The 72089-nt window shown below is 39.3% G+C and overlaps 1 protein-coding gene and 1 non-coding gene across 2 annotated transcripts; both read right to left on the bottom strand.

Moving 5' to 3' along the window:
* Positions 1–13562: 13562 nt before the first annotated feature.
* Positions 13563–60587, bottom strand: LOC107292260 (exostosin-1; the record flags this gene model as incomplete). Its single annotated transcript, XM_015821336.1, has 10 exons — positions 13563–14076; positions 23344–23515; positions 26289–26449; positions 34109–34198; positions 37122–37217; positions 39136–39254; positions 41200–41332; positions 46984–47103; positions 56881–56988; positions 60494–60587. Coding segments are annotated over 10 exons (1279 nt in total), but the record flags the coding sequence as incomplete, so codon positions are not given.
* A 2824-nt stretch (positions 60588–63411) lies between these two features.
* LOC114922914 lies at positions 63412–63518 on the bottom strand. Its single transcript, XR_003810524.1, has one exon. It is a non-coding gene; the product is annotated as a U6 spliceosomal RNA (small nuclear RNA).
* Positions 63519–72089: the final 8571 nt, after the last annotated feature.

Below are 72089 nucleotides of genomic sequence, written 5' to 3'. Positions count from 1 at the left end.
CTATTCTATAGTCCATCCATGGCAATCAAAAAGAAAAGAGAACCACAAGGTTTTTTCTAATTCCTCATTTTTTATATTTATTTATAAAACAATAATAAAATCCAAAGGGTTCACTTGGGTTTCCTGCATCCATAGAGGATTTTTCAATGGTTTCATTTTACACTATCAAGAAACAATTGATAAATATATCCAGAAAATTTCAGGCTGGTCACCTAAATGGTTGTTGTGTGGTTATATGGTGGTAAACAAGCACCGTTATAGACATAAAAACGTAGAACAAAAATATACTGCCTGAAGCCAAGGGTCATACAGTACATAGTTCCACGCAAGCCTTGGGCTCAATGTCTAAAACTTGTAAAATTCTAAAAAAGTTCTAAAATGTGCTGCAATTGCAATTTTTATTGCAGGGTTTATATAAAATAAATAATTTGAATTAAATGCTATGATAAATACTCTGATAATTAAATCATATCAGCTGCATTTCAATTGATGTAACTTTACTTCCATTAAAATTAAATTATATTTTGTGGCAGACCATTTCCGATTCTGGCAGGGGTTGCAAAAGACAAGCATATGGTAGAAGAACTAATCAGTATTTTGATGGGACATGAAAGGAAAAATCTAGATTGTAGTCAGTGGTGGGATTCAAATATGTGAACAACCAGTTCTTTGTATGGATGCCGCTTCCGGAAGTCCGTTCTGGGCCTGGGCAACAAAAAATTAGCCACCAGTTCTACAGAACTGGTGCGAACTGGCTGAATCCCACCACTGATTGTAGTTTATATTGGGATGTTTAAAAAAAATCCTAGAAAAAGGTAATGGAAAACCATTTTGTTCTGATGCCAAGTAAGCAATAGGGATGTGTCCATTCTATCATCAGGAGTTCTGCTTGAGCAGAAAGAGACAGTATCTTACCTTTCATATTTGCATCACCCTCTTCTTTGTTCTGAATCTATCCCTCAGCCTGTCACTCAGATTTTTGCTTGACTTTGGGCCAATCACCCGGGAAACTGACAGTTCTACTCCCACCTCAGGCATGGAAAAAAAACAGCTGTGACTTTGGGGCAATCACACTCTCACAGCCCAACCCACTACACAGGGTTGCAGGGTTGATGTTGTGAGGAAAATAGGAAAGACTATTATGTATGTTCAACACCTTGAGTTACTGTACTTGAAAAGTAATAAAAGTGGGATTAATTTTTTTTAATAAAAATATACAAATGTCCTGGTGATGTCCTGTTGAAAGAACCAACATCATTCCTACACAGTTAAGTCTTGTCTTTCTAATTTTTTATAATTATTTGACCACACGTTATACGCAGGGGAGGTGGGATCACAGTTATCATGGTGGGAATAAATTTTTGGAGTCTTTTGAGCTCACCCAAATAATGTTAATAAGAGCAATGCTGCATTTGTTTTTGAAAAAAAAAATCCACGATTTTTCTTTGGCCATTAGAGAAATTGGATAAGTTGATTATTCAGTGTGGCTAACAACAACAACTAGCAAAGAAAGATGTACTTTCCTTTGGATGTTATTGAACCAGCCAGAGAGAATAAGCAGTGGGTAACAAAGAGACACAACTACATAATGCAGACAAGGAGAAAGAACTTGCTGAGTGAAAGAAGGGGTACCTTTGTTGCTAAGTTCTTTGTTAGCTTTCTAAATATAGTTTGCTCCAAACCTTTATTGGAAATAGCTTTGTCCCCCAAATGTCCCATGGCTGTGAAGTCTTCTAGTTCAACAGGGACAATGCTGGCTGGAGCCCTAAGGAGGAGGAGATTCCCTTAAAATTGAATGCCATATATGGAACAAACCTTTCCAAAGTTGTCTACGAGACACATAGTTCCCTAGCTGGTTGGATGTGTCTTGGAAACATGTTACAAAAGAGAAAATGCCCCATATGTTCCTGAAATTATCTTGAAATGAATCTGTTTTCTTTTTCCTTGCTTAATTACTGTAGCTATCTGTAAAAAGCAAGAACTGAGAAGGGTATTCAGAGTTGAGAAGGCAGAGTAATTCTTTTAGCTAGATACAAATGGAAGGAGATGCTTTTTTAGATATGAGTAAGTCTTGGATCCAATCCATTCACACACTTTACAGAACACTGACCTGGACAGTGCTAAACTGTGCTCTGCCACCTTATGTATATCTTTGGGCTGTTGTATTTTTCTTTTCCTTCTTCTCCTTAGGAATGGATGTAATGTTGAAACCTCAATAATTAGTTATCTTTACTACAGATCACCCAAATAAGTCAATAGGATAAATCAAGCTTTGATGTAATGATGGTTTGCTGGGGAGTGGACATAATAAATGGCTGGAGCACCGAGATTTTTTGAAGAACGTTACACATTCATCTAATCCAGGGGTCTTCAAACTTGGCCCTTTTATGACTTGTGGACTTCAACTCCCAGAATTCCTCAGCCAGCGTGCCTGGCTGAGGAATTCTGGGAGTTGAAGTCCACAAGTCATAAAAGGGCCAAGTTTGAAGACCCATGATCTACCCTCATTGTCTATATCTGATGTTCTCCAGATCTGTTGAGATTGCAAGTTTCAAGGACGTAGGACCCATAGGGATATCAGAGCTCTATCACCACCATGTTGTTGTTGTTGTTTTAAGGCTCTTCCAGGAGAATTCAAGTTTCAGTTTTATGTATTTGAGAGGCTGATTTGGAATTCTTTTTACTCAACCATATTACGCCCAAAATTCAAGATGGTGCTGATACAGCTGTTCCAAATCTAGATCATTTGTCTTTTGTATGTGAAATTAGGCCAGCAGCATATAGCGTGGAGGGCTATAATCATGCCAAATTTCAACATTTTTGTTGAGAAGCCAAGGCAGTTCATATTAATATTTTATTGCCTTTTTCTTTTTATAATCCCCCTGCCCCTTTAAAATACAATTGAAATTTAATTAATGAGCATATCATATAATTTATTCCTTCTGTAGGGATCTGCCCCATGCATTAAGGAAGATTTTGCAAGTGTAGCTTTGTGCTTCTTTTCAAGAAGAGAATGATGAGTGCAATTTATTATTATTATTATCATCATATTGGATGCATGGGTCTTCTGGAGGAAGTCCAAGTGGCTCTCATTAGACCTTGGAGGAAACGTGCAACTCTTTTAAACTTTAAAAGCTGAAGTGTTTTCAATGGAAAAAGCAGGGTTAAGAGGCTAGCACGGTTGTATAATCTTGGAAATATGTGATGTCTCTTCTCAATTCTATTTACACCTTCTTAATTCCTCTAGGGAAGTTTGAGTAAACACTTCTAAGCTTAGAGAGGGGAACATTAATGGTAGATTGTTTTTATGCCAGAGGTTGGGGAAAATTCTACTTTCATTTGTCTGCAGCTTCTGTTCGATGGGTTCATACATCATAACCTGTCCACTAAAAACAGCTGCAGATAGGCAGAGCATGCTCTTCAGATGGATGGCAGCACCTAGTTGATCTTGGCTGCTCCTCAAAAGTTGGAAAGGCCAAACCTGACCAGTATCTGGTCCAGAGACATCCAACAAACTTCAGGGATTGAAGCTATATTGGAAGTCAAAAATATTCATGAAAGGATAGGCAAGCCACATTCATATTATTGCCAGAAAAATGTCCCAGGTACTTTCATGAAGCTATCAAGAAAAGATCTTGACTTGAAGGAGACTTTGCTTTTTAATCACTGTCAAAACAAACAGTGCAGATTCCCATAACATTCATAGGCTGTTGGGACCCATGGCCCCAATTGGACATCTTATTTCTTCAAGACACTGTATCTCAAAATGAGGAAAATGAAACAGGAGGAGAAAACATCGCCATTTTTCTAGCTCAAGAGAAAATCTTGAGCTTTTGTTCAGCGAGGCATTGGAACTACCCAGAAGGAACTGCAAGAATTCTAGCAATCACTACTTTTCTAAGCCTACTTCAAACTTTTTATTTTAAATTTTAAAGGAAAGAGCCCCCAATCCTTGAACTGGAGCAGTAGTAACTGCTTCTTTGGGCCCTTCCTTGGCAGGTAACGGGGAACAATGACCCTCCTCCCCTCCCTCATTTCACTGTCCTGAAATTGTGGTGGGAGGTAGAAAAGGAACAAGAAAGAGTGACTTGAAGTGGATTGGAACAGATTTGTATCTTGGGGCCTTTGGAGCAAAACCACAAGTGCCGGTGTTTTGCCTCATGTTTTGTATTTTTGAATGTGCTTTGCGTGTTTCTACGTTGGTCCCGTTTTCAATAAACAGATACAACTCTCTTCTCTTAAAAGAACAACATATATTGCCTTCAGGCTTGCCTTTTTATGGGGAATATTTTTAGAAAACTGCTTCTTTGGGTCCCTCCTTGGCAGGTAACGGGGAACAATGACCCTCCTCCTCTCCCTCATTTCACTGTCCTGAAATTGTGGTGGGAGGTAGAAAAGGAACAAGAAAGAGTGACTTGAGGTGGACTGGAACAGATTTCTATCTTGGGGCCTTTGGAGCAAAACCACAAGTGCCGGTGTTTTGCCTCATGTTTTGTATTTATGAATGTGCTTTGCATGTTTCTACGCTGGTCCCGTTTTCAATAAACAGACACAACTCTCTTCTCTTAAAACAGCGGTTCTCAACCTATGGGTCACGACCCCATTTGGGGTCGATCGACCATTTCACGGGGGTCGCCAAGCAAGGCTGTCCGCCATTTTTTTTGTCCGCCATTTTTTTCCCCTTTTCCGGCGGGTGCCTTACCTTCCTTGGGCTGGGCCAGCTGGTGGTCGGCCTGCTCCGTCTCTGCCGCTTGCCAGCTACGCCTCGGCTGGCGCAGGGGGCAGAACCACGCATGCGCGGCGCTCCCGGGCAGGGAAAGTCCTTGACCTACGACCGGTTGGGTAGTCCTCGACTTACAACCGGTTTAGTCCTCGACTTACGACCGGTTTAGTCCTCGACTTACAACCGGTTGGGGGTCGCGGCATTAAAAAGGTTGAGAACCACTGTCTTAAAAGAACAACATATATTGCCTTTTTATGGGAATATTTTTAGAAAACCTAGCCCCTTTGAAAGAGTCACAACAACCAACACAATTTTGATTAAAGAAAGAACTCTGTTTTAATAGGGATTTTTTATCATTAAAAAAGTTTAAACCTGCATAGCAATCATTTCAAAAAATAATTATTTAATGTTCCATAATGAAACTGTACACAACCTAGTCTTGAGGGACCTGCAGCCCGTTGAGGGGGGTGTTTCAAAGCAGTCCAGCGCAACCAGTTTTCCCTTTGGGTCCAGAGCCGCTTGGCTACTAACATTGGCATGTCGGAAATTTTTGGATTGAGTTGCTCTTGGTGTGGTCTGACTCGACGAGGATCTGGGTGTCTCTGCTGCGCTGGGCTAGGTGACCCATCCAATTCTCACCCCCACCCACCCCTCAACTGGGCTCCTCAAAGTCGTTCAATGTCTCGATATTTTTTCCTCAGGATGGAGACCTGATCTTTAAAGAGCACAGGATCGAGCCTCATCTGGGAATGGATCAGCGGCATATAGCCAAACCAGCTGGCAAAAGTGTTCATGCAGCTTTGCCTCTGAGCAAAATGATCTGGATCAGCCCACCGAGAAGCTCTGGAAGTCTGCAACAAAACACAAACAAGCCAGTTTATTCTTCAAAGTTTTCATAGTCCGTTTTTCACCTGGAAAAAAATTCTAGAACTGTGAAGAACCAGAGCATCCCTACCTCAGTTTTATAATCTTCACTGCCCCTCTATCCTGCCCTCAAGCACCCACAAGACAGAAGCAGAACAAGGGAGAGGTCCAAGGAAATTATGTTTAGAATAGCACTGAGGTGCTGGACTGATTAAATAATTTGATCCTTTACAGAATAGTCCTCGGAAAAACAATGGAAGTGCCCGTATTTCAGTAGCTGCTTAGAGGAGTAGGGTAGAGAACTTTATTTTTTCTTCATTGCCTACTCTTTTTTTATTTTAGATTTTTTTTGCCCCGCCTTTATTATATTTACAAACAACTCAAGGCAGCAAACATACATAATAATTCTTCCTCCTTGTATTTTCCCCACCACAACAACCCTGTGAGATGGGTTGGGCTCAGAGAGATTGAATGGCTCAAAGTCGACCAGCCAGCTTTCATGACTAAGGCAGGATTAGAACTCAGAGTTTCCTGGTGATTGGCTCAAAGTCAACCAGCCAGCTTTCATGACTAAGGCAGGACTAGAACTCTCAAACTCCTGGTTTCTAGCCTTAACCACTAGACCAAATGGCAGCAATTCTGGAAGGATTTATATTCTTGCAGACAGCTTGCAGACATTCTTTTAAAAGACCAGCTGTCTGCAAGTAATATAAATCCTTCCATTTCCCACCATTCAGTCAGAGCTGAAGAAGCTTCTTGGATGAGAAGCGAAAGGTCTTCAAAGAAAAACAAGAAAGTCCAGTTGCCTCCTGAAAAAGCACCTTTGGGGCATTCATGGTGCCTTGTATGCTGCTATCTTCTCGTTTTAGTTTCACAACAATCCCACAGACCAGGCTGAGAGGCAGGGATGAGTCCAAACTCTGCCATTTAGCTTCAGGGGGTGAGAACTTAAACATGGACCTTCCCTTCTAGGGCCAACTTTCTAATCCCTACACCATAATTCTTCTCAAAGAAGGTACATAAGGTGCTTAAGAACACAAAGGTAAAAAGTACAGTGAAATTTGGTTTACCCGCACCTCAATGCAATAGCTCTGACATGCAACGCACCAAATTTCCTCTCCTAGTGACATCAATGGCATCCATTTATATCCTTTTCGTGATGATGTCACTGTTATAATTATGTAAAGTGGTGCAAATAACATCGTTGCACAAATATTTTAAGTCTCTGCTGTACTTTAATCTCTGATATAACAAAACTCATGAATAAGGGACATCGTTCTTCCAATAGAGGTAGTACTTGACTTACTGATCAAGCTAAGCACAACAGTTGTCAAGGGAGTTTTGCCCCATTTTTATGACCTTTCTTGTCATAGTTGTTAAGTAAATCACTGCAGTTGTTAAGCGAATCCAGCTTCCCCACTGACTTTGCTTGTCAGAAGATCGCAAAAAGTGATCACACAACCCTGGGACACTGAAACCATCATCAATATGAGTCAGTTGCCAAGCATCCAAATTCTGATCATGTGACCATGGAGATGCTCCAGTGGTCGTTAAGAGTGAAAAACAGTCATAAGTCTCATTTTCAGTGCCGGTATAACTTCCAACGGCCACTAAACAAATGGTTGTAAGCTGAGGACTACTTGTATTCTCCTTTAAAATCTCAAACAGAGGAAATGCTTCTTGTAAGAAAACACCTACTCACAGCTACCAGTCTGTAGAGTTACTAGTCAAGTATGATAGTTGGGAACAGAGGATGGGTAACAGGCAGAAATTAATCAAACAGCCATTATAACTTTAATAATAATAATAATAATAATAATAATAATAATAATAATAATAATAATAATAATAACAACAACAACAACAACAACAACAACAATAATAATAATAATAATAATAATAATAATAATAATAGTAAAGTTGGAAGGGACCTTGGAGGTCATCTAGTCCAACCCCCTGCTCAGGACAAATGGCTGTCCAGTTTCTTCTTTAAAACTTCTAGTGTTGGAGCATTCACCGCTTCTGGAGGCAGGTTGTTCCATTGGTTAATTGTTCTAACTGTCAGGAAGTTTCTCCTTAGTTCTAGGTTGCTTCTCTCCTTGATTAGTTTCCATCCGTTGCTTCTCGTCCTGCCTTCAGGCGCTTTGGAAAATAGCTTGACTCCCTCTTCTTTGTGGCAGCCCCTGAGATATTGGAACACTGCTATCATGTCCCCCGTCGTCCTTCTCTTCATTAAACTAGACATAGACTTTGACTCTGTGCCTTCCTCAACTAAATGGATGTAAAATGTTAAGACCCCAGGGTGCACATAAAGTCAGAACAGCGTCTTTGAAGCTTTCTCCAACCTTTCTCCATTGTTCCAGAACAATTTTTTGCCTTTTGGGGGCAGGAGACCCCCCAAAAAAGTGAGTTCTAAATAGCAATAGCGCTTAGACTTATATATCGCTTCACAGTGCTTTACAGCCCTCTCTAAGCAGTTTACAGAGTCAGCATATTGCGCCCAACAATCTGGGTCCTCATTTTACCAAACTCGGAAGGATGGAAGGCTGAGTCAACCTTGAGCTGGTGAGAATCGAACTGCTGGCAGTCGGCAGAATTAGCCTGCAATATTGCCTTCTAACCACTGAGCTACCATGGCTCTCTAAAATCTAATCAAGGTCATTAACAAAATAATATCCCAAGAAATCTTGGTCCTTCTAAGAAGAAACACAAAATTTCTTCCTTCCTCATTTGTGTGAGGCAGAGCGCCCCCCCCACCAAGACTTTCGTCCTCCTAAAAGTGCAAAATGCAGACTTCTATAATCAAAAGAAATTTCAGATTGTATCCATTTTACCACTGAGCATTGAATCTGCATTTAATATTAGTTTGCAGCATTATATTGGCAGTAATAAAAGTGGCCTTGTTTTGCTGACATGCACATTGCCTGTGCTTAGCTTCAGGACAGTGAAAAATCGCTTGATTTGAATCTTTGGAATCAATGGCTCAGCGGGAAATTGTTGCCTGCTCGCCTTGGGCGAGCAGAGAGCTTCTGAAATTAGAAGTTAGAAATCCTCATTTTTGAGGGACTCGATATTTGGAACACAAACTGATCAAGGAGAGAAGCAACTTAGAACTAAGGAGAAACTTCCTGACAGTTAGAACAATTAACCAGTGGAACAACCTGCCTCCAGAAGCGGTGAATGCTCCAACACTGGAAGTTTTTAAGAAGAGACTGGACAGCCATTTGTCTGAAATGGTGTAGGGTTCCTGCCTGAGCAGGGGGTTGGACTAGATGACCCTTCCAACTTTATTATTATTATTATTATTATTATTATTATTATTATTATTATTATTATTATTATTATTATTATTATTATTATTATTATTATTATTATTATTATTCCTGTTTTCTTGCTAGCATGAAATGTTTGAAAGGTAACTGTGAAATTCAGGGATTGGAGGACAAGCCAAATCCTATTGAATTCTGGATAATAGATGATCCTTCTGTTATTGTTTCCCTCACAGGCTGGGATAGCACATCATGATAAACCACAGTTTGTTTCAACCATGCCAAAAGTCAGAGTAGTCTAAAACAGAGACAGTAAACAGCTCACCAACCCACAGTCAAGCCAGTGTGCACTGGGTGACACCAGGATCAGAGCTTTGATGAAGCTATAGCTAACCTTCAGATGTGAAGGGTTAAGGGGAAAAAAGAAAAACAATAATAGAAAAAACGTTTTTTAAAAATTCCATCTTCCAATTACAATTAGTCGACTTACAATAGTTCATATTTGTCTGAAATGGTATAGGGCAGTGATGGTGAACCTTTTAGAGACCAAGTGCCCAAACTGCAACCAAAAACCCACTTATGTATCGTCGGGTGCCGGGTGAGCGTGGCCCAATTAGGTGGGCGTGGCTGCGGTGGTAACGGCAGACTGGGTGGGACTAAAAAGTTCAATCAATTCCAACTTTGCGAGATCTTTTTTTTTCACCGCGAGAAGTTGAAATTGATTGATTGAACCTTTTTTTTTTGCACATGGGGGCGGAGGCCTAAAGCGAAAAGGTTTTATAAAACCCAGCTGAAGGCCTAGGACTGGGGCGATGGCGCGCGTGACCACAGAGAAGGCACCTGTGGCATGCGTGCCATAGGTTCGCCACCACGGGTATAGGGTTTCCTGCCTGAGCAGGGGGTTGGACTAGAAGACCTCCAAGGTTCCTTCCAACTCTGTCTTCTATTCTATTCTATTCTATTCTATTCTATTCTATTCTATTCTATTCTGTTCGAAATTACAACAGCACTGAAAAAAATGACTTACGGCATTTTTCACACTTATGACCACTGCAGCATCCCCATAGTCACATGATCAAAATTTGGATGCTTGGCAATTGACTCTATTTATGATAGTTGCAATGTCCCAGGGTCACCCCTGATCACCCCTCCTAATAAGCAAAGACAATGAGGATACCAGATTCACTTAACAACCGTGTTATTAATTTAACAACTGCAGTGATTCACCTAACAAATGTGGCAAGAAAAGTCGTAAAATGGGTCATAAGTCAAGGACTATCTGTATTCTGGTTCCCCCCCCCCCCCATGCTTCACAATTCTAGACAGTGGGATCGTTGNTTTGGGCCAATCACCCGGGAAACTGACAGTTCTACTCCCACCTCAGGCATGGAAAAAAAACAGCTGTGACTTTGGGGCAATCACACTCTCACAGCCCAACCCACTACACAGGGTTGCAGGGTTGATGTTGTGAGGAAAATAGGAAAGACTATTATGTATGTTCAACACCTTGAGTTACTGTACTTGAAAAGTAATAAAAAGTGGGATTAATTTTTTTTAATAAAAATATACAAATGTCCTGGTGATGTCCTGTTGAAAGAACCAACATCATTCCTACACAGTTAAGTCTTGTCTTTCTAATTTTTTATAATTATTTGACCACACGTTATACGCAGGGGAGGTGGGATCACAGTTATCATGGTGGGAATAAATTTTTGGAGTCTTTTGAGCTCACCCAAATAATGTTAATAAGAGCAATGCTGCATTTGTTTTTGAAAAAAAAAATCCATGATTTTTCTTTGGCCATTAGAGAAATTGGATAAGTTGATTATTCAGTGTGGCTAACAACAACAACTAGCAAAGAAAGATGTACTTTCCTTTGGATGTTATTGAACCAGCCAGAGAGAATAAGCAGTGGGTAACAAAGAGACACAACTACATAATGCAGACAAGGAGAAAGAACTTGCTGAGTGAAAGAAGGGGTACCTTTGTTGCTAAGTTCTTTGTTAGCTTTCTAAATATAATTTGCTCCAAACCTTTATTGGAAATAGCTTTGTCCCCCAAATGTCCCATGGCTGTGAAGTCTTCTAGTTCAACAGGGACAATGCTGGCTGGAGCCCTAAGGAGGAGGATATTCCCTTAAAATTGAATGCCATATATGGAACAAACCTTTCCAAAGTTGTCTACGAGACACATAGTTCCCTAGCTGGTTGGATGTGTCTTGGAAACATGTTACAAAAGAGAAAATGCCCCATATGTTCCTGAAATTATCTTGAAATGAATCTGTTTTCTTTTTCCTTGCTTAATTACTGTAGCTATCTGTAAAAAGCAAGAACTGAGAAGGGTATTCAGAGTTGAGAAGGCAGAGTAATTCTTTTAGCTAGATACAAGTGGAAGGAGATGCTTTTTTAGATATGAGTAAGTCTTGGATCCAATCCATTCACACACTTTACAGAACACTGACCTGGACAGTGCTAAACTGTGCTCTGCCACCTTATGTATATCTTTGGGCTGTTGCATTTTTCTTTTCCTTCTTCTCCTTAGGAATGGATGTAATGTTGAAACCTCAATAATTAGTTATCTTTACTACAGATCACCCAAATAGGTCAATAGGATAAATCAAGCTTTGATGTAATGATGGTTTGCTGGGGAGTGGACATAATAAATGGCTGGAGCACCGAGATTTTTTGAAGAACGTTACACATTCATCTAATCCAGGGGTCTTCAAACTTGGCCCTTTTATGACTTGTGGACTTCAACTCCCAGAATTCCTCAGCCAGCGTGCCTGGCTGAGGAATTCTGGGAGTTGAAGTCCACAAGTCATAAAAGGGCCAAGTTTGAAGACCCCTGATCTACCCTCATTGTCTATATCTGATGTTCTCCAGATCTGTTGAGATTGCAAGTTTCAAGGACGTAGGACCCATAGGGATACCAGAGCTCTATCACCACCATGTTGTTATTGTTATTGTTTTAAGGCTCTTCCAGGAGAATTCAAGTTTCAGTTTTATGTATTTGAGTGGCTGATTTGGAATTCTTTTTACTCAACCATATTACGCCCAAAATTCAAGATGGTGCTGATACAGCTGTTCCAAATCTAGATCATTTGTCTTTTGTATGTGAAATTAGGCCAGCAGCATATAGCGTGGAGGGCTATAATCATGCCAAATTTCAACATTTTTGTTGAGAAGCCAAGGCAGTTCATATTAATATTTTATTGCCTTTTTCCTTTTATAATCCCCCTGCCCCTTTAAAATACAATTGAAATTTAATTAATGAGCATATCATATAATTTATTCCTTCTGTAGGGATCTGCCCCATGCATTAAGGAAGATTTTGCGAGTGTAGCTTTGTGCTTCTTTTCAAGAAGAGAATGATGAGTGCAATTTATTATTATTATTATCATCATATTGGATGCATGGGTCTTCTGGAGGAAGTCCAAGTGGCTCTCATTAGACCTTGGAGGAAACGTGCAACTCTTTTAAACTTTAAAAGCTGAAGTGTTTTCAATGGAAAAATCAGGGTTAAGAGGCTAGCACGGTTGTATAATTTTGGAAATATGTGATGTCTCTTCTCAATTCTATTTACACCTTCTTAATTCCTTTAGGGAAGTTTGAGTAAACACTTCTAAGCTTAGAGAGGGGAACATTAATGGTAGATTGTTTTTATGCCAGAGGTTGGGGAAAATTCTACTTTCATTTGTCTGCAGCTTCTGTTCGATGGGTTCATACATCATAACCTGTCCACTAAAAACAGCTGCAGATAGGCAGAGCATGCTCTTCAGATGGATGGCAGCACCTAGTTGATCTTGGCTGCTCCTCAAAAGTTGGAAAGGCCAAACCTGACCAGTATCTGGGTCCAGAGACATCCAATAAACTTCAGGGATTGAAGCTATATTGGAAGTCAAAAATATTCATGAAAGGATAGGCAAGCCACATTCATATTATTGCCAGAAAAATGTCCCAGGTACTTTCATGAAGCTATCAAGAAAAGATCTTGACTTGAAGGAGACTTTGCATTTTAATCACTGTCGAAACAAACAGTGCAGGTTCCCACAACATTCATTGGCTGTTGGGACCCATGGCCCCCATTGGACATCTTATTTCTTCAAGACACTGTATCTCAAAATGAGGAAAATGAAACAGGAGGAAAAAACATCACCATTTTTCTAGCTCAAGAGAAAATCTTGAGCTTTTGTTCAGCGAGGCATTGGAACTATCCAGAAGGAACTGCAAGAATTCTAGCAATCACTACTTTTCTAAGCCTACTTCAAACTTTTTATTTTAAATTTTAAAGAAAAGAGCCCCCAATCCTTGCACTGGAGCAGTAATAACTGCTTCTTTGGGCCCCTCCTTGGCAGGTAACGGGGAACAATGACCCTCCTCCTCTCCCTCATTTCACTGTCCTGAAATTGTGGTGGGAGGTAGAAAAGGAACAAGAAAGAGTGACTTGAGGTGGACTGGAGCAGATTTCTATCTTGGGGCCTTTGGAGCAAAACCACAAGTGCCGGTGTTTTGCCTCATGTTTTGTATTTATGAATGTGCTTTGCATGTTTCTACGTTGGTCCCGTTTTCAATAAACAGACACAATTCTCTTCTCTTAAAAGAACAACATATATTGCCTTTTTATGGGAATATTTTTAGAAAACCTAGCCCCTTTGAAAGAGTCACAACAACCAACACAATTTTGATTAAAGAAAGAACTCTGTTTTAATAGGGATTTTTTTTATCATTAAAAAAGTTTAAACCTGCATAGCAATCATTTCAAAAAATAATTATTTAATGTTCCATAATGAAACTGTACACAACCTAGTCTTGAGGGACCTGCAGCCCGTTGAGGGGGGTGTTTCAAAGCAGTCCAGCGCAACCAGTTTTCCCTTTGGGTCCAGAGCCGCTTGGCTACTAACATTGGCGTGTCGGAAATTTTTGGATTGAGTTGCTCTTGGTGTGGTCTGACTCGACGAGGATCTGGGTGGCTCTGCTGCGCTGGGCTAGGTGACCCATCCGATTCTCACCCCCACCCACCCCTCAACTGGGCTCCTCAAAGTCGTTCAATGTCTCGATATTTTTTCCTCAGGATGGAGACCTGATCTTTAAAGAGCACAGGATCGAGCCTCATCTGGGAATGGATCAGCGGCATATAGCCAAACCAGCTGGCAAAAGTGTTCATGCAGCTTTGCCTCTGAGCAAAATGATCTGGATCAGCCCACCGAGAAGCTCTGGAAGTCTGCAACAAAACACAAACAAGCCAGTTTATTCTTCAAAGTTTTCATAGTCCGTTTTTCACCTGGAAAAAATTTCTAGAACGGTGAAGAACCAGAGCATCCCTACCTCAGTTTTATAATCTTCACTGCCCCTCTATCCTGCCCCAAGCACCCACAAGACAGAAGCAGAACAAGGGAGAGGTCCAAGGAAATTATGTTTAGAATAGCACTGAAGTGCTGGACTGATTAAATAATTTGATCCTTTACAGAATAGTCCTCGGAAAAACAATGGAAGTGCCCATATTTCAGTAGCTGCTTAGAGGAGTAGGGTAGAGAACTTTATTTTTTCTTCATTGCCTACTCTTTTTTTTTTTTAGATTTTTTTTTGCCCCGCCTTTATTATATTTACAAACAACTCAAGGCAGCAAACATACATAATAATTCTTCCTCCTCGTATTTTCCCCACCACAACAACCCTGTGAGATGGGTTGGGCTGAGAGAGACTGAATGGCTCAAAGTCGACCAGTCAGCTTTCATGACTAAGGCAGGATTAGAAATCAGAGTTTCCTGGTGATTGGCTCAAAGTCAACCAGCCACCTTTCATGACTATGGCAGGACTAAAACTCTCAGACTCCTGGTTTCTAGCCTTAACCACTAGACCAAATGGAAGCAATTCTTACTGCCAACTGCATCTATGAGGTGTTTTGGGGTACAGGCCTCCTCAGCTCCAGTTTTCTGACTATCAGACCAATATAATGAGGATTAAGCAAAGTGCTCAAACCCCAGTTAATCTGGCAGCAGATTTAAACAGGTTGTTATTTCTGAAGTCCACTCATACTTTGTCTTTTCTCCAAACACTCATGGTGCCGTGTCTATGGAGATTCTCAGTCATCCATGTTATGGTTGTCCCAAAGGTGCTTTTTCAGGAGGCAACTGGACTTCCTTGTTTTTCTTTGAAGACATTTTGCTTCTCATCCAAGAAGCTTCTTCAGCTCTGACTGGATGGTGGGGACTGAAAGGATTTATATTCTTGCAGACAGCTTGCAGACATTCTTTTAAAGAATGCAAATGACCAGCGGTCTGCAAGTTTTTTTTTTTTATTTTTATTTTTATTTTTTTTAATTTGATTTATATACCGCCCTTCTCCCGAAGGACTCAGGGCGGTGCACAGCATATTAAAAACAAGTAACAATAAAATACCACAATAAAATAAATAAATACCAAAATAAAAACCCCTCTAAAACCAAATTAAATCGGTTTATAATCATCGACACAGCATTAATTTTAATATAATTTTAGTAGGGATTGATTTTAGGACCCTAGGTCAGGCCCGCTTGCTGGAAAAGCCATGTCTTGAGGGCGCGGCGGAAAGTAAGGAGATCCGGAATCATCCGGATCTCGGGGGGTAGTTCGTTCCAGAGGGTGGGGGCACCCACAGAGAAGGCCCTTCCCGTGGGGGTCGCCAGCCGACATTGTTTGGCCGACGGCACCCTGAGGAGACCCACTCTGTGGGAGCGTACCGGTCTGTGGGAGGAAATCTGTGGCAGAAGGCGGTCTTGGAGGTAACCAGGTCCAATGCCATGGAGCGTTTTAAAGGTGGTAACTAACTAAGTAATATAAATCCTTCCATTTCCCACCATCCAGTCAGAACTGAAGAAGCTTCTTGGATGAGAAGCGAAAGGTCTTCAAAGAAAAACAAGAAAGTCCAGTTGCCTCCTGAAAAAGCACCTTTGGGACATTCATGGTACCTTGTATGCTGCTATCTTCTCGTTTTAGTTTCACAACAATCCCACAGACCAGGCTGAGAGGCAGGGATGAGCCCAAACTCTGCCATTTAGCTTCAGGGGGTGAGAACTTAAACATGGACCTTCCCTTCTAGGGCCAACTTTCTAATCCCTACACCATAATTCTTCTCAAAGAAGGTACACAAGGTGCATAAGAACACAAAGTAAAAAGTACAGTGAAATTTGGTTTACCCGCACCTCAATGCAACAGCTCTGACATGCAACGCACCAAATTTCCTCTCCTAGTGACATCAATGGCATCCATTTATATCCTTTTCGTGATGATGTCACTGTTATAATTATGTAAAGTGGTGCAAATAACATCGTGGCACAAATATTTTAAGTCTCTGCTGTACTTTAATCTCTGATATAACAAAACTCATGGGACATCGTTCTTCCAATAGAGGTAGTACTTGACTTACTGACCAAGCTAAGCACAACAGTTGTCAAGGGAGTTTTGCCCCATTTTTATGACCTTTCTTGTCACAGTTGTTAAGAAAACCACTGCAGTTGTTAAGCGAATCCAGCTTCCCCACTGACTTTACTTGTCAAAAGATCGCAAAAAATGATCACACAACCCTGGGACACTGGAACTATCATCAATATGAGTCAGTTGCCAAGCATCCAAATTCTGATCATGTGACCATGGAGATGCTCCAGTGGTTGTTAAGAGTGAAAAACAGTCATAAGTCTCATTTTCAGTGCCGGTGTAACTTCCAACGGCCACTAAACAAATGGTTGTAAGCTGAGGACTACTTGTATTCTCCTTTAAAATCTCAAACAGAGGAAATGCTTCTTGTAAGAAAACACCTACTCACAGCTACCAGTCTGTAGAGTTACTAGTCAAGTATGATAGTTGGGAACAGAGGATGGGTAACAGGCAGAAATTAATCAAGCAGCCATTATAACTTTAATAATAATAATAATAATAATAATAATAATAGTAGTAGTAGTAGTAGTAGTAGTAGTAGTAGTAGTAGTAGTAGTAGTAATAGTAAAGTTGGAAGGGACCTTGGAGGTCATCTAGTCCAACCCTCTGCTCAGGCAGGAAACCCTATACCATTTTGGACAAATGGCTGTCCAGTTTCTTCTTAAAAACTTCCAGTGTTGGAGCATTCACTGCTTCTGGAGGCAGGTTGTTCCACTGGTTAATTGTTCTAATTGTCAGGAAGTTTCTCCTTAGTTCTAGGTTGCTTCTCTCCTTGATTAGTTTCCATCCCTTGCTTCTTGTCCTGCCTTCAGGCGCTTTGGAGAATAGCCTGACTCTCTCTTCTTTGTGGCAGCCCCTGAGATATTGGAACACTGCTATCATGCCCCCCACCCCTCATCCTTCTCTTCATTAAACTAGACATTAAACTAGACATTAAACTTTGACTCTGTGCCTTCCTCAACTAAATGGATGTAAAATGTTAAGACCCCAGGCTGCACATAAACTCAGAACAGCATCTTTGAAGCTTTCTCCAACCTTTCTCCATTGTTCCAGAACAATTTTTTGCCTTTTGGGGTCAGGAGACCAAAAAAAAAAAGTGAGTTCTAAATAGCAATAGCACTTAGACTTATATATCGCTTCACAGTGCTTTACAGCCCTATCTAAGCAGTTTACAGAGTCAGCATATTGCGCCCAACAATCTGGGTCCTCATTTCACCAAACTCGGAAGGATGGAAGGCTGAGTCAACCTTGAGCTGGTGAGAATCGAACTGCTGGCAGTCGGCAGAATTAGCCTGCAATACTGCCTTCTAACCACTGCGCTGCCACGGCTATCTAAAATCGAATCAAGGTCATTAACAAAATAATATCCGAAGAAATCTTGATCCTTCTAAGAAGAAACACAAAATTTCTTCCTTCCTCATTTGTGTGAGGCAGAGCGCACCCCCCACCAAGACTTTCGTCCTCCTAAAAGTGCAAAATGCAGACTTCTATAATCAAAAGAAATTTCAGATTGTATCCATTTTACCACTGAGCATTGAATCTGCATTTAATATTAGTTTGCAGCATTATATTGGCAGTAATAAAAGTGGCCTTGTTTTGCTGACATGCACATTGCCTGTGCTTAGCTTCAGGACAGTGAAAAATCGCTTGATTTGAATCTTTGGAATCAATGGCTCAGCGGGAAATTGTTGCCTGCTCGCCTTGGGTGAGCAGAGAGCTTCTGAAATTAGAAGTTAGAAATCCTCATTTTTGAGGGACTCGATATTTGGAACACAAACTGATCAAGGAGAGAAGCAACCTAGAACTAAGGAGAAACTTCCTGACAGTTAGAACAATTAACCAATGGAACAACCTGCCTCCAGAAGCGGTGAATGCTCCAACATTGGAAGTTTTTAAGAATAGACTGGACAGCCATTTGTCTGAAATGGTGTAGGGTTCCTGCCTGAGCAGGGGGTTGGACTCGATGACCTCCAAGGTCCCTTCCAACTTTTTTATTATTATTATTGTTATTGTTATTGTTATTGTTATTGTTGTTGTTGTTATTGTTGTTATTATTATTATTATTATTATTATTATTATTATTATTATTATTATTATTATTATTATTATTATTATTCCTGTTTTCTTGCTAGCATGAAATGTTTGAAAGGTAACTGTGAAATTCAGGGATTGGAGGACAAGCCAAATCCTATTGAATTCTGGATAATAGATAATCCTTCTGTTATTGTTTCCCTCACAGGCTGGGATAGCACATCATGATAAACCACAGTTTGTTTCAACCATGCCAAAAGTCAAAGTAGTCTAAAACAGAGACAGTAAACAGTTCACCAACCCACAGTCAAGCCAATGTGCATTGGGTGACACCAGGATCAGAGCTTTGATGAAGCTACAGCTAACCTTCAGATGTGAAGGGTTAAAGGAAAAAAAGAAAAACAATAATAGAAAAAACGTTTTTTAAAAATTCCATCTTCCAATTACAATTAGTCGACTTATAATAGTTCATATTTGTCTGAAATGGTATAGGGCAGTGATGGTGAACCTTTTAGAGACCAAGTGCCCAAACTGCAACCAAAAACCCACTTATGTATCGTCAGGTGCCGGGTGAGCGTGGCCCAATTGGGTGGGCATGGCTGCGGTGGTAACGGCAGACTGGCTGGGACTAAAAAGTTCAATCAATTCCAACTTTGCGAGATCTTTTTTTTTCACCGCGAGAAGTTGAAATTGATTGATTGATTGAACCTTTTTTTTTTTGCACACGGGGGCGGAGGCCTAAAGCGAAAAGGTTTTATAAAACCCAGCTGAAGGCCTAGGACTGGGGCGATGGCGCGCGTGACCACAGAGAAGGCTCTACGTGCCACCTGTGGCATGCGTGCCATAGGTTCACCACCACGGGTATAGGGTTTCCTGCCTGAGCAGGGGGTTGGACTAGAAGACCTCCAAGGTTCCTTCCAACTCTGTCTTCTATTCTATTCTATTCTATTCTATTCTATTCTATTCTATTCTATTCTATTCTATTCTATTCTGTTCTGTTCGAAATTACAACAGCACTGAAAAAAATGACATGGCATTTTTCACACTTATGACCACTGCAGCATCCCCATAGTCACATGATCAAAATTTGGATGCTTGGCAATTGACTCTATTTATGATAGTTGCAATGTCCCAGGGTCACCCCTAATCACCCCTCCTAATAAGCAAGACAATGGGGATACCAGATTCACTTAACAGCCGTGTTATTAATTTAACAACTGCAGTGATTCACCTAACAAATGTGGCAAGAAAAGTCGTAAAATGGGTCATAAGTCAAGGACTATCTGTATTCTGGTTCCCCCCCCCCCCCCATGCTTCACAATTCTAGACAGTGGGATCGTTGAATTATGAAATCCTTCCAATCTTCCATGTTTGAAAACATAAACCAGGAAACCCATGGAGATGTTTTATATATGGGCTGTCAATAATTACATCTTAGTCCATGGGGTTAGGGAGAAGGAGAACTGAGAGATGATTTAGCACCTTAATTCAGTTTCNATTCTGGGAATTGAAGTCCACACATCTTGAAGTTGCTGAGGTTGAGAAACACTGCATTAATTTATTAGTGCTCGGTTAGATAGAAGAAGCAGAATGAGATGCTGAGATGAGCTTTTAGGGGTTCCTTCATAACACTCAGAACACACTTAAATGACAAATGGCCACTTGTTTAGAAGATAAAATCACATTAACTGGTACGCTTTCTGTGCCAGCAACATCAGTGGTTGCTTAATTTGAGCCTTCTTCCATTTATAGTTTTTATTTCATTTTCACTCTCAGAAAAAAACATATGTGGTTTCCATTTATATCTAAAGTCTGGAATTAGTAAGTGCATCTGCATATGATTCCATAATATCTGTCCAGCCAGTTTGATCTAGCAAGGTTGGTACGCTATGGATTCCTCAAATTAAACAATGCCATCTATTGTGATCTCAGCGTGGCTATTGTCTGCAGCAGTGGAAAGAAGTAATCGCTCCCCCAGATCCAGATGGCCTCCACCCTCCTTGTGTTTTGAAGTTCTTCATCCAGGACTTTTGCAAGTGATTGCATGGGCTTCTTTCTTTTTCATCCCTGTCTGGTTCATGTTACCTTCTACAGGTAGTCCCTGACTTACAACCATTTGTTTAGTGACCATTTGAAGTTACAATGGCACCGAAAACAGTGGCTTATGACCATTCTCTACATTCACAGCCGTTGCTGCGTCCCCAGGGTCACACAATCAAAATTATGGCTTGTATTTATGACGGCTGTAGTCTCCCGGGCTCATGTGATGTTCTGACAAGCAGTCAATGGGGAAACCTTATTCACTTGACAACCTAACTTAATAACTGCAGCGGTTCACTTAACAACTGTGACAAGAAAGGTCATAAAATGAGGCAAAACTCCTTTAACATCTGTCTTGTTTAGCCATGGAAATTTTGGGCTCAATTGTGGTCGTAAGTCGAGGACTATCTATTTTCTTTTATTTTTGTATGTTTTTACTAGTGAATCTCCCACAGTTGTATACAAATTCAATAAATACATCATTGTAAATCACAATGCAGCATTATCAGGATAAATTACAGGCAGCCCTCACTTAACAACTGGTCATTCAATGACTATTCCAAGTTACAACGCTCCCCCCAAAAAAGTTATGACCTGTCTTTGAGGTTACAACTGCTGCACATCCCTCCGTGGTCATGGGATTGTATTTTAGGTATTAGATAACCAACTCACATTTACAACCAGCATCCCATGGTCATGTGATTGCAATTTTGCATTTTTTTGCTGATTTTGCTTAATGACCGTGTGATTTGCTTAACGACCACAGTGACTTGCTCTACAACCCTTGTAAAAACAAAAATTGAGTGCAGCCACATGGTGACCCACTGAAAGACTTACGGTGGAAATTCTGGCCTCCATTGTGATTGTTAAGCGAGAACTATCTGTATAGTGAATCTGGGTTAAACAGACAATGTTGGTTACCAGATATCTATGGAGATTCTCAATCATCCAGGTCATGGTGGTCCCAAAGATGCTTTTTCATGAGGCAGCTCAGCTTTCTTATTTTTCTTTGAAGACGTTTTGCTTCTCATCCAAGAAGCTTCTTCAGCTCTGACTGGATGGTGGGAAATGGAAGGACTTATACTCCTTGCAGACAACTGGTCATTTGCATTCTTTTAGAGTGCACTACATTTGCACTACTCAGGTGACTCTAACAACACAGATAAACCTCCAGGTGGCCTCAACGACTCTTTAAAAGAATGCAAACGACCAGCTGTTTGCAAGGAGTATAAATCCTTCCATTCCCTACCATCCAGTCAGAGCTGAAGAAGCTTCTTGGATGAGAAGTGAACCGTCTTCAAAGGAAAAACAAAAAAGTCCAGTTGCCTTGTGAAAAAGCACCTTTGGGACATAGTTGCCAGATGTTCCTGAACCACAACTTCCTGCTCCCCTTGCCTTATTCTTTAGGAATTCTTGGAGATCTGGATCAGCAACATCTGAAATGACTACTTGCGATTTGTGAACTACAGTTTCATCCACCCCTGTAACAGCAAGGAGACCTCATCATTCTCCTTACTAGGGTTAGTAGTAACAAACTGACTTCAAGCTGTATCTCTGAATTATTTCCATGTTTCAGATTAATTGCAATTTAAAATTAAAAAGAGGCAAATGCCTGAGTTTGTCTGCTAGAGACTAGTCTAGATGAATGACCTACAATACCTCATCTTTAGTCATTCCAACGGTGGCTTAAAGTTATGAATTAGGGCAACTAAGAATTACAGTAATAAATTTTTATAGAAATGGCCATTAAAGAACAATTTCACCAGCAAGTTTCAGCCACCTCAAAAGAAGCACCAGAAAAAAAAAGAAAGAAAATAATTCTAGCTGAACTTGCCCCCCCCCCCCCACTTCTCAAGCAAAAATCCTAATTATTGCAATTGGCTAGCTTTTCAGATTCAAATGTATGGCATCTGCAGGGAAAATTCTTAAATTTAAGCAAAAATGGAAAAATAGTCATCAACAGACTATACACTGCACCGCCATCCCCAAATTAACATAAGCATCCTATTCTTTGCGGGAGGGGGGCAGAGAGAAAAATTCTGAAGTCCCCCCCCCTGCATGTTCTTACAAGAACTGACTTTAAATAATTATTTCTAAAATAGAAAACCCACATCTGTTGCAGCACCATTTGTGAACATTTCTCCTTTCACATCACGATGGCGGGCTATTTTTGAATAACGCCAAGTTTTATGTTTTATTAAATCCATTCACTTGCAGGATTTTAATAACATTTTTAAAAAGACATAGCGCTTTATTTTAGATTTATAAGTGAACTCCTATTAGTACAGATTAAGAATAGGTACCATACATCTACCAGCAAGGGCTCTTTGGTAACCTATGTCAGCATCCAGCCCGAAAATCCTATAAAATTCCAGGATCATTCCGTTTCTAAAAGGTTTACTGTTTACTGGATACACTGCATGATTATGTCGAAGTAAAACTAACTCTGAGGTTCCAACACCAATTCATAGACTTAAATAATAATTTTCCCAGTCAAATCCCCAACGTCGTACATAATCCATATCAATAAATTCACTTTGTTATGGGAACTGTCTGCTTCAAATTCACAGCTGTTCTGGTGTCCTTGACAAGGCTTCAGATTCCCACAGGGTCTTCAGCTGAATCAAAGAAGTTTCATTTCTCATTCTTACCCACTTGAAAGTAATACCTCCCACCCCTTTATCTAAAGGCAAGTTGAAACGCAGAAGCATGTAGCTGCCAAAGTTTCACTCTTGACATCCTTTAGATTCTGGTGTCAGAATACATTAGTTGGGATTCTGGCAGGTACTCTAAAGTTGTTTGTGGACTTAATTTTTTGTGAGTTTATTTACAGATGATCCAACTTTCAGAGATGTGTGCTCTTAAGCATATGCCATCTTCAGGAAGTGTAATTTTTTTTCCATGATAGTTTTGTTCACTATTATGAGAATTGCTGTTATGGTAGTCCTTGACCCCCCTAAAACAATATTTTCAAACCAAGGTTGAAGCAGACTTTCTGCACATACCTGTCCCATCATGGTTTCCTTGTACTGTTTTTTCTGTGTTACTTTGATGGGAGGCAATTTTGTCACAGCAGACACCAAAAAGTTCATTAAAATGTCTTCACAATTGGCTAGTTGGTCCACCACGTTCTTCAGACTAGCAGGCAGGTAATGAGTGTACAGGTAGTGATAATATCTGCAACACAACAATTGAGGGCCTTCAGTGAGAATCTGGCAATGTGCATTCCAAGTATACACATTTACTTGGAATAAGCCAACAGAACTTCAGTGGAACTTGCCACCAAATTGGATTGAATGGTTTTTCAAAGTGTATGCAGGAACTAAAGGTCACAACAGATTTAGAAATGTAGGAAGCTGTCACATTAGTACTGATTGTAAGTCCATTCAACAAAAGTGTGGGCTGTTCCCAGAAATTCAGGCAACAATACAGCTGACAAACTGTCAATGTATCTTATGCACTGCAGGCTGGGACTTTTTTCAACAAGCATACTAACACTGCATCCAGTTCTGGTCACAATACCAAAACAAAAAAAGATGCTGAGGGTCTAGAAAGAATGCAGAGAAGAGCAACAGAGATGATAAGGGTTCTGGAGTCTAAATTGTATAATAAATGGCTAAGAGAACTAGGCATGTTTACTCTCATGAAGAGAAAGTTTAGGGGAGATACGATAAAAATCTTCCAATACTTGAAGAGCTGTCACAGGGAAGAGGGCATCAATTTACTCTTCATAGTACCTGAGGGTACAACAAGAAGCAATGGGTGGAAGCTTGTCAGAGCAACCTGGAAATAAGGAGGAATTTTTTGACAGTGAGAATGATTAATCAATGGAACAGATTGCTTCCCAGAGTGCTCCATCGTTGGAAATTTTCAAGAAAAGGTTGGGCAACTCTGGATTAACATAAGCACTCCTGCCTTGGGCAGGGGGGTTGGACTAGAAGACCTCCAAGGTCCCTTCCAGCCCTATGATTCTAAGTTGTGATCTCTCTTCAAACTAGAAGCAAAAGATCTGTACTTATATAATCCTAGCAGTGTCAAAATGCCCGAAAGTGTCTTCTGTGGGACTTCCTAGACTCCCTATTCCATTTGACTTTTTAACATCTCTTACATATTTTAATTAAAGATAACGAAAAGGGGCATGGTGCAAAGCAAAGCAATTACCCTCCAGCATAATCAGTATTTCCAAGAGTGCCACTGGGTCTTAAACGGGCCTCAGAGGTCTTTCATAAAATAAACACGGGGAACGTCTGGAGGCTAGGTCTTGGATTTGCATGTTTTCACCTGCCTCTACCCAAGATAAGGGCATGCCGGGGTAGAAAGAAGCATCTTGAGGATGCAGCAATTAAGGATGGGTACCATATAGCAGGTAAACCCATATTTTTCATTTTATTCAGTCTCCTGTGCCCATTTTGAAATGGCCAAGCAGCCATTTGTTGGCGTGCTTATGAGATGTTCTCAAAATTCCATATGTGCCCATCAGCTCAAAAGAGGCTGGAGAGCCATTCCACAATCCAGGGAATGGTCCAGGGGAGAAGTCTCTAAAGCAGCAATGGGCAACCTATAACTCTCAAACAGAGAGGAAGGGGTCCAAATGGAGAAAGAGGACAGATGTTGCACAAGTGAGCAATGATCTGCTTGCTCCAGGCCATACCATTCAGGCTGGAGATGACAGGAACTTTGGTACCAAGTCATATCCACCAGGTTAAAAAAAAGTGTCCAAAAAGGAATTATTGATGGTATCAGTTTCTGATGACAAGGGAAGTCCAGAATTCAAAATTTCTTGAAAAACCTGAGAAACAAGAGGTGCTAACATAGTGGGGCAAAGGCTATTTATTTACTTTATGTAGATAAAGTAAATTTACACAATTTTACTTTTATGTCTTTTGTTAACCTTATTTAGCTGTTTCTGGAAATCCACCACTCACTCTAAGAGATCTGAAGAAGAGTTGCAACATTAGCTGATTGTGGAAGGGAGAGAGGTAAGTTAAACTGTTTGACCATCACCCTAAGGCAGTGTTTCTCAACCTTGACAATTTTAAGGCATGTGGACTTCAACTCCCAGAATTCCACAGCCAGCAATGCTGGCTGTGGAATTCTGGGAGTTGAAGTCCACATGCCTTAAAATTGTCAAGGTTGAGAAACACTGCCCTAAGGAAACCAGACAACCATTCCTTTGCAGTGATATATTTTTATTTTTCAAAGGAGGGAGAAAACACAATGTGAACAACTGTTGTACAGAAAAAGACAGAGAGGCCTTTCTTTGCTTTTCTCTCCCTTATAAGCCCAACAAGCAAACGTGAAGACTCACAAACTGAGATGAATTATAAAGGCTATCCAATGTACAATTTGGTTGAATTAAGATGGGCAGTCAACCTAAACCTCAACTGGCTTAGGACGTGTTCATTCTCCCTTGATGCCAAAGAAAATTTGGGCAGATCCTTTTGAAGAGTTTAGGCGCTTTTTTGAAGTCTGCTATTGCCCTTAAGAGAGAGCATTCAAATCAAATTGCTTTTTTAGAGTACAAGTGACTTGAAAGAAATTGAGAAAAAACACACTAATGACTATCAGATCTTAAAACCAGGAATCAAAGTCATTATCTGCAGAAGAGAGACTCAAATTTTAATCCTTTAGGAATCACCCTTGATGTTTTAGCAAAACTTGCTTTGCAAAGTTTTGCAAAATTAAGGGAGTCAAAGACAAAATGGAAAAAGTAATAAGATATAGTCCAGGATTGTTGTGTTTCTATAATTTAACTCAACACAGAATAGATGGACAAAAGATAATTTTTCAGTAAATAAATACTCTCCTTTGGACGTCTACGTCAGGAGAAATAAAATGGTAGAAGAGGGCTAAACAGGTTGTCAATTTAATTTCTCTAGATAAATATAAGAATATAGTTGAACTCCTCTCGCCCCTTAAAACAGGCTTTAAATACCCATAATAGTCTTACTTGTGGTAAATAGCAGCTCCACTCAATACCATGGAATAGTCATTAGTCCACTTTGATGTGTAGCCCCACCTCTCTTTCGTGTTATCCCAAAAGTGGCTGCGAGCAGGATAACCCACAATCCTCTCTGGGAAACTCTGCCAGACAGTGAAGGCAAAATCCACCTGCAGGCAAGAAAAAAAAAACGACAAACCAAATGGATATGGCAAGTGGTAATCAAACAGTCTCAAAAATGTCAGCAAAACAAAATATTACCTTTTCACTAATTCATAATTTGCAATCTTGGAACTGTTGCAAAACATTAATTCTCTGTATTCATCAGTAAATTAAACTGACTACTTGACATTTTGCCCTGTAATTATGCACATTTTAATGTTTTTCCGTTAATAAGAGCCTAGAGCTCCAGAGAATCATATTAACATTTTGCCGGCATGACACAGGCACTGTAAACATTCACAACTAGTGGAGAACTGGGTATCTATAGGAATTGAATTGTTTGTTTATTAAGTGAACCAGTAAGGTGATTCTCTGTCCATTTTGTAGAGGAGAAAGGAAATGTCTCTTTTTACCACTGGATGGGGAACATCATGATAAAAATGATGTTTTCCAAAGACAGATGTTCCAGAATTATTAATTCCACATGCCCTTATCTGTAATCTTTTCTCCTTGGCTTCAGCTAGTGCAAGACAGATAATGAATATTTTACGCCCTACTACGGCTGTGGGAATATTTGAGCTGAAGATTCAAGCAGCGCAAATGAGGCCTTCAAACTGAATTTTTGAACCGAATCAAACATTTGAGTTCAATCGATATTATAAATACCATGATGCAGTCCAGCCCTATTGTGAAACTAGAGGTTCAAGGCATCTCTGCCGTAAAGATGCCTGATAGGAGATTCAGATCTTTGAAGGGTGCTTTCAATTAAGTTACTGCTCATTCTCTTCCTTCAAGTTGCTCAAACAACATGAAATGCTTACAGTTCAGACAAAACAATTATTCCTGCCACAGCTCTGATCACAAATTATTAATACATCAGAAAATCAGCAGACACTTTAACATCTTTTATATAAAAGCCAATATCTGTTTTTCCTGAAAGGATTAAAGCTAAGTTAAGGAAGGAACAGTTGTGTTAGATATAGATAAAGGATCCTACTGGGGTTTGTGAAGACTTCATCATAACAAATGAAAAGTTGTTCTTTTGACTTTAATTTTTACATTTATAAATACTCTTTCTCTATTGTTCGGGTTCGGGGGGCATACAGATTCTCAATAAAGCAACCATAAATCAGCAATTCATCATTAAAATTCTGTTTAACGTTTACTGTAGGTAGTCCTCAGCTTACAACAGTTCATTTCATGACCGTTCAAAGTTACAATGGCACTGAAAAAAGTGACTTATGACCCTTTTCACACTTATGACCGTTGCAGCATCCTCATGGTGATGTGATCAGAATTTGGATGCTTGGCAACTGGTTCATTTTATGACAGTTGCAGTGTCCTGGGGTGATGTGATAACCTTTTACGACCTTCTGACAAGCAAAGTCAATGAGGAAGCCAGATTCACTTAACAACCATGCTTCTAACCTAACGACTGCAGTGATTCCCTTAACATCTGTGGCAAGAAAGGTCATAAAATGAGGCAAAATTTGCTTAACAACTGTCTCTCTTAGCAACAAAAATTTTGGGGTCAACTATGTTCGTAACTTGAGGACTACCTATAATATGTATTTTCCTGGTGGTTTCAGGCAACTTTTTTGAGTCAAAGAGACATCCTTGGAACCAAAAGGGTGTGCTAATTCACAAAATGGCTACCATGGTGGGCATAACAAATCAAACAAAAGCCATTTACCAGCAGTCTGACTGTTGAGGTTGTTTCACACCATCGCATCTAGCTTCCTCAAATGTTCTTTACCCCATTAAGTTACTTTTCACTAATTTGGGGGCAGATTGGTGCACTTCCAAACAAAGTGCCTATGTGCCATTTTCTTCCCATAAGCTTGATGCTTTTAAATACCTAAATGAACTACGAGCCAGTTTGGTGTAGTGGTTAAGGCAGTTAAGAAAATGAGAAACTGTGAGTTCTAGACTGCCTTAGGCACCAAGTCAGTTGAATGACTTTGGGCCAGTCACCTTCTCTCAGCCCTAGGAAGCAGACAATGGCAAACTACTTCTGAAAAGATACAACAACACCTTGCCAGGAAAACTGCAGAGGCCACTCCAGGCAATCCCCAGAAGTCAACAATGAATCGAGGGTTTAAAACAAAAACAAGGAATGCCAAGGAACAAATTATGAGTACTTTGGCATCATCACAACCCATGTTAACTAGACACAACTCTAGAAAGCATGCTAGAAATTTTTCAGGCTGGCATATGGCAATATCATTAGACGGATGAAATGTAATGGGGAAATGGGTATCCAGTTGCAAATCCTTGTCAACAACAAATTCTGTTCCAGACTAATTTATTGCATGGGGTGTCTCTTCCATAGAGGAGATAAGAAAGTAACTGGTCTTTACTAGCCTTCTAGAACTTCCTGGCAAAGATCTATCCATCACCTGCTCCTGAGTGTTTCAATTGGACATGCCAAAGTTTAAATGTGGAATCTTCTGCACTGAACCCTTTGTTCTACCATGAAGCTATGAATAGCTACAAGACTCCTGGAAGATGTGCTGAAGTCCACAAGTCTTAAAGTTGCCAAGTTTGGAGACCCTTGCTGTAGATGCTAAATGAATTTTCAATACCACACATAAGATTCCTAGTTTCTTATTAAGGCTAATGTAGAGAACCAAATAGGGAATAATTGAGTTGGAGGGTGGGGGTGGGAGAGAAAGTTAGCCAACCTGCTAACCTCTTAAGACAGCCAACACTCCTCCTTAAATCCACATGGACTTCTAATTATGAGTCATAGAGATTTTGCCACCCACTGTGCAGGATGGCTTAATATTTCATTATATTAGGAATGAAAAGCTAAAACCTTAATTAAAGGTAAAAATGAAGAAGCATTTGAGGCTTTTCTGAGTTTTATCACTCATATTTGAAAGCTGGGAAATTACTATTCAGTCGGATAGGTAAGTAGATAGACAGACAGACAGACAGACAGATAGATAACCATCATTTAACTGTCATTTTTTACTGTGGGCACAATGACACACATTAAAAATGAAATTTGGTTGCTTGCTCTCAAAGTGTACACATACATAACACATATTTAAATATACTATATACAACATATGTATAGACCTAACCCTTACATGTAAGTAACATATAAATATTAATCACTGTCCATCTTGAATACATAATGGAAGGAGGAAGCTTTAGAGTTCACAAGGTTAATACTGTATGGAACAAAACTTTAGTAGTAGTAGTACTAGTAGTAGTAGTAGACATTCAGATATCTTGAGCTAATAACCCCCTTAATTTATTATTCAGGTTCACTGGGAATTCTGGGAGCTTTAACTTAGCAAACTTCCACAGGACATAAGATAGGAGAGGATAATTTAAACCAGGTTTCCTTACTAATGATCCTGAGTCTTGTGTGAAATCTGCAGAATGTAGTATTGGTCACTAGTATAGATGGTTGTTATAAAAAAGAGAGAAATCTGGCTAATGATATAAGATTGACACACCAAAATGGAACAATACATGGCATGGGAGAAATATATATAACAGAAGACTAACCAATTCCAAGCAAGCACGACTTACACAGTAAGGCAAGTTGACACATTTAGAATAGAGGGTTTTTTTTAAAAAGAAAAATGAGAGAAACTGACTGAAAAAAAAAGCTGATAAACTAACTTTAATAGATATAAGCATTACCTGTAAAACTTTAAAGCAAAGTGTAACTATCTAAATAGCAGAATTGTTGGGGAAAACCACATTCATTTTACAATGTATTTTTATTACACTATAATCTTACATGTTACATCCTTTTTGATCCCTTACTTTTGTACAATGCTTATGCAATAATAAAACTCACCAAATGCAAAAAAGAGAGATGGTTTGTATAAAGTAATTTAGATACACTCCATTTGATTCAAAATAAATTAGAATTTAACCTGGCTAAAGTTTGGCATAATTTAAGGGTCAGCTCATTATTAGAAAACAGGGATGTCAAATTAGAATCTACATAGAACTTCCAGATTCAGAACAGTTGGTTGAGCCGTGTGGGAAATAAGATGCTGATTGGACAAAGCTTTGTTACGATCCAGGTAGTAGGGAGATATTGTGGGGCATGTACAGAGACTTCTGAACCACTGAACTACGGTAACCTCTTGATTTTATTTTTAACCATGTCTCTGATAGAAGAGAAATACAGTTGTGTTTAAGCAAACATGGACCTTCAACAGAAGTTGTGAGAAGAAAGAGACATAGTTACACACATAGCCCCATCCTCTAACCATTTGCAAGAACCTGTACATTTGAGTTAATAAACATATTTTTAAAAATCCAGATATAATAGGAACAACTGGATTCCAGAAACACTGAATGGGGTTATTTTTATTTATTTATTTATTTGTATTTCGCTTTCATTATGTTTTTATAAACAACTTAAGGTGGCGAATATATATATAATGCTCATTTTTCTTCCTATTTTCCCTACAGCTGATTGGGCTGATCACCCAGCTGGCTTTCATGCCTAAGGTGGGACTAGAACAAACAATTTCCTGGTTTTTAGCCTGATGCCTTAACCACTAGACCAGGGGTAGGCAACCTTGGCTCTTTTATGATTCGTGGACTTCAACTCAGGAATTCTGGGAGTTGAAGTCCATGAGTCCTAAAAGAGCCAAGTTTGCCTACCCCTGCTAGACCAAACTGGCTCTTTTGGGTCTTAAAGTTTTGAGTCTTGGAAGAAGACTCTTTGTGCTATTTCCAAAGTAATAAATTCTAAAGAAGAACTTGCTTTTTTTTTTTTTAAGGGACGGAAAAGTAAGAGAGACACACAGAAAGGGAAAATCACACTGAAATTGAAGGAGACAATAAACACTCAAAGCTTTTCCAGAGCTGCCATTAATAATGCATTTCCAATATATTGCCATGTTATATAAATGGTCGCTCGTTCCCACCATCTCTTTACGGGAAGAGTTGAGAGAAATCAATACTCATCCTACTTGAAAAAAATTGGTTTTCTACATTGGGTTCCCTGATCTCCAGCTCCCTGCCCCCATCTCTCCATCCCAGCGGCCTTTTTTTTCTCTGCTGCAATCTTGCTTTTAGTACAGCAGTTCTGAAGTATGGAAGAGAGACATGTAACCTAGGCTTTGTGTGTGGTGCTTCTCAAAAGAAATATCAGGCCAGTGCTAGGCAAACACAGCTCTTAAAAACCAGAATATAGTAGAAATTAATACAAAAACTAGCTGTCTGTATGTATACACTTGTGAATATTTGGTATACATCCATCTATATCTCCATGTTACATTTGGCCCAATAGGACAGTCAACCTTTTTTCCTAATAGACCAAGAAGCATTGCTGAGATGAAACCACAAGAATTCCAGATGGAAAACGGAATTAGGTTGCCAGCAGAGCCGTGGTGGTGCAGTGGTTAGAATGCAATATTGCAGGCTTATTCTGCTGGCTGCCGGCTGTCAGCAGTTCAAGACTCACCGGCTCAAGGTTGACTCAGCATTCCATCCATCCGAGATCGATAAAATGAGGACCCAGATTCTTGGGGGCAATATGCTGACTTTGTAAGCCGCTTAGAGAGGGCTGTAAAGCACTATGAAGCGGTATATAAGTCTAAGATGCTATTGCTATTGCTTCCTCTTAGTTAAAACAGATACTGGGCTGTTCAAATCTTTGCAAGAACAGTATTTCCTTAGAGCTGCTCCATGAAGCAACATGGCCCCCTTGCTTCTAAGAGAGCTGCAGAAGTTCTACTGCATTGCAGGCCGTGCAGATCGTCTCTGGCCACATTAAGCAAATATTCATAAATCTCAACCAAGAAGGTATCTCTTACTTTTCCCAGTCATCTTGTGCAAAACTTTAATGAGCCTAGGGAGGAAACTCTGGGCTGTTTTGCCTTTACTAGCTTTGGAAAGAGACAAAGAGAAATCAGGGTACACCATCACGGCAAATCACATTTCAGTCACTTTATGTGGGTCTATTAGAGGCTTGGGGATTTTTTGAGTACAGGTAGTCTCCAGTTAATGATTGTTCTATTTAGCGACCATTCAAAAAAATCTGTTTGTGACCTTTTTTTGCATTTATTCAGTAGCAGTATTCTTGCAGTAACATGACTGGGATTCAGACACCTGGCAACTGTCAGACATTTATGACAACTGCAGCATCCTATAGTCATGGGATCACTCTTTGCGACTTCCACAGCTGGCTTCTGACAAGAAAAGTCAATGGGGAAGCCAGAAGTCAGTGGAAAGGAGCAGTCACATGACACTGCGCTTAGTTACCTCAGGTGATTCATTTAACAGCTGCAGTGGAGCATTTATGTGATATTTCATTTAATGACCATTCACTTAGCAATGGAGTTGCCAGTCCCGGTTGCAGTCATTAAGTGAGGATTACTTCTCTTAATAGCATCAGCATCTCACACTAGTTCTAGGTTGATTTTGTAATCTGGTGAAGGGTATGTTTCCATGATTTCTTTCTAGTCATCTAAGAAACAGGGCCATTCATTTCATTTGAACTAAAATTTGAGGTAGCTGCATAAATCGAGCATGGTCCACTTAGCCTTCACTGGAATAGCAATAGCAATTGGACATATATACTGCTTCACAGTGCTTTACAGCCCTCTCTGAGTGGTTTACAGAGTCAGCATATGGCCCCCAATAATCTAGGCCCTCATTTTATCGACCTCGGAAGGATGGAAGGCTGAGTCAAACCTGAGCCGGTGAGAATCGAACTGCTGAACTGCTGGCAGCCAGCAGTCAGCAAAAGTAGCCTGCAGTACTGCATTCTAACCACTGCACCACCACTATTATTCTTCATAATAATGAAGAAATCTGGAATATGGTCTAGAGCAGATTTCAATGAAAGCTAAGTGGACCATGCTCAATTTATGCAGTGCCACCTACCTCAATTTTTGTTATATTATATCAGTGATGGCGAACCTTTTAGGGACTGGCCCTGCTCCCGCTCCACCCCCTGCCCCGCCCTCGCTCCTACCCTGCCTGCCCGCAGGGCCACTCACCACCTCCAGGGCTTGCCGCAGATCACCCAGCAGCGCCATGGCAGCTACACCCTCTGCCCTGCCCCACAGCATCAACTGTGCGCAATGGGGCACGAGGGCAGAGTCTTGTCTACGCTGTCTGGCTGCCATGTCCTTGGCTGCACTGCTCTGCGTGGGCCATGCTCGGGGGCGACTCTCCTCCGGGGGGGCTGCTGATGAGGGGGTCGCAGGGGGAGGCAAGGCTGGGGGAACGGCACGTGTGCCCACAGAGAGGGCTCCGAGTGCCGCCTCTGGCACCCCTGCCATAGGTTCGCCACCACTGTGCTATATGATAGGCAGCCTTCTGCAACTTAGCGCCCTCTAGATGAGTATGACTGCAAGATTTTAGTAAGGGCTGTGGTTTTTCCTCTTGGTCCTTACTAGAAGGCCACTTGTGACTAGCATTGATGATGTTATGTAGTTTGGGTAATAAAACATCTGAAAGGAAACAACCAAGCTCAGAGAGCACCAAGAAGCCCTTAAATAGACTTTGGAAAAGGAAGGAAGGAAGGAAGGAAGGAAGGAAGGAAGGAAGGAAGGAGGGAGGGAGGGAGGGAGGGAGGGAGGAAGGAAGGAAGGAAGGAAGGAAGGAAGGAAGGAAGGAAAATCAAATACTAGTATGACTTGGGAGAGCCAGTTCACTCCACAGGTAAAATATCTCACCTCAGTGGTTGAAAGCACCGTATCTTCGTCGAGGCTTAGAACAGCATCTGTGACAATGTTCTCATAGGGCAGGAAGCGACTGCTCATCACCTGTAGGGCGAACGAGATGGGTCGATGAGAAGCTCTTGAGACTTATCTGCAGGCAGGACCTCCATACTTGAGCCCAAAGAGTTAACATTCTACCACAGCATTAAAGGGAGAGGAAGGGGGGGGGGATGGCTGTGAAAGAAAAGCGCTTCATGTGCAAGAACTGAATTCCTTTGCAGCTTATTGCGTCCGACCTAACAATGTGATTATGTTACTCCTGATTAATTTCAGCAAGAGTGGCCTTCTAGATTTATGTGTTCGCATTATTCCCTTACCCCAAATGTTGTCATGCATAATGCTCTAGTTTGATTTTTTGGAAATCAACCAACCAACCATTTTTATATAATTAAAAGGCAATAAGTCATAGCTATATTTAGGATATATATGCTTCCCCAAAGCCTAAAGTAGCATTTAGAATTCCTTCTTACTTTATCTTCATCAAAATCTGATGAGGTAGGCTAGGTTAAATGATAGTGACGAACGCAGTGCCTCGGGCTAAAATTCATGGCTGAGTGAAGATTTTAACTTATACCTCCCAAGCAATATCTAATGCTCTAACCAATATACTTCACTGGCTGGTTTTCAAAATCTATAGCTAGCCTTATACTATCGTTGAAAACAAGAAGTGACGAACAAAAGGAGTGTAAATTCCAAGTTACAACATTCCTAAGACAATACAATGTCTGTGTAGGATTTTGCATTAATCTTTTCAAGCCACCCTGACATCAATTTGTGAGCCGTAGTTGATACAAGAATATTGTTGGGTTCTCTTGAGACACTCTCGCTTCTCTGTGTGTCTATACATTAATTTATCACAGGCAGACAATTCAATCCATTTCTGCTGCATGCCATTTCTAGATGTAGTTCATCTCATTTCCACACCAATGTGCAAACTCAGAATCCCAAAATGTGCATTCCTAAACTTATTTTGAGAACATTTTTCTGAGAACTACGGCACAACCTTGATGAAGTATGAAAGCTGATTAGATTATGATCTAATCGGCACTGATGAGTGATGAAACAAATTTGGATTTTTGTTTTGTTCAGATTTGCTTCTTTCTTGTCACCCCCCCAAATCCTCTTCACTGATTTGCCAACTAACTTTTCTCATTAAATCTTCCTACTTCTAGAAGGAAAAACAGCAGCAGAATCTGTATTTTTTTTTAAAAAAAAATCTTTCTTTTGTCAGCCAAAACATTTATATTGGGTAGACCTATTTTTGTGACGAGTTTTCTCTTGTTTTTATAAAAATGAAGATGAAGTATTGAAAGACAAGGAATCTACCATAGAGTGCTAATAATGAGTTTCAACCATTCACACATGAACATAGCTTTTTGAGGGGGAAGGATGGTCCTAAGGCAGAAAACATTTACGGCATCTTTTATAACAATTTTTGCCACCCTGGGGTTTTTGATTGATTCAAATCCTGGATAATTCTCAGCAGTAAAGCAAATGGAGGCTATAATCCTGGGTGTCTGAAAGGTGTCAGGCTTGACAAAATTGTTATGCTTGAGCAAGTTAGCTTACACTGTAAAAAATGCCAATTTGACATTCTAAACATATTTTTTTCCCCATTTGCTGTGCAGGACGAGAAATACGATTCTCTTGACGACACTTCCAGATTTCTTTGTTGCCCCTAAAAAGCTCCAAGATTATTGCTTACCTGCACTTTTGAAACTTGTAAGATCTATTCTTTCCTTAGGCCCTCCAATACATGAAACAACACAACAAAAGTGGAAGGAGACAGAAGGAAGCAATCAAATCTGCCGAAGAGGGCAGCTTCAAACAGAAACCTTCTGTCTCTCAGCCCTGGAGTGAATCTCAAACTACCCTGAGATCTGAGTCAACAACTGATTTAGCTGCCACCTTATTGGCCATTTAGTGTATTGGAGAAAAGCACAGATATTACCTGCATTCTTTTTAGATAGATGAGAAATACCTGGAAGCTTCAATAATTTAGATACATTTTCCCTCCAATTGGGACATCTAATTCAATAAAGAACCATGAAATTGCATGAAACTGTAGAATCAGCACCCTCCTTGAAGTATGTTGTACAAGTACTTCGCAATTATGGAGAAGGAATAATGGATCTGATACTTTGCTACCATATTATAAACTTGCTTGAATGCAAAGTCAGGTGTAAAGTACAAGTCAGTTGTATAGCTATAACTTATTATAGTCAGCAGGAGATTTTTTTCATTGTTGCCTAAATCTATTTTTCTCTTCTCACTCCAAATCTACTATGCCACATCAAATCCGATAAATTGATAGTCTAGTATACAGCTAGGTCCTCAACTTAACAATCATTCATTTAACAACCAATCAAAGTTACAATGGCACCAAAAAGAGTGATTTATGGCTGGTCCTCATACTTATGACCACAGTAGCATGTCCACGGCCATGTGATCAAAATTCAGACATGTACTTACAACAGTTGCAGTGTCTCGGGCGGTGTGTGTGTGTGTGTGTGTGTATGTGTGTGTCATGTGATTGTCATTTGTGACCTTCCCAGTAAGCTTCTGACAAGTAAAGGTCACAGGCAAGCCAGATTCAATTAACAGCGGTGTGATTCAGTTAACAACAGTAGCGATTCACTAAAAACCCTTGCAAAAATCAGGCTCAACTCACTTAACAACTGATGTGCTTACCAACAGAAATTTTGGTCCCAATTGTAGTTGTTAAATCTCTTATATATTCCCAAGGCCCACTGACCTTCAAAATATGTAAGAGAGAGGTGAGGTGGGAACCAGTCTCAATTTAAAAAAAACAACAACTACTGGGAGCCCAGACGTATCTATGCAATCTATTCTGCCTCAGTCTGGAGGAAGGATGCATTAAGAAGGTAAGAAGAACCAGGGGGAATTAAGGCATGTAGCTGTAATAAAAAAAAAGCAAACAACAGTAACCACAACAATGAAAATGTACCTTGCTTTCTCCTTCGATAACAATGACAGGCACAGCAGTGGCAGGCCAGCGATGCTTGGCAGGGAGGGGCTTATCACAATTCCATAAGACAATGATCTGAAATGTCAAGAAGGGTTTTCCATTAGGAAAATGCTTGCAGAGGTCACAGCCTACAGAGGCTCAAGGGCTATCTTAGCTAACTGCTCTGCACTCTAGTCTAGAACTTCACAGCCAGAAACGAATGAAAAGACAAAAAGTCCCCCAATGAGATTTAATTCCCAGCTAGAGAAGAGTGGCTAATTAACTTTTTTTTTTTTTTACTTCTGCTGACTAACAACAAGAAAGTCGTCCCAGTTGGACGGGACTGCATTAAAAAGACAATCTGAAAAATATCTTGGACAAAAGACAAGAGACAAAGTGTTCACAGCTTGACATCAAAGCAGGGTGCTCCCATCAGCGGTGATCATGTTTTAATGGGAGCTTGTGTCATGATAACGAATGCAGAATTCAGCTTTTGGAAACATCAGGGCAGCTTTATTTGTCCCCATTCTCTAGGAACAAATGCAGAATGTCTTATAGGAATTGAACTTGGCTTCCTGGCAATCTCTGCAAGTTACCAGTCCTCCTGACTTAAAAGTCAACATGGAAGAGAGGAACAGAAGTTGTTGGATTACGTTATGAGTTTCAGTGTTTTTCACACTTTTTTTTAGACTTTTCAAAGCCCAGTAAAAACTGTATACTATGCAGAAATGTTAAGAGACTGAATTAGTCTCAGAGCAATTATGCAAATCTTGTTAATTGGCATAATTTAAACAGATTGCCGAACTTCATTTCTCTTTTATCATACAGCCTGATAATAAAACCAATCTAAACAGGAGAAGTGACCAAGTTTATCCATCTAGGATGGATTAGTTTAGTCTTGTTGCAAACAGGCTTTTAGCTCCATTTTTTTTTCAAGGAGCGCTCCTGCATAAACAATTTTCATTTTGATATATTTTGTACTGGTGTCTTCTAGTGAGGGTAGAGGGGCGAGTGGAAAACAGCATAAAATCCTGTATTCAGCAATAGACAATACTAAAGTTCAACTCAGTGTAAGGCATATGCCGCCAAGTAATTAATTCAGATTACAATGTCTCCTTAAGCTATGTACAGAGTGTAAGGATCACACTTGAGGATTGGGGGCTTCTGAAGGCCACTCAAGGGATGGGTGGTGATGTCATTGTGTCCCCAAAATGAGTGAGTCCAAAATGTTCGTGGTGCTTCTTTAGGAAGTGGATGGCATTTTAAATCTTAAAGAGATTTGAGGCATTTATTTTTATCTTTTGAAACTCACCACACCGGGAACTTGAAGAGGTCTACCCCTTAATCAAAGGAAACCCAATGCAAAAAGCTGGCTGAACATTTTGGTTCTTCCTAATGAGAACCATGAAATGGGCGCTGGGAGGTTTCACATGCCATGCAGATCATGGGCCATTCATTGCTCCTTTAAAGCATTTATTCATTTTTAAAATAAATTTTCACTAAAAGTTTTACCAAGAACTTAAAAACTAATACAAACTAATAAAAAGTAAAAGCAGAAAAGAGAGAAAAGAAAAAGGAAGGAAAAAGGAAAAGTGCAGAAAGAAAGAATAAAAACAAACAGAAGAAGCTTCTGATTTCCTTTGTAGCAAATATTAAGCACAATTACAGTTGTCTCTTATTCCGTGATTACAAAAGAAAGCTCACTCTTTTCTATTATACAGTCTTTTTCTAACCAGCAAAAACACAAATCAGAAGTGCATATTTTTCAATTTGATGCAAAAACTCTATATTGGTTTCCAGTCAATCATACATGAAGATACTGTTTTTTTTCTCTAATCAAAGAATTTAGTTATCTTTGCAAGTTCCATCATCTTTATGGGCTTTAACATATTTGATGTATAAGACGCTTTGCCAGTGTGGATGAAGATAAATTGAGAGATGCCAGTCAAACTTAGAGCATCCAGTGAAATATGGATTTTCAGCCAATGCCTGGGAGTTTGATTGTATTTCTCACCTGAGCACAGTGCTGGGATTTGGCTACTGCAACCAGGAGTTTCAGCACAGGTTGAGATTGGGACACCAGAGGAGTAACTGCATGGATGATGGCGGTGAATTTGGATGGGGCCTTGACTCCTGAGAAGAAAATGAGAGAAAATGAACCAGCCCAATCATTTTAAAAATTCTAAAATATTTTGGTTGACTTTAACCCTCAACACAAAGTGCACTAATCAGACAAATTTGTCTGAAATGGTATAGGGTTTCCTGCCTGAGCAGGGGGTTGGACTAGATGACCTCCAAGGTCCCTTCCAACTTTGTTGTTGTTGTTGTTGTTGTTGTTGTTGTTGTTGTTGTTATTATTATTATTATTATTATTATTATTATTATATGCTAGCTGATTCCATAAGAATGAACTTCCCTGAAAAGAAGACAATTTTGAATTCAAAACCAACTATCCCTTTTACCATATTCTGAGGCAAATTAAAGTAAATCTCTCATTATCCCATTTTTAAAAAAATATTTTTGCTAAATAATTTTATATGGCCACCCATCTCACTGAATGTGACTCTGTGTGGCATAGAACCAACAATATCATAGCTGCTGAAAAACCAAAATATATAAATAAAAGCAAGATTGCTGGAAAAGTTAAAGCAGGTGTTTTAAAAGTAAAATATTTAGGAAAAAGGCAATCTATAAAGTTAATACATGCATCCAAAGAAAAATGATGCAGAATTTAAGGCATTTCTTCCTTAAAGGAAAAAAAAAGGTAGAAAAAACAAAAATTAAGCATAAAAAACCCGCAAAACCTCCTTTTTTGTTATTGTGATGAGCCTTGGGAGTAATAAATCAAATCATTAAGGTGAATGTCGGCATCCAAAGGAAAATGACCAAAATTTAAGGCAATTCTTCCTTAAAGAAAAAAAAAATAAGCAGGAAAATAAATATCTCCTTATATCTTCCATCCAGAGTTATCTTGAGATAAGATGGGTGGCCTATAAATTTTATAAATAAATAAATAAACAAACAAATCAACAAACAAATAAATAATTATTTAAATATTATTTAAATATCATTTAAATATTTAAATATGTATTTATTTATAAAATTTATAGGCCATCCATCTTCCATTTGCTATTACAATGAATCATGGGAATGATGGCTCTTAACTACTCCATAATCTAATACCACCAACTTGTGATTCAGAGGGACTTAAGAGTTAAAAGTTTTTTTGTCACTTGTCTGATTGACTGATGGCCTTAAGAGAAGAAGGTCTATGGTGGTTTTCTTACTGGCACTGTGATTCAGGTTCAGTGCCCAAAAGCTCTGGCAGATCTAGAATAAAGGACAGTGCCAGAGAAAACATAAACAGGTAAATCAGGGTTCTTTTATTTATTTTCAAAGCTATTTGCTCAATTTGGATAGTTTTACATTCGATTCTATTCCCTGTCCTTCCATTTTTCCTTAGTCTCTTGACAAATAATGATGGCTATTGTACTGCTATGTGGGACTGATCATGAAACACAGGAGGAAAAGCTGCAGACTAGACAACAATCTGATAAATAAAATCTGAGTCTGAAGGAGGGAGGGTAGAGAAAACATTATCAGAAAGGGCCATCCTTAGTTCTGGGGAGAGAAAAAGTAAGATTCTATTACTATAACTGGTGGACTTCAACTCCCAGAATTCCTCAGCCAGCATGGCTGGCTGAGGAATTCTGGAAGTTGAAGTCCCCAAGTCTTAAAGTTGCCAAGTTTGAAGTTGCCCTGCTATAACCTTACAATAAAGTAGTGTTAGTACTTGGTTGGTGCTTCTTGTCTGGACTGTGGCAGAAAACTGACAATATCTTTGGTTGCAGCCTGTGGTCTTATGCGATTTGGTGCAGCTAGTCTATTTTCTCAAATTCCTACTCTGTTGCTAAAAAAGTAAAAGAACTTTCATTGAGAGTTGTGTTCTTACATTGGTTTAGAGGGCCACCTTATTGCAAAGCTTAGGTTCCATTTGCTTCTGACTGTTAGTTACACATCAGCTGGAAATAAGATTCATTTTCCCCACCAGTGTGGTCCTCAAGAGAATACTACTTACCTAAATTAGCATAATAGTAAGGGAAATCTCCCAGATATGATGAATACTGCGGCAGTACGAATAACCCCCCGGGGTGTTTATTCCATATTAAACTGTTACGGGATATGTGCTTAAATATTCTGTCTTGAATAATCTGAAAAGCAAGAAGTTAAAACAATATTTAGGAAACTCTTAATGAGAAAAACAAACAAACCCAGAACTCTTTCATCAAAGTCACTGAGTGGCAGCTTATTTAGAATTGGTGTGGAATCTTTTCACCACCCAGATGATCCACGTAGGTTAGGAATTTTACTTATCTCATGTATTGCTGCAGGCACTGTATAAAAACTAGGATGTAACTAACATCAGAATAGTTCTAGTTTCCAAAATGCACAAGTCATTGGAGAGACTGATGGATTCATTCTGCAATTTTGCCATCAATATATAACATAAATACCGTGGTAGCTTCAGACCGAATGAGAACTATTTCTGAAAGGCAATGATTTTAAACCTAACTATTTCAGTTCTCCTTCCAAGACTAAAAAGAATATAGCATTATAGTAGTTTCAGAAATACAAACTGCATGGAAAACTTTGTAATGAAAGTATTCCATCTCTGGCCCAAAAAAAAATAAGTGACAATACTGTTGTAATTTCATGATATTGTGGAAGAAAATGTAAGGTTTTTGTGCTGGGATTCAAAATCTGGGACCTGAGAATTCCAGCTTTCCTTAATTTTACTTTGTTTTAAAATGAACACATTTGGTTCTCAAGATATCCTTAGTAAAGTGGGAAATCCTATTTTCTGATATTTATTACGAGATGTTGGCACTTCAATGTGCTCTACAAATCCAGGATTTTCTCCCTAATGAGAAAAGGAATGATGTTGCAAAAATCATTGAAAAGACAAGCTGCACACTGGAATATGTACACTTGCTTAATTGAAATAAAGTACTACTGTATTTCTTTCTCCTTTGCTTAGATAGTTTGATGCTTTCTTTATCCAAAACTACTGCAATCACAGAGCATCTAACAAAGATCCTTAATAATAGAAATGACTAAATCCTGAATTTAAGAAACATGGTTTGGTTCTGTATTTTGTTAGGATTCAGACCTGCTTAGTGGTCCTCATTTAAATCATTACTGATTCCAAGTTAGGCATCCATTGTTTATCAAACTGTTTAAAAAAGAACACATTATCCACACGGTCTAGTGCAGTGGTTCTCAACCTTTTTAATGCCGCGACCCCAACCGGTCGTAAGTCGAGGACTAAACCGGTCGTAAGTCGAGGACTAAACCGGTCGTACGCCGAGGACTAAACTGGTCGTAAGTCGAGGACTACCCAACCAGTCGTAAGTCGAGGACTTTCCCTGCCTGGGAGCGCCGCGCATGCGTGGTTCCGCCCCCTGCGCCGGCCAAGGTGTAGCTGGCAAGCGGCAGAGACGGAGCAGGCCGACCACCAGCTGGCCCAGCCCAAGGGAGGTAAGGCACCTGCCAGAAAAGGGGGAAAAAATGGCGGACAAAAAAAATGGCGGACAGCCTTGCTTGGCGACCCCCGTGAAATGGTCGATCGACCCCAAATGGGGTCCTGACCCACAGGTTGAGAACCACTGGTCTAGTGCTTAAGGCACCAGGCCGGAAACCAGGAGACTGTGAATTCTGATGGCCTGAAAGCCATCTGAAGCCTATCGCTTCAGCTCACAGGGTTCTTATTGTGGGGAAAATAGGCGGAAGAAGGAGTATTAAGATATGTTTGCTGCCTTAAGTTGCTTTTTGAAAAAATAAAGGTGGAATATACATAAATAAAAAATCATATCCTGCCTATAGGAACGAAATGACTATATAGCTTTGTTTCTTACCACAATCTACAGAACTTTTTCAGTGTGATAACATAGCCCACAAGAATGAAGTGTGCGGAAAGAGGGAAGGACCATAGCTTTGGGACTTTTTTGAAGTCTGCTTGGCATTTCTGAGGGCATGTTTCAGCCACTAGGCCTCTCATAAAAATGGTTGTTATTATGGACACACACAATCACAGGATTGTGCAATTAGTCTCTGCCATCTAACTCACTGCTTAATTTTTTTTTCTAAACAGTTGATTACATTTCCAAAACATCATAGGCTGCCGCTAACTAATTATTTTTTAAACATACCCATGGGGACTATGTAGTATCCAGAGATTTTTCTATAAATAAAGAGTATAATACAAGCTGGTGTTTTGCTTTGCAGCACGCCAGCTCCCAATTTAAATATTTTGTAATAGTAAATAATCTAAAAGGAAGAAAAATAAATCACATGGATTGCAAAGGTTGGTTTATATGTGGTCACATTGGAGCCTATCTGCAACTTATTGTTTTAACCTATGACAAATTATGTGTTTCAATAGCAAAATGCCCTAAATTTTAATCCCTACTCTTTCCAATGAAATCCAGAAACACCCTAGTCTGTTACTAAAAAAGCTAATACTGGCTAGTTTAACAAATACTGTATTCAACATGTCCATCGTCTGACTTAACTCAAGATGGGTTAACATAGTTCACTATCTAATATTTTATTTGTCACTTTTTCAGTGACAAATAATTACCTCTGCGAAAGTGCCACATACAGCTGCCCTCTGATACCGCAGAGAAAAGATTTCTCCCAAAAATGAGACCATCATATCTAGGACAACTTTCCTTTTAAAACAGAACACCCTCTTATATGGTTTCCTACGACTCAGAGCAGTTTAACTTTGAAACCAGCTCCCAAATGCCACTGCTGATAGGTATTTTCAGTTACAGGTCAGGCTGACAAATCAAACTGATCCTGTTATTTGATGGATCAGGGACCATCTTAAAAGGCTGCACCGAATTTAACAAGATAACCATTCTAACTCTGAAAACAATATTTAATCGTGCAAAAGGCTGGGGAAACTTTGTAGGAAAGGATACAGGAAAGGACAAAAATAGAGGCAATTTACAGCTCTTTTGCTAGCCGTAAAAATTGCAAAGGAAAAATAGCTCCACACCCATCGCTAAATGCCATTTGCAATTTGCGCTCTTCATTCCCCCCCCCCCTTTTTAATCACTGCTGAAAGTTTGGTCTAAAAATGAATTTGTGTCAAACGTATTTGTGTCAATTTGGCTTGCCTCCACTCTTCCTGGGGACTCAAAAGCTTATTTTTGTAAACTTACTAATTAAGTAAACATGTAGCCTACATGGATTGAAGAAGGAAATTTCAATCCGGAAACTGGGCTGAATGAGATAACGATTTTTCCCCCATAAAAGGACTCTAAATTAAAATGTGTTCCAAAGGGTGCATTTCTATCTTGATATCAATTCTTTTCCTCGCCTCCCACACTCCTGGGTCATGAATCTACTTTTAATGGGGATGAGGATATTTCTGTTGAATTAAGTCAATACACATTGAATATGCAAATTGTCTCACTCTCTTTTCTTTCAGTATTAAAACTGGTGTTATATAGGTTTTAATTTCACGAAGTCAAGCAAACATAAAGCAGGTGAAGATTGCATTTCATTTAATTCAGCTCCTTTTCCTTTTGTGGGAATATGAATTGGATAAATACTCATTCAGTTCTACCTTCATCCCACCAGGTAAAGGAACATCCCTATGGCTAATCAAAGATTTTAAAAAAAGGAAAATTCCTATCTAGGAGGACTGACCAAGTAGTGAAAGATGAAGTCCTCAACAGGTTGTTTTAAAATAATATTTCCCAACCTTTTTAAGATGTGTGACCTTCAACTCCCAGAATCCCCCAGCCAGCAATGCACTGCTTTAAAAGAACCAGTTTATATGAACAAGGTGCTATTTTGGTAGCCTATAGTACAATTTTAATGGATACCGAAGGAACCACAGCGAATATGAAGTTTCTTCCTAGCATATATGAAAATAGGTCATATCTAGTACTGAAACAAATATTAGAACATTTCAAATGTAACTCGTTTTGCTCTGCAGAACAGTGTGTATAGCAGCACACAAACTAGCAGATAAAATAGCAACTTCTTACAATCTTCCTGAGCAGATAGCAATAGTTAGTTGACCTTGTCTAGCCTAAGCTAAGCAAGATTAACCTTGGTGAATCACAAATGGGAACCACTAAGGAATCTGCAGACTAGACTGTTCAGAAGAAGCACTGGAAAAAACATTTTTTTTTATTTTGGGTGGAAAGAAAACAAACTGCATGGACGTATTGATAATCACCAAGAGCTGAGTTGACTTTGGATCCTGGAAAATTTACTTTTTAATCTTGAAAGCTAACTTCTCAGCTGCCTCAGTCTGTTCTGTCAATATTAAACATGGCTTAGAACTGTATCTGCAGAGATGCCATCATCCCAGGAGTAGGAGTAATGTGTAGGTGTGAGGATTGGATCGTAAGGAAGGCTGAGCGCCAAATTGAAGGTTTCAAATTGTGGTGCTGGAGAAGACTCTTGAAAGTCCTTTAGACTGCAAGGAAATCAAATCAATCAATCTTGAAATCAACCCTGACTATTCTTTACAAGGACAGATACTGAAGCTGAAGCTCAAATACTTTGGCCATCCAATGAGAAGAGAGAACTCATTGGAAAAGACCCTAATGTTGGGAAAGATTAAAAGCTAAAGCAGAAGGGGATGGCAGAGGATGAGATTGCACTAGCAATGATGCCATCATATAAGCCTGTCATTATAAGCCTGTTATAAGTATAGATGCAATATAATCTTGGGCCAGAATCAAGACTAATCTAAAGCCATTGCTTCCGTTGGATCAGTTCTAATCTGAATGAAATCAGTTTGAAAAATATTTTTACTTAATGAGAGAACTCATTATGGTGGTGATTAAAACTGAAACAACAGGAAGAGAGGAATTTGCTATAGGAAGAGAGAAAAAAGGAACATGTAGCTGACTCCAAATGTGGATGAATCAACAGGGAGAGGGATTTTTTCAGAAACTGAATTCAAGAAATTCACTCCTATTGCATGTGCTACATGCAGATTTGCAGGAAAGCATTTTTCAGCATTGTCAAAATCTCATTTGCCTGTAATCCGTGATTGCAAAGAATTGAATTGCTTTGCTAGAATCAAATATCAAATTAATACAGGAATCATCTATTCTCCTTTCTTTACACCAGGACTTAGAAAAGGCTGGAGTCTGTGCTTATGTATGCAAGGCTGAATCATGGTTTAGCATTAACATGAAGAAATTGAGGGGGAAAAAAGAGTACAGGTCAGGATCTGCAAAATCAAGCTAAGGCTCAACATAAAGGCACTTAAAAACGCAGCTAACTCATTTTAATTCTCAGTTAAGTTTCTGACATTTGCCTCCGTAATCTGAAATAGCTACTGCCTTAAGCCCAAATTTTTTTCCACCTTCCTCCAGACATCCATCAAGGACCTTGAAAACATCTTGGAGCAGAAAGCCTGCCTGAACAGAGGAAAAGTTTTATAGTATCACTTTTTTCAAAACATGATTTTTTTTTTCCAGGAAAGGGTCTTAAAGAACCCATTTACCATCAATGACAAGCAAGTTGATTTATTAGCTATCAAAAATCCCAAGAAGCCTCTAGTCTACGAGAGACCACATTTCCTAGCAACTTAAGATGGTTGCCAATTTGTCAGCCTGTCATTTCTTCTTACACCAATCCCAGAGACAAAGACCCTTGTCCCTCAGGGAAGAAAAGTTATAAAGAAGTTGAAAGTCTCTCCTTCATCCGATTCTTTGTAGAGGCGATTGCCTTGCTAAGTACCTGCAAAAGTCAAGACCAGACACAATCCAAATACGCAGAAAAGCCAGGCTTCAGCTCCAGCTATTATCTGAAAATTGTTACTCACCTCTAGTGTGGTCAATACAATCTTCTCAACAGAAGAAAAATAAGCCTCCCACAAGAACTGAGTCTGCTGTCTAAGTGCTAGGATTTTATCCTGATGGATAGACCTGATTGTAGAAGGGATCTGTAATACAACACAGAAACAAATAAGACACTTGAAAACACCACAGTCTGGGAACATTAAGACACGACGACGAGGGGCCTTTCCAGACAATCCGCTTATAGCCCAATCCATTTAGTCTACAGTGCATTTGGCTCTCCTCTATGGCAGGCAATCCACATTGTCAGGCAATGCCAGCCATGATAGCAATAATTGGAAATTGAATTATATGGGCTGTTAATGCTTGTCTCTGTCCCACTTCTGACCAGAGAGCTCACACTTCTTACATTTACAGGTAGCCCTTGATTTATAACCATTTGTTTAGTGACCATTTGAAATTACAGCTGCACCAAAAATGTGACTTATGAGTTTTTCACACTTTAGGATTGTTGCAGCATCCCCATGGTCATGTGATCAAAATTTGGACACTTGGCAACTGGCATGTATTTACGAGGGTTGCACTGTCCCGGGGTCATGTGATCACCTTTTGCAACCTTCTGACAAGCAAAGTAAATGGGGAAGCCAGGTTCATTTAAGAATCGCGTTACTAACTTAAGAATTAGAGCAATTCACTTCACAAAAAGGTCGTAAAATGGGGCAAAAACTCAACATGGATGCCTATAATCTTTCAGAACTTAAAAGGTTTTTCAGTCCATCTTCCAAGCTGTTTTCTCAAAAGCTGAAACCAGCACGTGCACCAACAATTCAGAAGTGAAGGTGCAAGGTCAAATTTTTAAAAGCCATTTTCAAATGATAATGTTCAATGTGATTGAGGCGGAAATGGATAATAATGTCATTAGCTGGACAGAGTTTGAACTAAATTAAAATTTATGGGAAGTAGAATCTATTTAGCAACAGTCCTGGCTCCATTGACTATCTTTACAAAGTAAGGCCTTCAATCTGAAAAAAATAAAACCTTCTTTATTCCCAGTTCACCATGACAATTTTTGGACTAGATAATAGAAAGAGAGAAAGATAATAATAGAGAGCCAGTTTGGTCTAATGGTTAAGGCACTAGGCTAGAAACCAGAGGATTGTGAGTTCCAGTCCTGCCTTAGACATGAAAACCAGCTGGGTATCTCTGGGCCAATCACCAGGAGACTGTGAGTTCTAGTTCCACTTTAAGCATGAAAGTTGGTTGGGTAATTTGGGGCCTGTTACTTTCTCTGAGTCCAACCCACCTCACAGGGTTGTTGTGGGGAAAATAGGAAGGGGGAAGGAGTATTAGGCATGTTTCCCGCCTTGAGTTATTTATTAAAAAAAAATCAAAGATAGGATATAAATAAATCAATTAATTAAAAATAGGGCCAAAAACTATTCATGGCATATCTGTGGGCTATGGATTAATTCTCAATAAGTTATATAGAGTGCTTGTCGTGTTGGCACAATGGTTAGAATGCAGTACTGCAGGCTACTTCTGCTGCCTGCCGGTTGCCTGCAGTTCGGCAGTTCGATTCTCACCAACTCAAGGCTGACTCATCCTTCCATCCTTCCGAGATTGGTAAAATGAGGACTCAGATTGTTAGGGGCAAAATGCTGACTCTGTAAACTGCTCAGAGAGGGCAGTAAAGCACTGTGAAGCGGTATATAAGTCCAAGTGCTATTGCTTGTCAATCTACAAGCACAAAGTAACTTATACTGATGAATTTATCCATTCTGAGTTCTCATTTTTTTTTATCTCAACTTAAATTTTTAACCATTTCCACAACTAAACCCCCTTCTCCTGTAAAACTTTATAAAGATTTTCATCATGCATATATTTTGGACCCCATGTGTCCTTTGCATAACCTTTTTACATTTTTTTTTAATGGAGAACTGCTTCATAAAATTCAGAACCTGAAGGATAATGATTCTGGTTAATATATTGATATAGGAAATACAAATTAAGCAGCTCTGGAATAAGTATAAACCCAAGTAATTTCTCCAACATTATGTCCCAAAAGTTCCCTAGAGGATGTTCTTGCTCTGTAAACTGACAATCCATTGGTGGCTAAGTGGGACCACAATTCACAGGAAGAAGAAAAAGGAAGAGACTACAAACAGTCCCCATTTAACGACTGCCTTGGAATATGACCATTCCCAATTATGATGGTGATGTGACCAATTCCTATAGTGTATTTATGATCTTTGCAGATCTATAAAGTAAAGATAAGTTGAAGTAAGATCACAGGCACAGTCAAGGCTTCACTTAGTAATCACTTAGTAAACAAACAGATTACTGGTCTCAGATAGGGTTGCTAAACGAACAACTACCTGTATCTAAGAGAGGTGCCAAGTTTCTATGAACTGTGTGACCCGCAGAGCAGACAGGAGAAAAAATGATTCCAATTTATTTGATTTGTATATCTTTGTATATTTATCTGATTTGTATATTTTCTTCTATCTATGTGAATATAGGCTCTAAAACAGGAAAAATAAATCCTTTTTGGTATCCCATTGATTGAAAAGGGTGTTATTTCAGTACGGCACCTATTTTCTCATTAGTCTGCTGTGTTCTTCCTAAGCCTTTCAAATGATTCATTTTTCCTGGACTAATTATGCGTAAAGCATCTGCCGATGTTTGCTTTTGATTTGTGCCATTTTGCATTTTCCGCTTACACATTAGATTATACCCAACAAAGGCTCTTTCACTCATACATATTCTCTCATGTTTTTGCCCCCCAAATGCATTCCAATAAAATACTCTTAATTAGAATACATCTGTTCTTTACATAGCATCGTGATTTCATAGACAATGGGGACAGTGAGGAAACATCTTAAGGGCAACAATTTTCCTATGCCAAATTGTGTTTTGGCAAGAGGTTCATTGAGTTGAAATCTGTAATGGTATGTGAGAATGGCCTTGGGAGACAGGAGGGAAAGCTGCAGACTGGAGAACCATTATCCAGATATCTCGGTCCACAGAAGGAGGGAGAACATGGGGTTCATTTTAGAAAGGAGAGTAAAAGGAAAGGGTGAGAGAAATACTTTCAGTCTTACATGATTCTGTTAATGTAACCTTACAATAATGATAGAGCTAGTACTCCTGGTTGTGTTTCTTGTGTGGACTACTTCTCAGAGTTAACAAAGCCCTTCTGCTCAACACCCGGTTTTGCCTGTATTGCTGAGCAGTATCCCAGTGCTCCTTTCATCAAGCCACAGGGGACTTCCCAAAACAGGAGGCAGATGACATGCTATTTTCATTCATTGGTTCAGCAAGGGCATGAGAAGAAGCCAAGGTGTCCTAAGGAAGCTAGGGTAAGCAACACTGTCTTGCACCTCCAAGAAGAGCATTGCAAAATTTCGTTACCATTTCCTCTGAAGCAGGAGCCATACTGGCTTTCTTCATGCAAAGGTGGCAACAATTAGCCACTCTGTTGAATGTGGAAGAAGGCCAATATACAATCATTTTAACAATCTGTAAATCTATTATTGAAACGAGGGTCACAAGAAAACTAAAAATGGGAATACGAGACCCACTGTCAAGCTTCCCAAGTAGATCATACAGGAAACATGAGCAGATGAGCTAATTCTATTTCATTGTAAGGTGACAGTAACAGAATCTTGCAAGTCTGAAAGTACAAATCTCCCACCCCCCCATCCTTTACAGCCAGAAAGCTAGGGAGAGTCCCTTTGGAACCTCATGCTACTTCCATTATCCAGCTGCAGGCTATGGCCTCACTTATATTCCTTAGGCAGCAGTTCTTCCTCACTCTCCCCAGGGTCTTTCTCACATTACATTGCATCCATCAATGCAAGAAGGCAGCAATTACTCAGATAAGTCAACACTGAAGTGATCGTGTCTTCATTTATTGGGGATGTGAAGATCTTCCTGGACTAAACCAACACTGAACCACTGAAATGTGCGGGCTATGGCCTGAAAGTGCTTCATAAGGAATATAGTCCTATAACTGTAAGGAGCAAGACTTATCCACTATCTTTAAATGGAATCCAGACTCATTCAATGAATGAGATTTGAAGATATGACTGTTTAGAGCCAGTGGTTTTTGTTACAGTTCATGGTAAACAATGATTTGGTGAAAAAAATGTAGGTTTTCACAGCTGCTGTTTACTGGTGAAATGACTTCTGGATAACAAGACAATGAATATGGCTTTAAATATCGGTTTAGAGATTCATGAAGGAACATAACTACTTCCCTGCTCTTTTCTTCTTGTTTGACCAAGAAGATTATTTCAAAGGCCTCTGCCTGTACTTTACACACAGCTGCTGAAACTACTGCTGCTGAATCTCAACTATGGCTAAACATACCAGCTTTGTAAATCAGTCTCAAGTTTGCTTATTTTTGGTTTTTATCTCTTTATGTAACTTTTTATGGCATCTCCTTGTTAATCTCAGTTACCATTAAACTTAGGTTGCTGGGTTCATACAATATGGCAACTGGTGATGAAAAATCTTAACCCATTTCAACATAGCTTTAAAGGAGATTACAGGATTGAGATTTTATTGATTTTTCTCATGACGATCTTTGTCTGGAGGCTGTCAGGGAAAGGGTTGTTTTCCCTAATGTTCAAATCTTTTGGTATCATGATATCCTTATGGATTATTTGACAAATCTAGAAGAAAGATTTCAGTTAGTTTAACTTTCTTAAAACAAGCAGTTGAGTGGATGGAGTCCTTTAGATAAAGGATTGAGTCCATTCTGTCTTCGTCATTTTTAAGTATCTACTGTACATGGAATAAATGAAAAAGAACATCAGGAGATTTAGAACTATCAATATTCTGGTGGAACCCAAATGTATTTTTCTATATCATGACTACACTTAACAATTATTTAGATTGTTAAGAACCCTGGTGGCATAGTGGTTAGAATGCAGTACTGCAGCTACTTCTGCTGACTGCCGGCTGCCAGCAGATGGGCAGTTCGAGTCTCACCGGCTCAAGGTTGACTCAGATTTCCATGCTTCTGAGGTCAGTAAAATGAGGACCCAGATTGTTGGGGGCAATATGCTCAGAGAAGGCGGTAAAGCACTGTGAAGTGGTATATAAGTCTAAGTGCTATTGCTATTGCTAGATGACTGATTATAAATTGAAACAGAATCCAGACACAGAGGTACACATTATAAGGAATCACAATTCTGGAGAAGTTGTGACTCTCCTGGTTTTAAATGGAGTTATACTCCCTTCAAAAGAACAGTCTGAAAAATGCCATTGGATGGTGATCTCTTTCTGGTTTTCTAAAGTGGAGCTAGGACATTCTTTCCTGGATGGAAAATGTCCTTAAAGTGATGAGGGTGGGGCAAACTCCAGGCCCATCAAGCATAAGACACACCACATAGACTGGTTCTGTCTAGCACAGAACACAGCAGCTGGTTGGATTCCTAAAGGACTGAAAGAAACCACATTTTTTTCTTTTAATGACCCTGTAATCCCTTGCATTGGGATGGAGCCATGGTGACTGAATGGAGCTGAGCGTTTACTGGTCGGATGCCCTTCCTGACGCCTACACATAGCTCACAGTAGATATTTTCTCTTTGCACCAGGAAAGAAATATCTGCCACTAGCTAGGATTGAACTCACAGCCTCCTGATTGTGAGGCAAGAGCTCCACCTCTAGGCCACCACACCACTCGAAAGAAACCACATTACACCTGGGCTAAATGCCCGCCAATTTATTTATTTATTTATTTATTTTGCTGAGTGAAATGGAAACCGATGGCCATTATTGTTAAAACTTTATATGGCTTTCTTCCAGACCACTTGAGAACACCTTTTCCATGTAACCTGAGATTGAGATAATGAATGGAGGCTCAAGGTCTAGCCTAAGTTCTTTAGTATACATTTCCCATTACACTAGAAGCCTAAAATATCCAAAACAGGCTTTGCGCAATTAATTTTAACTCTTTTACACTGGAGCTTTTTAATATCTCTGGTTTTAAGGTTGGCTTTACATTTTCTTGAAAGAGCGTGATAGCTCTTTACCAAAGTAGGCTTAGCTTAAGAAATAAAATAATTAATTAAATGGTGTGGTCTGAATAGGAAGCTAAATGTCTTCATACTTTAATAAGCCAGGGAATCAACATGATTAACTCTCAATCCAGGATGGGAAAGATTTAGGTTCAAATCCTGAATTTAAACCTGAAGCTCACTAGGTGGTTTTTGACTGAGCACATATTTTACAGGAGTGAGCACCGAGAGGGAGAGATAGGTAGAAGAAAGGAAAGAAATATGGAAATAAAATTATTTATTATTATGCAGAAAAGATAAATCCCATTTACTGATAAAATTAAAATAGATTAGCTACTTTTTCAAGAGATTACATCATATCTCATGTACAATAAACTTTTAACTGTGCAATATTACACATTTGGTCCTAACACCCTATCTTTTCAATTGGAGCTATTCATTACTTAGTCCATTTAGAATTGCAGCTTATTTTTTTTTTTTAAAGTCAGCCTATTTAATTGGTTTTGCAATTCTAAGGCGCCCAGCAAAGAAATCTTGTGAATTTATAAATTGGCATGAATGTATGAATTTTCAGGTAGATTTTGGTAACATTTACATTTTAGGCAAGCATTTGTTATATGTCCATTGGAGTTGGGGGTGGGCTAATAAATTCAAATAAATAAATAAAAAGTTCTGCATTATGTTTAATTGACTGCATTTCATTATTTTTCTTCAAATCTTGAGATAAATCTTTTTATCTATCTCTGCATATGAAAAGAACAGTTGGGTGAAAGGGATATCTTTGATATCTTCAAAGTTTGATGGGGAAGTGAGGAGAGGCAAGCTTAGAATACAAGTAGTCCTCAACTTACAACTATCTGTTTAGCGACCGTTCAAAATTGCAACAGTATTAAGTGACTTATGACCAATCCTCACACATACAGCGGCATCCCGATGGTCACATGATCAAAATTTGGGCACATGTATTTACAATGGTTGAGGATCCTGGAGGATCACATGACTTGCCATTTGACAACTTTCCAGTTGGTTTCCGAAGAGCAAACTTAACGGGGGAAGTTGGCTTGGCTTAAATGAGCACAAGGTCACTTAACAACTGCAGTGATTCACTTAACAACCATGGGAAGAAGATCATAAAACAAGTGTGACTCGCTTACTTCACAACCACTTCCCTTAGTGATGGAAATTAGCAGAGGACTGCTTGTGTTCTCTGCAGCCTATCTTTACATGTTGGCTCACTTACAACACAAACTGGGATTTCTGTTTTTAATTTCCTTTAGCTATTTACTCTTCATCTCTTGGCTTACAAGAAGGGTGCGGGCAAGGATGAGTTGATGCTGACGTGCTATGAATACAAGAGAATTATTAGGACAGGATGATGCCTTAATAGCAGGCCACGGATACCACAACAAGGAAGGAGAAAAGTGACGCTAAAATGACAACAGGGAAAGTGGCTTCAGCCTGTCTGAAGCTGGAGCAGCATGACAGTATGGAGAATATGTAAATAAAAACATCCGAGTGCATCTAAACTGGGAAATGAAAAACTGTAATGCAACAAAAACATTTCCCAAAGCAGACATTTGGGCTTCACGCCAGCTCTTTAAAAACCATTGTTAATAATAGTATAGTAGCTGTTCTAGTAAGGAAGCAGCTGTGAAGATAATCAATTCTGCATTACAGGAAACAACAAAGATCAGAATATTAATGTACTCTTGGGAGGCAGGGGACATTCATAGATATTTGGAATTCTGCACGGCCTTCTTCTCTTACCTTCGGCAGCTAAATATGTCAGGCATGGTGTAGATTTTTACATTTTTGCCAGATTTAAATATATGTTGGTCACACGCCTGGCGGGTGCAGCACGTGCCTCGCATGAAAAGGAATTCAGGTTTATTCCTTGAAGTCTCCCATTAAAAGGGTCTCAGAGGCATCTTCCCTCTCCTCCCTCCTCCTCTAACAAATTGGAGAGTAGCTCTGAATCCAGAAATACTCTTTCAGAAAAGAACTGGGCTTAAGCCACAAAATTACTTTCCTTGGATGACAGGTTTTTTTTTTCCAGTGGTAGAAATACAAGTAGCCCTTGACCTGCCACCAGTTAGAACCAGAATTTCCACTGCTTAGCAACACAGTTGTTAAGTGAGTCGCGCCAAATGTCATGACCTTTTCACCATGGTCGTTAAGGAAATCACTAAAGTTGTTAAGTGTATCATGGGGTCTTTTAGTACAGGGGTCCTCAACCTTAGCAACTTTAAGACTTGTGGACTTCAACTCCCAGAATTCCTCAGTCAATAAACCTGGCTGAGGAATTCTGGGAGTTGAAGTCAACAAAGCTGGCTGAGGAATTCTGGGAGTTGAAGTCCTCAAGTCTTAAATTTGCCAACGTTGAGGACCCCTGTTTTAGTAAATTCAGCTTCTCCTATTGTCTTTGCTTGTCCGAACACTAGGAAGGCGTCAAATGTTGATCACCTGACCCCACAGCATGCCGCAACTCTTGCAAATACAGGCCGGTTGTGCCAAGCGCCCAAATTTTGATCATATGATCATGGGAATGCTGCGGCAGTTGTAAGTGTGGGGACCTATCACAAGTTACCTTTTTCATTGTCATTGGAATGGTCGCGAAACAAATGGTTATAACTGGAGGACTACTTATAAGAAAGACCCAATAGCCTCTATTAGTGTAAAAGTAGTGATTTGGGCTATTTCTTTCATTTCTATTTAAGTGTTTAAAAGCATGAGATTAGCTCCAAATTCTTCAAAGGAGATTTGCAAAGGAGAGAACAATATCCCAGAATAATCCAGTAATTTGTTTTTTTTTTCACTGGATGCCGAGTCTTTACAAAACACCAAAATGAAAGGAAGTGAAACAGCCTCTGTTTTTTTTTTCTTCCCAAAAATTATGACAGAGGTTGACTTGAACAAGGGAGTCACTCTTCCCTCTTTATTGCATACAACAGTCACACCCATCATTCTGCTCTTCATGGAACTAAACCATGCAAATTACATTTGCCTTTTCCATTCTGGTGCCCTCCAGCTATAATGTCTATGACTCTTATTAAAGTAGGGAAGGATTTCCAAACCTTAAGGATATCTAGTAAATATTTGGTAGGGGAAGACAAAAGTTAAGAGAAAGAGAAAAGAGACTGGAAGACTCTCATGCAGAAATAAATGAGGATCTTGATTTTTGTACATTTCTACATGTAAGCAGGGGGATCTGCATCTCCCGGATTAATATTACACCAGCCAGAATCACTCCTGTGAGATGAGCAGCCATATAAACGTGATCAATCAATCAATCAATCAATCAATCAATCAAATATGAATCAGAACTTAGTTATCTACCAAATGTCGCACTTTTCAAATTTCATGGTGTGGCTCGAAGCAACTTAAATCTTCTGTACCGTTGTAAAGGCTCATAAAATACTGCAGATATTTCAACAGTAAAACATGAAGCTTTTAAATATGTATCTTGAGTGCTTTTTAATATTTAGAAGCTAAATTCAGGAAGAGCTCAGAATTAGAGATAAACACATGTGAGAATAATATGTAGGTTGCCCCAAACCCTAATTTAGGATGAGAAATATCAGGACTATAAATATTTTGACACTGCAAATCACTTTTGTATGCAAGAGCTTTCAACTCGAGCTCTTCCACACACCTATATATAAAAAAATAACAGATGCCGCTACATTTTTAATCAAGACATTTGGAAGCTGGAATGACCTTCATGTCAGAAAGTGAATAATGCTTTATTAAATGAGTTAATATTCACAATGACACAGACAAATCCTGGCTGATAAAAATCTCTTTTATGGCCATGACCTTTTGGATGTATCTTTCCTGAAAGTAGAGAAGATGGCTGCTCTTGTCAACAGACTTCCCCGCCATTTGCCCACGCCTTACCTGTAGTAACAATCTTTCATCTCCTATGACGGCAGCTTGATTCCAATTAATCACCTCTGAGAACGGAAGTTCCCATCCATTGCTGAGCATCACAGGAATACAGGCAGCCTGTACAAAAAATATGGGGGTGGACAGTTTCAAGATTCAATTGCAGGAATTGGGTATGCCCTAGTTCAATGAAAAGAAGGACTAGTGGGTGATATGATAGCAAGTGTTCCAATATTTAAGGGGCTGCCACAAAAAAGAGGGGATCAACCTATTCTCCAAAGCAAAGGAGAGATGCAACCTACAATTAAGGAGAAATTTCCTGACAGTGAGAACTATTAATTAGTGGAATGATGTGCCTTAGGAAGTTGTGAGTGCTCTATCACTGGAGGTTATTATGAAGAGATTGGACAACCATTTTTCTGCAATGGTATGGGGTCTCCTGCTCAAGCAGGGAGTTGGATTAGAAGACTAGAAGACCTCCAAGTTCCCTTCCAATTCTTATTCTGTTAAGATGGCATTTCAACGAACAATTAACAAGCTGTACTTTTCCAGAAAGAGGAGTTTGTAGAAATAACCTTCCACCAGCAAGAATCCTTTGGCAACACATCTTTACACATGCATTAAAAAAAATTACAGATGTGATGAGAGTGGTTCAATAGTGATTCAATTGATTGGGATATTCTACATAAATTTGTTGTTGTTAGTTGCGAAGTCGTGTCCAACCCATCACGATCCCATGGTCTACATCAGTGATGGCGAACCTTTTAGAGACCGAGTGCCCAAACTGCAACCCAAAAACCACTTATGCATCATCAGGTGCCGGGTTGGTGTGGCCCATTGGGTGGGTGTGGCCCATTGGGTGGGCGTGGCTGCAGTGATAACAGCAGACTGGATGGGACTAAAAAGTTCAATCAATCAATTCCAACTTTGCAAGATCTTTTCTTTTTCCCGCGAGAAGTTGAAATTGACTATTGATTGAACTTTTTTTTTTGTACACGGCGGCAGAGGCCTAAAGCAAAAAGGTTTTATAAAACCCAGCTGAAGGCCTAGAACTGGGGCGATGGTGCGCGTGCCCACAGAGAGGGCTCTGAGTGCCGCCTCTGGCACCCGTGCCATAGGTTCGCCACCACTGATCTACATAAATACAGACTGGGATTTTTAACAAATAAAATGTGCCGAAAAGTGGTGTTAGAGATAGATTCTTAGAGGTTCTCTAAGGAAAGAGAATGTGACAGCTTTTTGTCCGACTTCTTTTTGGACCAGAGTAAAATACATGGGAAAATAGTATTTTCAATGAAAATGAAAATATTCGTCACCATTGCAAATGAAAATATGTTAAGAATTAGGGATAGGGTTAGATCCCCTTGGAGTCAGGGCTGAAAATTGATGCTAGGGATAAATTCTTAGAGGTTCTCTGATGAAAGGGAACACGGACCACAGTAAAATGCATTGGAAAATCCCATTGCCAATGAAAATGAAACTAGGATTAAGTTTATGTTAGGGTTAGATTTTTTTGTTTCGAACATTAGATTCGAAAACTAATGTTAGGGATAGATTCTTAGAGGTTCTCTAATGAAAGAGAACATGACGGCTTTTCATTCAAACCTGTGTGTGGACAACAGTAAAATACATGGGAAAATCTGACTGCAAATTACCATTACCCATTGAAATTAGGGTTACAGTTAGATCTCCTTGGAGACAGGAGTAAAAACTGATGTCTGGGATAGATTTTTTAGAAATTCTCTAAGGATAGCGAAGATTACAGCTTTTTGTTTGGACTTCTGTGTGGAGCAGAGTAAATTACATGGGAAAATGTGATTGACAATGAAAAGAAAAGTAGTGCTAGGGGTAAGGTAAGTGTTAAAGTTAGGGTTAGGTTTGCTTGGAATCAGAGACAAGAACTGATGTTAGAGATATATTCTTAGAGGTTCTCTAAGGAAAGAGCACGTGATAGCTTTTCTTCTGATTTCTTTATGGACTACAGAAAATGAAAGTAGGGTAGGAATAGTGTTAGAATCAGGGCTAGGTCTCCTTTGACTCATGGCCAAAAACTGATTTTAGGGATGCTTTCTCAGTGGTTCTCTAAAGACAGCGATAGTGGCATCTCATTTCTTGGACTTATGTAAGGATAGCAAAGATGATAGCTTTTTGTTCAGACTTCTTTATGGACCACAGTAAAATCCATGGGAAAATCCTATTGCCAAAGAAAATTAAACTAGGCTTAGGATTAGGGGCGAAAACAGATGTTAGGGATAGTGGAAAAAATAAGTGAAATGCATGCTGTGTGAACTGGATAATTCTGCTTCCTATATTTAACTGTGCAATTTTTAGTATCTTTTTTGTAAAATTCTCGTGTCACTGCATTGTCAAACAGAGACTTTATAGCAGCAAGATAATTCTCCAAAACATGTCTTGAATGGAGTGGGTAAATTGTTTTATTTTGCATCATTTTAATTATGCATCCACTTTGTCCTGCAGCTTCCTTTCCCTGAGAATGTCTAACAAACAGAAATTACCTTTTAAGACTTATTTAGCGTGCAGTGTGAAAAACTAGGCTAATTTTGTAAACCTGTGATTCCATATAAACCTCAAAGCCCACATTGACCTGGACTGCTAAAAACTGAAACATGTTTTCCCATTCCACTTCAGTGGAAGTGTAAAAAATTTATAGTGTTAAGTCTTCAAATGCACACATCTCAGTTAAAAAAAACCCCAAAACATCCAAATCTCTTCGTGGAACTTCATATCTTTTAAATATGTGATAGGGAGGGAGGGAGAGAAGGAAGGAAGGAAGGAAGGAAGGAAGGAAGGAAGGAAGGAAGGAAGGAAGGAAGGAAGGAAGGAAGGAAGGAAGGAAGGAAGGAAGGAATGTTGCAAAACCAACTTTTTTGGACCCTTAATTTTGTCATTTTATTTTTCCCTTTTACAAGCCTTTTTTAAGTTCTTCAGAACAAGCAGTGGAAATCCTCTTTCAGGAGGGTGTGCTTTTAATTGCCAATCAGTGAAATAGTTATGGTAAATATACTCAATTACATGCATGGTTTCCTACTCCAGCCCTCACTCCCTCTCCTCACCTAGGCCCTTTCAATTCTCCAATGCTGTTCCAGCAGTCTTCGGCTAATCATACGGGGGGGAAAGATTGGAGGAGACACATTCTCTTGGAGGGCGAATCCATACATTCTTCCCTTGCCATGTACATGAGCAGACAGAAGTGAGACAGCGGCTGTGAATTGTTCCATTCCAGCAGTGATGCTAGTATTGGGGAGTGGCTGCAAATATAGATGAAGCTTCATTCGCTCACCTGCCTCTCGCCTCCAGCTGTGAGGCTCATTTCCTAGCAGGCCATGGACCCTTACTGATCTATGGCCTGGGGGTTGGGGCCCTCAGTTCTAGTCCAGCCGCTTGCTGAAGCAGCAGACCTTATACTATTCCGGACAAATAGCTATCCAATCTCTTCTTTAAATTCTCCAGTGTTGGAGCACACACAATTTCTGAAGGCAAGTCATTCCACTGAAATATAATCTCTCTTCTCCTCTTCCTTTCCCTACCACTTTAATACCCAGGACAGAATTTTACTTGAGGGGAAAAAAAGTTTAAATAGAACTAAAATGTCTATTGTTTTTACCTGCAGGGCCTCCAAGAACCTGAAGGATCCAAGCCTCCGGCCACGGGGGACCAGACAGAAAGTGGCATTGTGCAGCATTTCACGATAATCATACCTAAGACAAGGGGAAATAAAATAAAATAATACATTAATAATGAATCTCAAGATAATTGCGCATGAAAATATAAACATCTGGCAGTGGACATCTGTTGTTAGAATAATTTCTGGACAATTTCATATCTGTAAAGTTGAAGTAAGATTAAGAGGAAAAAAGAGTAAGGCAAAATGCATAAATGAGTTTTCTGAGTCCATGTATTCAAGCAGAGCATATGGTAGGAGGACCTTACAATTGATTCTTATTTAAAAAACTAAGGCAGGTGGAAAATTCATCCATGATCTATACGATTAAAAAATCCAGATTTTTTTATTCAAAATGTATGGGAATGATGATGATGATGATGACGACTAATTCCTAGAATTTCTTAGCCAGCATGGCTGACTGGGGAATTCTGGAAATTGAAGTCCACATATCTAAAAGTGGCCAAAGTTAAGAAACACTGGTCTGGATAGCTTGATCCTGTGATCCTATGAACAACACAGACTAATTTTCAGACACAAAATTGCTAACATTCTTACTAGGGAATTCTCTGTCTGCACTTGAGAAAACAGTTGAGAATAGAATAAGGAACTCATTGGCACACCAAATCAGGATCAGGATAGTTTTCTTTCAAGATTTGCTTTTCATTGGGAAGAAGATCACCAACTACAGTTATGGATTACACAAGTTTCTAATGGTCTATACAGCAGAGTTCAGTTTGGTTTTAGATCATTGGTTTGGTGAGCTTCTCCATTATCACTTTTAAACTATGAATGTTGGTTTAGCTTGTCATTTGAACCCTACCAATTATGATCAGTTCAAAAAATTGAATTGAATCACACAAAATCTTGATATGATCTATGAGAAATAAATCATTTTGTATTTTTTAGGAATAGCACTGTTGTTGGAAAGATTGTAGTTTGAATCCAGGCTTGGTAATAGAAGCATTATGAATGAATGGTTATTAATTCCTGTCTGTCTATCTTCCTGTCTGCCTTCTCTCTCTCTCTCTCTCTCTCTCTCTCTCTCTCTCTCTCTCTCTCTCTCTCTCTCTATCTATCTATCTATCTATCTATCTAAACAACTGATTTTATTTTCAAATATTTGAATAGAGGAAAATGGATAAAAAATATTGGAGACTTATTTTCTCACACAGAACCTGTGATTAATGAATTAATTTAATGCATTCCATAACTGATCTATGTTTTCAGTTGAGATTATATATTGATACAGAAGCTTCACACTCAAGGCATCGACATTTTGTCAACAGAGAAGAAAATCTAATATCCAGCAAAAGCCACCAAGATTAATCAGTCAGTAATAAAAATCCTCTTAATCAACTAGGAAAGGACAAAGAATGGATAGAATGAATCATATTGTGCAGCAATATGTCAGCAAGCATGGATTCAACGAGAAGGAGAAACAATTCTGGAAGTTTATCTGCATTATAACATAAGATTAGTTTAAAGAAAAAGAAAAATTGGCAACAACATAAAGGAACAATGACCAGTGTTCCTGAAAGTTAATGCATTAAGGGACACCTTACTTTCTTTTAAATTCCAACGAACTTTTGCAAAAGCTTTTACAAAAAAAAAACAAAACCAAAAACAAAACCCACATTAAATCCCTAAAAGTTTCATGCCAGATTCTAGCTAATGGTACTTTTGGCAAACCTGTAATAACTTGGAAACTGCCGACTGCTAAACTGATGTCAAGAAAGCCAAGATTAAATATCTCTTCCTACCGTTCCTCTCCAGGCTGAACACCGATACATTTATTTCTCCAGAGACTTTTGCAAACTGCAAATAGGTGCTACTTTGACAGTTAAAATCATGCAGCAAAATTTACCCAACCCTAATAATCTCATTTAATCATAGCCTGGAGGCACGGATTTATTTTTTAAAAAACATTCTTCTTTTTGTATTGGACAGGGGGAAAGAATAGAATATACAGAAATGGAAATTCAGCGCTATTTTTATATTTATTCTCCTCGAAGATACAAAGACAGGTGTGAGCTAATTTTGATAGGACTCATCACTAGGGAAGTTGCACTGGTTTAAACAAGGATGTATAATTTGCATGAAAAAGGGTCCTTGAAATAAGTTAAGACGAACTTCATGAAACCCAATTAAACGTTCCATCTTTCTGTTATGTAAAACTACAAAACATCTAAAAGAAAGAAAGAAAATCTTCTCACTATCTCTTCCTCTACTATCCTTAATCTCAGTCTTTAATTTTTCATTTATGTCTGCCCAAAACAAAATTTCATTCTGAAGTTGATCAGCCAATTGTTAAGTTTTCACTAGATTTCCCTAATCAAATCTTTAGTGAGCACGGAAGAACTGGAAAAACTCACTATAGCATCTATTTTGAGATTGACTGCAAAATAATCAGAAAAAGGAAAGACTTTACCTGCTCCTATCCAGGGATAGGCAACCTTGGCTCTTTTATGACTCGTGGACTTCAACTGCCAGAATTCCTGAGCCGGCATGGCTCAGCATGGAAACCTCTCCCTTTCTCCTCAGCATGGCTGGCTCAGGAATTCTGGGAGTTGAAGTCCACGAGTCATAAAAGAGCCAAGGTTGCCTACCCCTGATTTCAGTATAAGAACAATCAAAATGCTAAATTGTAATTTAAAACATTTGTATGCTGCTTCCTGTTTTAAGAACAAATCTTGAATTTTTAACATTGCCAAACTGGGATAAATGAAGAAATGTATAGGGAAGAACAGCATTAACTGCATTTAATTTATCGTTTTAATAACATTTAGTTGAAATCAAATTTAGTCCTGTCTCACTCCTTTGCCCTGCATCTCATTTCAGAGTCCTTGGAAAGCTTCTCAAAAGGCAAATTGTTCCACCCGCCAAACCCTACATCATTCTTGTATAGGTGCCAGGCTAATCTGCTCTGTATTGTTCCAATTTTAGCATATAGGCTGCCCAAGCAGGCATAACCTGAGTTTTCCTGTTTTAGCATCAGCCTGATGTCTAGATGCTTGCAATGCTTTGGTAAAAGCATTAAGCTTGGCTGCCCATTTCCACACCTCACTGCAGCCTGTGGTACAAATGCAAGGTAATGTGACTTTGAACTAAGCATGGCTCCTGATGATTACATTGATCAAACCCTGCAGTTTTCTTGGGAGCAGTCGCTGACTTCTTCTAGCATGTGTTCCCACTTGCCATTTCATCCTTCAGCCCTGGGATTCCTGATGATCTTATCCAGGCATTAACTAGGTGAACAAAGCTCCCTATTTTAAAAAACAACAACAAAAAACCCCCCCTAGCAATCATACCCCTAAAGCAGTGCAAATTGTTTGCAATCATTCTGAAGTGTTAGTGTAGGCTGTCTACTGAAGCTAAAATATGTCATTTTATCATTTCCCAACAAAAGCTCTGCGATAAAATAAAACGAAAGTGACCCACTTTCTACATTATGGAAGTACAGAATTCTGCAACCTGTTAGATTATGCAAAGGGACAGAACACAATTTTTCTATTATTCTGCAACAGTGATGAGTTGATAGAGCTTCCTTTCGTTCTGCTATTTGTGAGGGAGGGGCAGAAAAACACACGTTTTGGAACCGTAAACACCCCCCCACCAAAGCATATTTGCCCACATTCCAATTTCAGTCATAGCTGGAAGGGCTAGGAAATTGCTTACATGAAGGAAAGAAAAAAAAAGGGGATACATGTCTAGGAAAACTGTAACCATCTTTTATTCTGTATCGTATCACGGCATATATAGAACCTTATTTGTTTTAAGCAGAATAATAATAATAGTGATTTCTTTGGCTTAGTATGAATAGTGCAATACAGTAGTGCAATTCAACAGTCCAGTCCCGGAGGAGGAGGAGGAGGAGGAGGAGGAGGAGGAGGAGGAGGAGGAGGAAGAGGACACTACTTCTCAATCACCTTTTTTCTTCCTTATGTATCAAACATCTTTTTCAAGATATACTGCATGGAGAAAACTTTTCCATGCATCCAAGTATATATTTCTCACCAGGATCTATATGCATTAGTCTTATATCATCCATGTAAAACATACTTAAAGTTTGGAAAAGCTACACATTTTAGAAATGGTCATTTCTAGCAGCCATGTAAGGATGTTCCAAATACTGAAAGAAAAAAGTGAAAAACACTTCGTTATTAACACTTGCACCATCTCAACTAGAAACTAGTAATTTTAGAACTGTATCTAGGGTAAACAATTTAGAACTGGAAATCCTTAACATGTCTGAAGAACAATGTGATAGCAATCTCTAGTCTGAAGACTCCTTCAATTGGGGGAAGAATGTAGCTCAGTGAGGAAACAAAAACCCCTAAGCTCAGATAATATGGAACATTTCCAAGAGAAGAAAAAAAATCACTGTCTCTTTAAAGGTCCTTTTCTCTCTCATTTCCTGGCAAGTTTTGGATGCCGCTGAACAAAAGGAGAGGGCGTTTTCCAAACCTATAGAATGCATATTAGCCAGAGATCCATCCAGGCCCTAAAAGGAAGGAAGGAAGGAAAGAAGGAAGGAAGGAGACACTTTTACCTCCACCCCATTTTAGAATACAAAGCATTAATTTTTGTGGAAACAGATGAATAGTCTTAGATCCTCATTATCCAAAGTGATTGACAGACGCTTTTTAGTCTTGAACTGATCCTTCTTACATATAAATTATATGTCCTACCACTTTGATCCTTTAAGAGTCAGCAGCACACACTCAGGAAGAGGAGGACACTTAAAAATCCACTGAATTAAAGATGAAAGGGGTATAAACCTGCTCACCTGCATGACTCTTTTCATTTTCATTTTTGCTAAAGATACCAGTGGTTGCAGTCTACTCAGTATTTTTTAGCAGTGAAATCATAGAATCTAAGTAGCAGCTTGAAGAAGATGATCTAGCCCAGGGCAGGAAATCAGTATTACAGCCATCTCAACAGATGGGAATCTAATTCATGCTTAAACATCTTGACTATTGCAATGTACTTACTCTACATTTAGGCAAGAAAAACCAAATGCATAGGTATAGTATAGGTGGTACCTTGCTCAATAGTAGTAACTGTGAGAGGGATCTCAGAGTCCTAGTGGACAATCACTTAAATATGAACCAGCAGTGTGCTGCAGCTGCCAAAAAAGCCAACACAGTGCCAGGCTGCATTAACAGAGGGACAGAATCAAGATCACGTGAAGTGTTAATACCACTTTACAATGCCTAAGCACTGGGGAAGGAAAGAGATGAGAAGCCAAAGGAAGGAAGGAACGGAGGGAGGGAGGAAGGAACGGAGGGAGGGAGGAAGGAACGGAGGGAGGGAGGAAGGAAGGAACGGAGGGAGAAAGGAAGGAAGGAAGGAACGGAGGAAGGAATAGAGGGTGGGAGGGAGGGAGAGAAAAAGGGAGAGAGGAAGGAAGGAACAGGGAGGAAGGAACGGAGGGAGCGAGGGAGGAAGAAAGGGAGAGTGGGAGGGAGGAAGGAAGGAACAGAGGAAGGAAGGAACAGAGGGTGGGAGGGAAGAAGGAAGGAACAGAGGAAGGAAGGAAGGAAGGAAGGAAGGAACAGAGGGAGGAAGGAATGGAGGGTGGGAGGGAAGAAGGAACAGAGGAAGGAAGGAACGGAGGAACAGAGGGAGGAAGGAACGGAGGGTGGGAGGAAAGAAGGATGGAATAGAGGAAGGAAGGAACAGAGGAACAGAGGGAGGAAGGAACAGAGGGTGGGTGGGAGGGAGGAAGGAACAGAGGAAGGAAGGAAGGGAGGGAGGGTGGGACCATGTCCCGGCGCTCGGCCCGGTCCCACCCTCCTCCACCGGAGACCCTCAGATCTGCCCCAGTCCTGCCCAGGCACCCCTGAAGTGAATAATGTCGAGCTGGCCATGCCCACCCAGTAGGCCATGCCCATCCCAGCCATGCCCACCCAGTAGGCCACGCCCATCCCAGCCACACCCACCCAGCCCCTAGGGCAACCACAATGCTGATGCAGCCCTCAATGAAAATGAGTTTGACACCCCTGCTCTAAAACATTCTTCTTAACTCTTGTGATCAGATCTCATGCTAGGAGTCCTTCATCTAAAAATGTAGTGCAGTGGTTAATTATGAACTAGTAATTAAATTAGAAATTCCAAGAGAGAATTCATCTTATATGTGAAGGTTAGTTCTCACACAGTCAGCTGAAAACTGTATGATAGCAGGCTTGGCTGTTACCAAAATAAGACACAGATGGAAATTGATGCTCTGGTGCAAAAGAGAATCTGGCAGTCTTTACATGCTGTGAGAAAGAAAAGCGCAGAAAAAAAATAATCCCGTTTTCACACAGCACTGTCACTAGAATTCTTTTGTTACAGCTTCCCAATTTATTTTTCTGAAATATTTTCAGAAGTTCTCAAATTCCTGTAAGATTGCAGACCAAAATTTGCCTGCAGGTGGCAAACCAAAATTTGCCCGAATGCTATAGACATTCATGTGTTATATTAAAAAAGGAACTACCATTCTTAAAACATGTCTATAGGAAGAACCAGCTTTGAAACATGGGTTTATTCATTACAGTAGCCCTCGACTTATGATTATGATTGAGCTCAAAATTTATGTTGCTAAGCGAAACATCTAAGTGAATTTTGTCCCATTTTGTGACCTTTCTTGCACAGTTGTTAAGCGAATCACTTCAGTTGTTAAGTTAGTAACATGGTTGTTAAGTGATTCTGACTTCCCCATTGATTTTGCTCGTCAGAAGATCGCAAACGGTAGGCACATGATCTCGGGACACTGCAACCGTCATAAACATGAATCAGTTGCCAAGTATTTGAATTTTGATCATGTGATCATGGGGATGCTGCAACAGTTCTAAGTGTGAAAAAACGGTCATAAATCCATTTTTTTCAGTGGCGTAAGTTTGAATGGTCACTAAACAAACTTTTGTAAGTCGAGGACCACTTGCATAAAAGTAATGAGAGAAAAAGATTGCTTTTATGATCTCATCACAATTATAGGTAAACAACTGATGGGCATTTGAATCAAATTATAGTGCCTCTCAGTTGGATACAAAGGTTAAAATAAGCTTTGTTTAAAATACTCATTGCTTTTCAAGTTACAGATCTACTTAAGAAAGTGAAACATTTAAGTGTTTTGAATCTTTCACTGAAAATATGCACTGGAAACTCAGTTAACTCCCAAATAAATACACTTGACCTCACGGAGGTTATTATTAGCATGCTTTATGACAGCATGGGTAAAAAGCTTTAAATTTTGAGAGTACAGCTTTAGCAGTTAGCACTACAGATTTTCCATGTGAAACAATTATTTCTCCTTAACCAGATAAAACAATGGATGCAGAACCACCTCCGTCTCCCAGCAGGAAGAAAAATGCTTTTTCAAACAGATTATACTATCTTTTAATTTAGAGTCAAACAAGTAGCTGTGCTATTTGACTGTTGAAATAACAGCATTAGAGAATGCTGGTGCTAATTCTGCAACTGGGCCACTGTGCTCCACAGGTGGTGAAGACCCAGGAAGGAATCACATGATAGTTGCTATTTATGCATTTCGTGTAAAATGTGGTTTGAGTTCTAGTTTTGGAAGGTTGCCTGCTATATAAAATATAGCCAGCTTAAATATCAGCAAAAAAGAAAAATAAAGGATGCTAATCATGAAAAAAAAAATCCTATAACAGTGAAATATGTTAAGTGAAGGTATAAATGCAGATGTATAAATAATGCTCCTATCTAAAGTAAGATACAACCCAGCTCATCCTACTGAAGGCAGTGACCAGCTGACCTGTGCATTGTGACAGTCCCGTGTTCTTGGTGTTGCTAGTTAATTTTAGAATTTTATATACAGGTGGTCCTCAACTTATGACCACAATTGAACCCAAAGTTTCTGTTGTTAAATGAATGTTGTCCTATTTTACGACCTTTCTTGCCACAATTGTTAAGTGAATCATTGCAGTTGTCAAGTTAGTAACACGGTTGTTAAGTGAATCTGGCTTTCCCAATGACTTTGCTCGCCAGTTGCGAAAAGTGACCCTGGGACACTTCAACCATCATAAATATGAGCCAGTAGCCAAGTGTCCGAATTTTGATCATGTGACCACGGGGATGCTGCAACAAACATGTAAAAAACTATCATGTCACTTTTTTCAGTGCCCAAAAGTGCTTTTCAAAAAGGCAACTAGATTTTCTTGGTTTTTTCCCCCTTGAAAATGCTTCATTTCTCATCCAAGAAGCCTTTTCAGTTTTGAAGAACGAAAAAAAAAGAGAAAACCAAGAAAATTCTATTGTCTTTGGAAATAAAATCTAGGCTCTTGTTACATATAACCTAGAACAATTCACTCCCAAATATTTCCATGATAACAACAAACAAACTCAGAAGTGTAATTTATGAATGAGTTCAATACTTAAGGAAACACAATATACTTCTTCCTCACAGATCTACTTAAAGTTGTGTGAATGTTTAAATGTGAATAATCTTTCACCAAGGTCCCTTTTGTGAAAATCTTAGTAAACAGACACACAATATCTCATCAGATGCATGGATATGTATATATATATATATAAAAGAGATAACAAGTATATAGGAAATTCCATTTGACAAAAATATTTCTCCTGTTGGACAAACATTTCAAATACTCCCAACCTATCTTAGTTCTTTCACATCTAGTGGAAAATGTAAACATTAGTGAGCAATTTTTGAAATATCCCTATTACCTGTAATTTTTATCCTGAAGGCTGTTCTATTAGAGCTGAACAGAAGTAGAAACCTATACGAGATCTCAAATCTTGTATATTGTGTGACTTTGGGACAAAAAAAAAAGAATCAAATTTGGCTGCAGACAGAAACACATTGCTGAGATCTCAAGCCCACTAAATTTTTAACATGTGTTTGCAAAAAATGTATTTCCAAATATTCTATATCACTTACTACTGATTCTTCTTAATTGTTTGCCTTAGATTTTAAATCACGTGAACTGGAATTCGGTTATATATATAAGTTACTGAATTTTTATTGGAATTTTTACCTGAAATAGCTTACAGTTGAATATGAGCGGAAATCAAATCCCCCCCCCTCAAATTACTGATTTAACTTCCTAATGTCATGTGCATACAGTCTCAATAAAATACTCTCATCTAATGAATTTAACAGTTATTTACTTGAGGTAGTTTTTCTGGAAGGATTTGAGTTCCTACCCTTGTGGTACTTACTGTAAAATACAAAGACTATCAAGGCTGCCCTGGCAGGTATAAAACATTTATTGTAATATAATGCTAAAGAGCTAACTTTCAATTCCCTTCTTACAATCTAAAATACATTAATTATCAAGCATCAGTGTTTATAGATACAACAGCCAGCGAAGTATACAGAAGGGTGGATCAATTCATGATGCTACACTTATAAAAACTACGTATGCTTCCTTACAAAGGATTCTTTCTGCAACACAGCAGAATTTTCTCCTTCATCTTTAACATTGGTTGATTGAATAGTCATGAAGGTTTTATGTTTTATTTACATTAAACCTTAAATCTGTGGAATTGTTAACATACGGAAGTATCTCAGTTATTCTGCTGAGTGTTCATGGTAAGTCATCTGTAATTCTTTTCTCATAGCTGTAGACAAACTGTTGGGGTAAAGTAATTTGCATATTATTAATAATAATTTGCATTAACCCACATATGAGATGCATTTAGGTAGCATAACACTACTTTCTGTTTCTGGGGCAATGGAATTCTAAAATACCAAAAATAGTTATATCTGTAGAATGAATAAAGTTATGTAACATATTATTATAAAAACTTCTTTTGCTGACTGGAAGAGAAAACTTGTTTCAAAATTAATTGTGATCAATTCTTTAAGCCTTCTACTGCAGCAACAGTAAGTAGAGGATTACCAGATACTCCCTTTGTCCCGACAATTCTCTGTCTAACCTGACATTAATTTAAATTTTAAAATAACCATGGAAAACTGGCACATTGCAATGAGCAATTGTAAGCTAACTTGTAGCATTATTATCTTCAGAAATCTCCTAGGCAATTTTAGCAAGTTTGAATGAATAGGTTTTGCAGCTCTATGCCTTGTTTTCAAATGAGGAAGGAAGGAAGGAAGGAAGGAAGGAAGGAAGGAAGGAAGGAAGGAAGGAAGGATGTCTACAAGGTTAAGTACAGAAGTGGTGGTGGTAGGGACCATCCAGGGAAGCTAGAGAAGATGCTGGGACCACAATCTTTCCAGTTTGTTTTTGACAATCAACCACTGCAAGTCTTTTTTGAGTGTGCCTTTGACCTGCTTCCAAAATTTCATTTCTACCACTAGCCCACAAATATTACTTTCTTCTGTATTGGAGTACTGGAACTTGTTGGTTCATTATTTCTGCTGCAAATTACTTGATTTAAGAGAAGCCAAGTGTGATAAGGTTTGATTTCGCCTGTGCAACCTCGTTCTACAGTATGTTGACCATTATTCCTGTCATATAAATGGCGGAGTCATGATAGCAATTTTTAGGATTGGTACTCAAAGAAGCAATATGTATTGATTCACAAAATTCTATAATCGATGGAAGATATTCATCTCTGACCCTTTTTCTTAATCATTGGGGCTGTATGTCAATAGCCTTATAATTACCAATAATTTCTTTTCCAATATTGATGGTAAGACTGTGTATCAGGCTTTTAACACCTCAGAAGTCTTCTCCTGTTCATCTTAGACTGCTCCATCAGCCTTCTCAGGACATCAGCTAGAACAGGGGTCCCCAATCCTCGGGCTGTGGCCCATTTGGAAACCAGGCCACGCAAGCAGTTGGCAAGTGCTCGAACGCATGCAGCTCCACTTGCACGAGCTTTGTGGCTGACCGCACTCGCTCACTGCTTGCGGGGAACCATCCCCTCTCCCCCCATCCGCCAGTCCGCAAAGCCAGAAAGACTGGAGACTACTGAGGTAGTAGATGTCAGACATGCCAAGCCATAACACTTAAGGCAACCCAGATAGATTCTGCCTGCCTAAAATAGACTAAGAATCCCTAATCCTCAGGAAATCAAGTGGAGGGAGTACTCAATCCGTGCTTCTCAGTAACAGCTCCTTTGCTTTGGAATAGCCTGTCCCTTCTGCCATCGTTTCAGAAAGCAATTAAAACCAAGCTTTTCCAGTGGGTCTTCAAGGCAGAAGGGACAATAGTACAGAAGCAGCTCAGGGAGATAATTGTTTTATTTAATTTGAAGGCCCCTGCTATGCTGTACTTATGAATATCTTTTAGTGTGGTCTAGGCAATGTATGTGGCAGGTTTTACCAGAAGATTTTTCAAATTTACCAGAATTGTAGGAGGAGACAGTATATGCAAATAAATAAATAAATTCTGCCTGCTGAAGTTGATGGAAACAGCCTTGCTTGCACTCCTATACCTTACTTCATACCAGAAGCATCTGTCACACATTTTATTAGCTTTCAGGCTTTTTTCCACAATGATTAAGTGGTGCATGCTTCCAGCTATAAACAAATGGCCCTATTTGTAATCAATTCTAATTTATTCACAGTTTAATTGAAATATCCCTCCTTTTTACCACCCGT

Source organism: Protobothrops mucrosquamatus, unplaced genomic scaffold, assembly GCF_001527695.2.
Source record: "Protobothrops mucrosquamatus isolate PMUCROS unplaced genomic scaffold, P.Mucros_1.0 scaffold1309, whole genome shotgun sequence".
In the NCBI taxonomy this organism is placed as follows: domain Eukaryota; kingdom Metazoa; phylum Chordata; class Lepidosauria; order Squamata; family Viperidae; genus Protobothrops; species Protobothrops mucrosquamatus.
This window is presented reverse-complemented; position numbering and strand designations above follow the sequence as displayed.